This window comes from Prunus mume, linkage group LG5, assembly GCF_029339155.1.
Source record: "Prunus mume cultivar Tortuosa linkage group LG5, ASM2933915v1, whole genome shotgun sequence".
In the NCBI taxonomy this organism is placed as follows: Eukaryota; Viridiplantae; Streptophyta; class Magnoliopsida; order Rosales; family Rosaceae; genus Prunus; species Prunus mume.
The window spans coordinates 9,544,940-9,608,440 of record NC_142702.1 but is presented as its reverse complement, the minus strand read 5'-3'; the positions used below and the strand labels follow the sequence as shown (position 1 = coordinate 9,608,440).

Sequence of the window (63,501 nt, the reverse complement as noted above, 5' to 3'; positions counted from 1 at the left end):
TTAAATTAGGTGTGTCGTGTTTTAAAAACAACCATTGGAATCATCATTTTTTAGGTGTTTAAGTTATTCTTACACGGCGGGTTTGTAAAACCGTCGTCTTTTCAAACACAACGACGGTTTTTTGTTAAACCGTCGTTTTTTTCTGGTCGTCTTTTTCACTTTTTGTAGTAGTGTGTACACATATATGTTTTTCATCTGTAGATATTTTTCAAATGTTTTCCCCTTTCTTCTGTAGGGTACAGATTCAATTGAAGGCCTTGTCCTAGACATGCACACGCGCCCTAGAAACAGTCACATAAACTCAACGGAGATAGTCTTGGAAACCAATGCATTTGCAAGGATGCATGAACTAAAACTACTCCATCTTAGTCATGTACAACTCAAAGGATCTTATGCAGAATTTTGTACAGGATTAAGATGGTTGTCTTGGAATAAGTTTCCTTTGGATTCTATACCCACAGATTTTCCTTTGGGGAGCCTGATGGTTCTTGAAATGCAATATAGCGACTTGAGGCAAGTCTTCAAAGGAACAAAAGTATGTTACTCTTTGCTTTTCAATTGTCACTTTCATTTGGCTTTTAGTTTCGTAAATATATATATATATATATAGCAATTTTAACAACAAATAGGGAGAAAGACCAGAGGACAAAGAAGAAATGCAATGCAAGCAACTGATGCAGTTAAAATAATGCTTATATGAAATTGATCAAAATAGAGATAACTGAAAATAGCAATTTTATTTATATACTCACAAATTTTTTTCACAACAGCAACTAAGCAACTCTCGAACACAATCTCACAGTGTTTACAAAGATGATTCTTCTAAGAGTGTTTAGAGAGAATCTTTGAAAAACTGAAAGTGTAAATTGTATTCTGATTACAACTGAGGCCGAAGCCAACTTATATAGAGGGAAGCAACTATGGTTACCTAGAAAGTAACTAGGGTAACCGAAAGTAACTCGGATGGTGAAGGCAATAATGAGAGCATAGGGACAACCCGATTCAGCTTTCAATTTTGTCTTTAGACGACTTTTGCTTTTACTTCTTCTTTCGGCAACTTTTACTTGTGGTGAAATGTCGGGGCAACTTTTGCTTTTACTTGAGTGAACTGTCGGGAATCTGGACCGGGCGTCACGGTAAAGCAGGGCGGCTACTTTACAAGATGCTTCAATGAATTCCACCGAGGCAATTATGGTGTCGGCAACTAGCTTAGTCGGACCCTAAGTCATAGGCATCGTAGGGCTGCGACTATCTTCGTATAGATCTGCGTACCAAGATTTCTTCTTGGGCTTGGGCTTTTCTGGTTCGGGTTCTTGCATGGGCTGGCAACTAGACGATGAGGGAGAATCATTGTCCTCATCATCATCCATCTGAGAGGCTTGATGCAGCAAGCTGGAGGCCATTTCTCGATATCGGCCTTGGATTTTCCTTCGATTGAAAATGCGATAATGGCGATCCGATGGGAGAGACCGGATGGAGCAGGCGTGGAAGCTGGGTCAGCTGGAAGGTCATTATAGGCGTATCGCAATTCATCAACTTCAAATTTATCCCACCATTTGACGGAGAATTGGCGGGCAAGAACTCTGGTATTAATAGTAACCTGTAAGACCATTTGAGTATCCAGGAACCTTGTACCGAGCAAGAAACAGCATCTGCTTAGGAAAGAATAAATCAACTTTGGTGAACTTGGCTTTTGGTAAAATGGCGGATGGCGCGAGCGCAATTGGGAGGATTTCTTCAACTGGGCCGTGCTTTTCCCACCAATGGAGGAACCAGAAGGGAAAAGGACTTTTAAACTTATTGTCAAAATTAATGAACCAGGAATGACTAAAATCCTCGGACTGGTGGAGGAAGATAGTGTACCAGGCTTCAATATAATCAGAATAATTATATTGTAATTTTGACGACTGGAGGGTTTTCAACTGGTAAGGATGACTACTAAAAGATTCTTGGCTTATAATTCTGTGTATGTAAAGGGAATGATAAAGGATGATCTCAGGATGATCTCGATCCCTTATTGGCTTAATTTCAACTGATTGGGTCTCAAGCAATATATCTCTATAATACTTGAGAGACTTATATGGACTAGGAGGCATATAATGGAAACCAGGAGGGAAATAATGCCTGGCGATGGCAACTGGGTCAGAATGAATATCATAATTTGGCTCAATGACAAATAAATGGGAATTACTCTTAGGCAGATAGGGAGACGATTTTTTGAATGCAACTGAAGGACCTGCAAATGGGTCATAACTGGAGACTAGTGTGGACTTGTAACTAGGACCGACTTGGCCGATTGTTGAACCCAAGGCGGAGAACTTATTGGCAACTGAGATTGGCGAGGCAACTTGGATTGGGGTGCAACCAGGGAAAGGAACTATTTGCTGGGGAGACTCAGGCTTAGGTTGACTCATGGAGGCTGGGAGGATTCTGAGCGGAGGCAGTGAGATGACTTTTGTTGAGCAACTAATGGCTTTTTGGCTGACTCTTTCTGTTTATCTTTCTTGGGTGCCATTGTGCATCCTGCAAGAACTCTCTTGTAAGAAAATCAGGAATGGAGTTCTCACTTCCTCTCAAATATTCAATATCAAAATCAAATATGCTCAAAATACTTTGCCATCGTGCAAAAATCTGTTTAGATGCAATGTTCTGGACATCTTTTTCTAAAACATGTTTTGCAGACTTACAATCAACTCGGATTAAAAACTTTTGGTTTAGTAAATCATCTTGAAATTTACTAATGCATAATACAATAGCTAATATTTCTTTCTTAATAGTACTATAATTATATTGCGACTGAGTCCAAACACCAGAATGGAAACGAACAATCTGTTCTGGGGAATTTGGACAGGCTCTTTGCTTAAGAATGCCACCATAACCTATGTCAGAGGCATCTGTTTCAATTATTTTAAAGAAATCAACTGAGGGTATGCCAAGACAGGGAAGTGTCTTAACATGGGCTTTTATCTGTTTGACGATTTCTGTATGAGTGTTTGACCATGGAGGAGGATTACTCTGCAACCTATCAAACAGGGGCTTACATTGTTTTCTCAGATTTTGATAGAAGTCAGAAACATAATTAAGAGATCCTAAAAACCTCTGGAGTTGACTCTTATCAAGAATCTGGTCAGGGAACTTATCAGCAAATTGGATGACTCGATCAATTGGAGAGATTTGCGACTGACAAATATTAAAACCAAGGAATCGAATGTTGGTTTGAAACAACTTGATTTTCTTGGCAAAGACAACTAGACCATTCTTTTTGACAATTTGGAGGAGGTGTTTCCAATGCTGTTCTACAGACTCAGAGAAAATAAGAACATCATCGATATAGACAATAGAAAAATGACTATAAGGATTGAATATTTCATTCATGATGTTCTGGAATTCACTAGGAGCATTTTTTAAACCAAACGGCATAACATTCCATTCATAATGACCGAAAGGAGTGACAAATGCAGTCTTATACCTATCTGACTCATCTATTTGGATTTGCCAGAAACCACTTTTCATATCAAACTTAGAATAGACAACTGCTTTTTCTAATCGATTAATTAGATCTCGTTTATTAGGTATATGGTACCTAATCCATTCTAAGACCGAATTAAGGGGTTTATAGTTGATAACTAGTCTGGGGACTCCTCTTTCTAGTTCAGCATTTTTCTGGACATAAAAAGCAGGACACGACCAGGGAGACTTACTCTTACGGATTATTTTCTTTTGAAGCAACTCATGGATTTCTTTTTTACAAAATTCCATCAATTCTTGACTCATCTGGATTGGCCTAGCTTTAGTGGGAATATTTTTCTCACTAAAGGTTTTGATATAAGGAAGACTGACAACATGCTGTTTCCTATACCAGAAAGCGTTAGGCAAATCAGAACAAATTTCATTTTTTAACTTATCTTCAAATTGCTGAATTTGCAACTGTAAAGACTCATCTTTCAATTGTTGTTCAACTCTTTTAAACTTAATTTCTTCTTTTAGAAAATTTAACTGTTTGACCTTTTTAACAACCTGGACAGACTTAGAGACTGACTGTTTTTGCAGGGCTCTCAGGTTATGCAACTCAGGTTTAGACAGGAACTCAAATTTAACTTTTTCTCCTAAATAAGTAGATATGACTCCATCATAATCTACCTGGAGGGGATACAACAAAGAGATGTATATATATATATATATAACAATTAACTCCCCACAATTCTGTTCAATTTTTCCCCCCACAGCGTCTTTCATCATTGAAGATTCTTGATCTCAGCCATTCTCATTCTCTTACTGATACCACTGACTTCTCATTCTGCCCAAATCTAGAGAAACTTATTATTGCAGATTGTGTGAGCCTGATTTATGTCCATGGATCCATTGGAAACCTTGAGAGACTTGTTTACTTGAGTATGAAGGATTGCAAAAATCTTAAGATGCTTCCAGAGAGCATATGCATGCTAAAATTACTTGAAATGCTTATTATATCTGGTTGCACAAGTCTTAATGAATTCCCAATTGAGATGTTGAGGAAAATGGAATCTCTGAAAGTGCTTGTTACAGATGGAGTTCCAATAGGTGAACTAAGGCCAGGAAGAAGTTCATGTATCTTGAGTTCTTTACCATGCTCTTTAGTAGATTTAAGTCTTCGAGGGTACAATCTTTCTAATGATGCCTTTCCTAGGGAATTTAGTAATCTATCCTCATTGCGAAGACTAAATCTAGGGAACAATCCAATTTGTAGCCTACCAAATTGCATCAAAGATTTAACGAGGCTTGATGAACTCTCTTTTTGTGAATAAGAATCTCAAATCACTTCTTGGGTTACCAAAACTGTGCACGTTGAAGGTAGCAGGTTGCGAATCATTGGAAACAACAACATATCAATGTTCTCACTTCCGAAAAACACCTTTCCGTAGTGGGTGAAAATCGGAGCCTATTTGAGTGGGAGTATGATTACAAGCTAGTACCCATTGGAAGTGTTGATGCAGAAATGATCAACCTTTTGGGCTTGTCCAACTTGGAAACCATGGCACCATTCTGATGCACAGACAAACTTGGATCTCAAGAGCGGATGATTGGAATCCTGTTCAGGTGTCCGTCTCCCTCTCTCTCTCTTTCTCTCTCTCTCTCTCTCATGATCAAAGGAAAGAATTGACTTATAATATCGTCATTTGCATTTTATATGTATTATTGTCATTTACATTGCATATGTATATATTAGGGACTGTATGAAAGAGGTATATTCAGCACATTTTTTGTTGGGAATGAGGTTCCAGGCCAGTTCAGCCATAAAAGTACAAAGTCCCCGATCTCTTTTACCGTGCCATTACTTGATAATCACAGAATTCAAGGCTTGAAGGTCTTCGTTGTCTATACAAAATTGTATGCTAATGATTCTGCTGACCCTTTACCTGGGCCAATAATGACTAGAGTCAGAAATAAGAGCAAGGGTCTGAAGTGGATCTATTGCCCAATATTCTATGGTATTCCTGGTGAAGGAGAAGACATGATATGGTTAAGCCTCTGGAAGTTGGAGGAGCAGGTTCACTTAGAAGGTGGCGATGAAGTGGTTGTTTCCGTAATAATGCAACCTTGGCTTCAGGTCAAGGAGTTTGGCATCCAGCTTCAAGAGTCATAATATGATGACTGTTTCCACAGAATCTTCTTCTTATCCATGTGTCATAAGTGGAGATTTGGCTCAATATCAGCCAGGAGTATACTTGCTTTCCAGAAGACATATACCAATACGAGATCCGATTTGGTTTAATAAGATCCTTGGGGACTCTGATGATGAAGATACGACAGGAGTGTTGTTTATTAACTCATTTGATTTTACTCCAACTATTAAGTTTCATCTAATTTGTTGGGATTTTCTGTTATTTTGCATTTTCATTGTCAGACAAAGAAGAAGAGAAACATTATGATCAAACAATTGCAGCCACGACAGGCAGCAACAACACTGGCAGCCTCCGTGGCTGGAAGGTGATCATCACCGCTATTGTGAAATTATTACAAGCGCACAATCCGTACAAGTAATATAAAACTAAGTAGAGTGTCGTTCTCATGAAGACTGTAATTTCCTATTAACTACCAATTATGATTAATTCAGAAGTTTATTTGAACAGTTGATTAAGAAGATTGATTGATTTAAGAAAACTAAAACAATTATGAAAAATAACAATTTAATTAACGATAGAAAATTAAGATGATAGACACTAGAGCATCCGATTTCACCATAATCAATTTTACTTAATTAACAACCCATTCTCTCTCGATCAATGGATTTCAAAAGTATTCTCAATTAACAACCCATTCTCTCTCGATCAACGGATTTAGAAAACCAAGAACCCATTAAGTTCTAGGGAAAAAAATAAGTAAATAAAAATGAAGTAGAAGAGCCCAGATTCCAAATGAATGAAAACGTGAGTGAATTGGTCCTAGTTACTCTTCGGAATGGAGTGGAATAAGGGAACAGATTCTCGAGCGAGGAAAAGGATCAATGACTTCAAAAGAATTGAGCGAGGAGCCGTATGAGGTGAAAATCTCATGTATGGTTACGTAGAGTGGCGATAAGGGTGACTTATCATCAACTTTCCACTATCACCCCAAAAACCAAACTCGCCTTACGTAAAGTTGCGAGTGCGCTTAACCTCTGGATTTGAAATCACCGCTTATATACCTGGTATTGGCCATAATTTACAAGAACATTCTGTAGTCTTACTAAGAGGAGGAAGGGTTAAGGATTTACCAGTGTGAGATATCACATTGTTCGAGAACCCTAGATCTTTGTCGGAGTAAAGGATCGTCAACAAGGGCGTTCTAGTGCTGTAGATTCTTATCCAAGACTTGTATCATTTGATGATGCCATGTGAATCGCTAGAAACATGTAAAGTGTATGGCTAACCCAATAACGAAAGTTTCGTAAGGGAACCGGAGCAGGCTACCATGAGACAAAAGATCTTCTTTCTAAAGAGATTCTATTCGGAACTATTATATATGTCCAAGGTCCAATATTGAAATAATTTCAGAGGTTTTCCTTGACTTTGTCTGTGTCAACAAACAATTCGAAATGCCTCGACTTTTTTAGAATAGGTCCGAGTCAAATAGCAATGATTCGAAGCACTTCTTTTTACACTATTTCGGAAAAATTAAATATTAGCTAGATATTTAAATCATTAAGAATAGTAACAAATACTCAACATGGGATAATAATCATAAATTAATATAACTATAAAAATTAAGTATTCATGGTTAGCCTACATCATATCCCTAGCAAGGGAAATTAGTTCATGATAGAGGAAAATATAAACAAGAGAATTATTGTCATAAAACCAATTTGACCAATGGACTTGATCTTCAGAATTTCCACAGGAACACCTTCGAAAGCTCCTCGAATAATGCAATAGCAAATTCTTGGCTCTCTCTGATATTTCTCTGGTTATATGAAAGTTGGTGGAAAAATATGGTAGAGAAGATGATGGTGGAAAAAAGATTATTTGACAATTAGGTTAAAGCTTTGTATTTATAGGTCAAGGGACTCCTTAAAAAATAAGGAATATAATATTTATTTAGGAAGGAAAGGAAAAATAGGAATATTAGAAAAACCAAGACCTATTCTGAAATAACATGCGGCTTCAAGTCAGAGAGGGAATTGGCTTCGGCTTTTAAAGGAAAAATAGGAAAGTATGCTCAAGGGTCCAGCCGATACCCACTCTTTGCTCCAAAAGTAGCTGACGATGGTAGGCTGGTAGCTCAATCAAAAAAGGTAACCAACAATTGTTTCACAATTGCAAAGCCAATCAGCTTTTAATGATGACAATAGTGCAATTCTCATGCATATTGCTTTCTTTCCTTTCAGACCATCTCATTATTTTGACATCTAGCGTCTCAGCAATTGCTCAGATGATGCAACCCACCATTTCAGCAATTTACGTTGGGTTCTTCTTCATGAGAAAGGCAGTGATGTGATGGTAAGCTTCTCTAACTCAATCTTTCTGGCGCTAGTCACTGAGATCAGTTGTGGATATACATTGACACTTGCACAGATGCACTCCAGGTGTTTGATGAAATGACAGAGTGAGTTTTGAGATTTTGTTGAGATGATAATTCCACCCATTTCGATCCCTTAAGCTTCCAAAATTATAATTTTTGCTCCAAAGCCTTGCTAAGTATGATTTCCTACAAAATCTTCACGAAACACATTAAACTAACCAATTTCACATGAAAACAATGCAAATAAAGATAGGTTATATATGCACAACATGAATCTATCAACCGCCACTTGCTTCTTTCTCACGCTCTCTCTTGTCACCCGGTCTTCTCTCTCACACAAAAAGAAGCGACAGTCAACAGGCCGTGGATAAACTTTTTGTACCTGAACTGCATACAGTTGTTCTTGCATGTATCCAATGTTTTCCTTCCTAAGACCTATTTCGTTTTGTAGCATCAAATGCATCGATCTTCAAATATGTATCATGCAATGCAATGTTCTCTTTTGATTCTTTGAGCTGCTCATTGTACAAAATTAATTTATGACAGGTGATGAAAAGCGCCAAAATCTCAAGCTCATTAAAAATCTCAGTACCGCATGTTTAATTCTATATCAAGAACAGTCAATGCATATCAAGAACATTCTCTTGGTATGCAAATTTTTCAGAGAACAATAAATGGAACAACTATGCCAGAGCGTTCCATTTTGAAAGTTATAGCAACTTGAATAATAGAGTTGAGGATCGATTAAGTTCCTCAGAAATCTCCTGTACACTCCCATTCTTCTTGCACTAACAGACATGCTCAGCACACCCATGGATCTTCTACGATCACTCAAAACATAGCCCAATCTGATTTGGTTTCTATGCCTATCTTATGCTTTTGACCACTGTAACAAAACTATCAGCTACTGGGGCCATGAATTTAATATGGTCTTGGTTCCAAAAGCCCAAAAAAGAAGACCAAAGCCCCAAACAAGGGAACCCATAACGTAAAACTCAAGGAAAACAGAGTAACAAAGGAACACTGTTTCTGTGTGCTACATTAGCCTAATCGCTTTTCAAGTCAAGTAAATGGAGTTATGGGTAGGCTGTCTTTTTCATTCATTTAATTCTGCAATTCATCATAACATGCTTGGCTTTCAATTGAAGCTTTTAATTAATTTTCCACAGCTCATCACAGACACCAGCAAACGCTGGTTTGTTCTTGACCACTTCAAGTTGTCGATATCCATGGCTCTTGTGAAAGCAGCTGATCCACAGACCTCCTCTTCTAATGCTTCTCGATATTGTCATTATCACGTGTTCCTGAGTTTCAGAGGCCCAGACACTCGCAAGACGTTCACTGACCACCTCTACACGGCCCTTGTGAACGAAGGATTTCGCACTTTCCGAGACGACAATGAAGTCGAGAGAGGAGAAGGTATCAAGCCCGAACTGCAGAAAGCAATCAAACACTCACGAACTTCTGTCATTGTGTTCTCGAAAGACTACGCGTCGTCCCGATGGTGCCTTGACGAGTTGGTGATGATCCTTGAACGCAAGAGGAGGACCTCAGATGACCATGTCGTTTTGCCTGTCTTCTACGATGTGGATCCATCCCATGTGAGGAAGCAGACAGGAAGTCTTGCAAAGGCATTTGCTAGACACCAAAAAACTCAACAGCTGCAGAAGGTGAAGGCATGGAGGGAGGCACTTGCAGAGGTTGCAGATCTGGCAGGGATGGTCTTGCAAAATCAAGCTCATGGGTAATTTCATTCCTATTACCAACTGAATTAGTTTCTTTATTGGGTTGCAACTGAATTAGTATCTTGTTATTAATATCGATTATATATGAAATCATGGTATTTTATAACTTAAGTATATGAAATCATGCATGCATGTTTGAATTCTCTTTCATTTTGGTTGCAATTTTTTAGGTACGAGTCAAAGTTTATCAAGAAAATAGTTAAAGTGATTGGAGACAAACTAAGTCGCACACCATTGAGTGTTGCTCCCAACTTGGTTGGAATGCATTCCAAAGTCGAAAGAATTAATTTCTGGTTACAACGCAGGTCAACTGATGTTGGCATACTTGTAATCTATGGGATGAGTGGTATAGGGAAAACAACCATCGCAAAGACTGTTTACAATTCAAACTTTAGAATATTTGAAGGAAGCAGCTTCCTTGAAAATATCAAGGAAGTTTCACAGCAACCCAATGGCTTAGTTCAAATACAAACACAACTTCTTTCTGACATTTTGAATGGGAGAAAAATGAAAATAAGCAATGTTAGTGAGGGATTAATTAAGATTGAAGATGCAATGAGCTCTAAAAGGTTTCTTCTTGTTCTTGATGATGTGGATCATATGGACCAATTAGATGCAGTATTTCAAATGAAAGATCGATTTTATCCAGGAAGTAAAATCATCATAACAACTAGGTGTGCAAGATTGTTAAAGGCTCATCAAGTTACTGAGGTGTATGCAGTTGAAACTTTGACTCAAAAAGAGTCATTGGAGCTCTTCAGTTGGCACGCTTTTGGCCAAGACCATCCTGTTGAAGATTACGTAGAATATTCAAAGAAGCTAGTCGATCATTGCGAAGGACTTCCGTTAGCTCTCAAAGTTTTAGGTTCTTCTTTGTTGGGGGAAAGTATATGTCTATGGAAAAGTGCATTGGAGAAGTTAGAAGCTATTCCAAATGGTGAAATAATAAATAAACTAAGAGTAAGCTATGACTCTTTGCAAGATGACCATGACCGAAATTTATTCCTCCACATTGCTTGTTTCTTTATCGGAAAGGACAAAGACTACATTGTTAACATACTAGATGGATGTGATTTCTACACACTTGTTGGCATTCAAAATCTCATTGATAGATGTTTGGTGATTATTGATGGATGGGACAAGGTGCAGATGCACAACCTGATTCGTGGAATGGGAAGAGAAATTGTTCGCCTAGAATCCAAGGAGCCTTGGAAGCGTAGTAGAGTATGGCATCATAAAGACTCTTTCAAAATCTTGACGGAAAAGAATGTAAGAAATATGCGTTATTTTTACACATATTTATTTTTATTCTTCTAAGAACTGTCCAAATGTTTTTCCTTCTTCTTCTGTAGGGTACGGAAACAATTGAAGGTCTTGTCCTAGACATGCACATGTGTCCCCTAAACTCAAATGAGAAAGTCTTGAAAACCAATTCATTTTCAAGGATGCACGAATTAAAACTACTCCATCTCAGTCATGTAAAACTCGACGGATGTTACGCAGAATTTTGTACCGGATTAAGATGGTTGTGTTGGCTTGAATTTCCTTTGGATTCTATACCCACCGATTTTCCTGTGGGCAGTCTGATTGTTCTTGAAATGCAGTATAGCGGCTTGAAACAAATCTATAAAGGAACAAAAGTATGTTACTATATGCTTTTCAATTTCTTTTCATTTCATTAGGCTTGTATTTTGATATATATCTATAACAATTAATTCCCAACATTGATTTTTTCTTTCGCACATTTTTTCCCCTACAGTGTCTTCCGTCCTTGAAGATCCTTGATCTCAGCCATTCTCATTCCCTTACAGAAACCATTGACTTCTCATATTGCCCAAATCTAGAGACATTGGTCCTAGTAGACTGTACAAGCCTGATTTATGTCCATGGATCCATTGGAAACCTAGAGAGACTTATGTATTTGAATATGAAAGATTGCAAAAGCCTTAGGATGCTTCCCAAGAACATTTGTATGCTAAAATCACTTGAAACATTTATTATATCTGGTTGCTCAAATCTAAATGAGTTATCAATTGAGATGTTGAGGAACATGGACTCTTTAAAGGTGCTTAAGACAGATGGAATTCCGATAAGTGAATTATGGCTAAAAAGAAGTTCGAGTATCTTGGGTTCATTACCATGCTCTTTAGTAGAATTAAGTCTTTGGGGGTGCAATCTTTCGGATGATACATTTCCTATAGATTTTAGTAATTTGTCCTCATTGCAGAGACTAAATCTAGGGAATAATCCAATTGGTAGCCTACCAAATTGTATCAAAGGATTAACAAGGCTCCGTGCACTCCTTTTAAATGAGTGTACAAGTCTCAAATCGCTTCTCGGGTTACCAAAACTAAACTACTTGGATATCACAAATTGCATATCATTGGAGAAAATAACGTATCAATCCTCTTCATCCCGGGAATCGAGTGCCGGATTCGGTTGCAACTACAACCTAGTTGAGTGGGAGTACAAGTACAAGTTACAACCCATTGGAAGTGTAGATGCTGAAATGATCAACCTGTTGGGATTGTGCAACTTGTTGGAATCAATGGAACCCATTCGGATGGACTCACGATACAATAGTTCACTAAAGGATAATCCGATTCCCGTCCAGGTGCGTGTCTCTCTCTCTCTCTCTCTCGCTCTCTCATATGATCACAGGAAAGAATTGACTAATATTGCCAGTTCTATTGCATATATATAGGGACTGTACGAACATGGTATATTTAGCACATTTTTTGGTGGGAATGAGGTTCCAGGCCAATTCAGCCATAAAAGCAGAGAGTCCTCAATATCTTTTACTGTGCCATTACTTGATAATCACAGAACTCGAGGCTTGATTGTCATTTTTGTCTATGTTAATGCTGGCTAATAATAATGTCATTTTCATTGCATCCATATATAGGGACTGTATCAACATGGTATATTCAGCACATTTTTTGGTGGGAATGAGGTTCCAGGCCAATTCAGCCATAAAAGCAGAGGGTCCTCAATATCTTTTACCGTGCCATTACTTGATAATCACAGAACTCGAGGCTTGATTGTCTTTGTTGTCTATGTGAATGCTGGTTATGGTTCTCCTATTATCCACCACAATTATTCGTCACAAATAATAGTCAAAAATAAGAGCAACGGTCTGAGGGGGGCGTATTGCCCATCAGACTATGGTATTCCAGGTGCAGGAGAAGACATGATATGGTTGAGCCACTGGAATTTGGATGATCAGTTACAAGGGGGCGATGAAGTGGTTGTTTCTGTAATTATGTTATCTGGGCTTCTAGTAAAGGAGTTGGGCATCCAACTTGTGCAGGTGCAACAAGAAGAGAATTATAATATGAGGAGTATTTCCACAGATTCTTCTTATGATGATCAGATATGGTATAATAAGCGCCTTGGGGACTCTGATGAAGAAGATAAGAGAGGTGTGATGTTTTATTGACGCATTTCATAATTTTACTCCAACTATTTCCAAATATAAAACAAAATAATAAATGAATCTATATTTCGTTAGTCTATTCACAGGTCAGTCCCTATTCCTCTCTAATTTGTTGGGATTTTCACTTGTCTAGTTTATATGTTTTCCAGAGGAGGTTTTCTCTCGTTTTGTATGTTTACCAGACGAAGAAGAAGAGCAACAGGATGATATCACAGTTGCAACCACTACAGGCAGCAATAACTCCGGCGGCCTCCGTGGCTGGAAGGTGCTCGCAGTTTGTTTCTGTTGTCCTGTTGGTATGAAAATGTAGCTTGTTTCTATTGACCCCATTTGTTCGGGGGGAGTTATTTTTAAGGAGATTCACTATTATACCAAATATAGGGACCCAAATTATAAAAATACTATATATAAAATGGACTTTAGAAACACACCCAAAACTCATTTACAATATAACAAAGAGACTTTTAACTTCTTATAAATTACAAAACTGCCATCAATTTCTTAAAACAAGCTCAACCCTAAAATCTCATAAAAATACCCAAAACATTCAATAGTGCATCAAAGTAATTTAATAATCAATATTAAATTCAATAAGGCCAGCTGTCATTTTTTGGGTTTTTTTTGGGTTTGTTTATAGAAATTCAATGGTGTAGAATTTATTTATAATATTAGTGCTAAGAATGGGTATATCACTAAATATCTCTTATTTTTATTTACCCCATTTGTTTAGTTTTAACATATCTTTGGGCTGGAAAACTGAAATGGCCCAACCCAGATTGTGAGATTAGCATCTGCATCTGCTCTGTTGATATATTTTGTGAAAATGAAGGAGATATAATATGTAAAGAGATATATTTTGTCTCTGTTTTGCCCCTTCTCGTTTGGGTTGTTCAATAACGTCAGATTTCGACCCAAAAAAAAAAATATATATCATCTAGTAAGAAATTAAAGAATGCATACAACTTTATGACGTCATTTTTAATTTCAAAATTATTCCAATTGGAATTTGTCGGTTTCTGATCGTATTTGTGTTTACCCCAGTTAAAAATTGTGCTCGTGCCGACCCAACACCCACACCGCATCTCTCTGTCATTACCATCTATTAACTACAGCTGAATTTTGGTTTGAATAGTAAGATCTAGAAGACGAATTTGTAATGATGCATTATATGATAATCTAACTTTGATCATTAGAATTTAAAGAACCCCCGAATTTTTTTTCACGTGCTAAGTATTATCCTTCTAGAAAAAAGACATCTTGATTTCACATGCTTTGACTAAAAATAATTACCTTTTTCTTTTTTCTATATATTTAAGGAGCATTTTTGTTCAACACTTTAATCCAATGTGTATCCTCACAACCATGATATTATTAAACTTACACATCATACCTTATATCAAGCCACCTAACTAACACACTACATAATACGTATTATCTGTATTATTAGACTTACATATCATACCTTACATTGAGCCACCTACACACCACAAAGTCTTCATTTTCTCCCAAAGTCCAAAAGCTTGCCCCTAATAGCAACTCCATCTATTTGCCCTTTGTCATGGCAAGGGGGGAGATAAGGCAGCCACTATTCACGTGAATAGTGGTTGCCATTGCAAAAAGTCATTTATGTTTCCACCCGTTGCCATGACAAAGGTCAATTACTATTCATTTTTTTCACAAATTTTTTTACCTCAATAATTAATTTGGATAATGTTTTCGGATAAGATTTTCGGGTTCCTACGTGTCAAGACTATTCATAATCGGATAAATTTTTTGAATAATATTTTTGGATTCAAATTTCGGATGAATTTCAAAATTCAAAATTCAAATAAATTTCAAAATTTCGGATAAATTTCAAAATTCAAAATTCATATAAATTTCAAATTTATAGGATTGATAGGTATTTATAGAAAAAAAAAATTAATGAATTAATATAGAATAATTTACAAGCTATGATGATAATTAATGTAATTTTCATTAAATACTGTCAGGGGAAAAGGGAACTGAATTGAAGTACCTGCACCTATTGCGCAACACTTGTTCTTCCAATTCAATAAGATTGCCATCAATAGGCCTTTGTTATGTGTGATAAGCCTGGATAATTCAATATGAAAATGATTTGTAGCAAGAATTGGAAGAAACGAAGCCAGGAAGTGATATAATTGTTATAATCATATGGAAGGTATAAAATCATTATTAGGATAATTCTCATGAATTTTGGTAACGTGGATAAAGTTTTCACCTATTGCACCTCACTTGTTCTTCTGATTCGAGTAAAAGCCTTCTGAAAATACACAATTTATACCAATTAAAATGATGATAGATGTCGTGAGTAAAGCAACATACGAAGTACAAAGCTCTGAAAAACATTATTAATTAAGAAGAAAGCTCTAAAAACTATTTTAATGACTAATCTGATGATCAGAGAGTAGCGTAATTAATTGGAGAAGAAGAGTAGACTCACTTCTTGCTTTAATTTGAAAGTGGAAGCCATTAGGAGGAAAAACATGAACATCTAACTGTGCTAGTTTGGTGAGGATTTGAGTCAGTCGAATCATGACTTGAAGATTCCGATTCTTCAAACTGGTCAACTCCGTCAACTATGGTAGTTAATTCGGGAGAAAGAAAAGTGAGGGAAGGGAAATGAACAAACAATGAATGATTTGATTTGAGAATAGTAATTACCTATAATATCTGGGATGTGCCAAATCTTGTGCCATTCTGGGCCGCTCTCCTTGGCGCATCTTTCCGCTAGACGAGGACATCCATCAATGTCTAGTTCTCTTAATTTGGTGAGGCGTTCCATAACTTCAACGGTAGGCAGATACATCAGATTCTTACACTTCTTAGTACGGAGGGTGATAAGAGATGTAAGGTTACCCAACCACTCTGGAAAAGCCTCTATGCTGTCGAAAGACCTTACAGACAAATGTTGTAGACAAGTAGTCAAGTGTTGAATCTGTTGTGGCAGAGATTTGAGCTTAGGCCACCCTGAGATCTTTAACCATCGGATTTGTGATGGAAGCTCAAAATCAGGGAAAGAATCGAGCTCCTCGCAAAACATACCGATTTTCATCCTTTCCAAACTCAGAGAGCGTAGCCCGGTTGGCAAATATTTTAGTTTCCGACAATCAAATATTTCTAAATTGGAAAGAGACTGCAACCTGGACACATCGACATCTGCCAGAGAGATCAAATTGTGGCATTTACTGATTGTCAATTTTTTAAGAGATGTGCAGGATTGAATCCCCCTTGGTAGACTTGTGAGTCCATCACAACCACGAATAGACAACTCTTGGAGGGATGTGAGGTGGTCTAAACTGGGAATAGCTTCTAGATTAGTGCAATCCTCTATGTACAGCTCCTCAAGACAGACGAGGGTTTGTAGCCCATCCACCGGTAAATGCCTCAAATTTTGACAATTTATGATACGTACCCAATGTAGAGAGGTACAAGACTGTAGCCCACTGATCAGTATACTTTTCAACCCATTGCATTCATAACTTGTCAAATCATCTAAAGAAAACTCCTCATCAACCATCTGTAGATTCGCTGACCCACCACAATTTTCAATATGCAATCCCCGAAGGGAGATGAGACTGTGAATTGAAATGCATGTTAGCTTAGGGCAATCAGCTATTTCCAATATGTCAAGAAGACAGAGTGTGTGTAGCCCATCAGGTAAATGGCTAAGCTTTTCACAATCGCCAATAAGCAGTGACCGAAGATTCTGGTTCTTTTCCAGCATCCCTACTGGCAGACAACTAAGCTCTTTGGCTTTACCAATTTTAAGGTGAGTGAGAGTGGTCAGTTGACTGCATATATTTTCTATTGGCATCACGTGGTCACTATTATGTATGAACAACTTCTGGAGAGATGGAAAACGATTTGGAGCATTTCTCAAATCCCTGCATTTCCAAAGAGTCAACTCCTCAAGGCAGGGAAACACAACTGCTTTCTCATCTGTTGGTGTAATCACATCGACTTCCTTCCATTCAATTAGAGCTGGGCAATCATAAAAACTTAACGTTTTCAATGATGGAAACAAAGCCGCCCTCATCTCAATCCTTTTCGTACTCATACCCGCTGCACCACAGTAAACATGGTTATAACCATAAAACTCAACTCCCACACATTTAAGCTTGTCCATACCTCGGAATTCAACATGCCTAAGATGTGGTAAATGGCCGAGTGATGGGACTTCTTCACATTCCTTGCAGTTGGATAACCGGATCTCTTTCAAATCTAGTAGCAACAAACCACTCATCATCCATGATTCTAATTTAACACCCATGAAGTTTTCAATCTTTAAGATTTCTAACTTAGGGTTTGGTTGTAGGCCTTCTAGTACATAACTCTCCGTGTTGTTTTTGGGGCTGTAAGACCCCCACTCTAATGTCAAAATTCGTATATTTGCTTTCCCTCCTAAATTTGATTCCTCTGCTTCATCTTTGTCCCTCACTTGTTCCAAAGATCTGATAGTTAGTTCACCTTTTAATTGGTTTAAGCCACCCAACTCGCCAATTTCATGATTCCTTTCCCTATCCAAAGTAAAGTAACGTAATGTTTGCAGATGAGTCAATCGTCTCATCCCAAATGGAACTTCTTTATCCTCGTCGAAATAAACGTGCCTCAAGTTGATCAAATTTTCCATTTCCTTTGGAAACCTTCCAAGATTCCATGTATCCAACATTCTTAACGTCTGCAGATTATAAAGCTTGGCAATAGATTTTGGAAGTTCTTTGATTCTTGTTCCAGAAACATCCAAATACCTCAGGTGTTTCAACCTGCCAATTGAGCTTGGCAACTCCACAATTTTAGCCTCGTATAAATTCAACACACGTAAAGCACTAAAACTTGACAAGCTATTGCTAAGGCCTTCACCATTTGAAAATAGGGACCGCAATTTCCCAACATTGCTCTTTGAAAATCCTTGTGGTATGATAGGAGTCTGTGCCATATGTTGAATGTCAGGTTTGTCTTCTCTATCATATTTTGACACTAGTTCTGCAAGATCATGCACAAGATCATGCATCTTGCATGTTATAACAACTCCATATTCATCCTTTATAACATCTTGAAAAAAGGAGTTTTGCAATAGAATATTAAAATATGCATTCCCTATATCTTCCATCTCTAGATTTGGATTACTTGAAGAGTGCAGCAATCCTTCGGCCACCCACAGTTGGACCAAGTTCTCCCTTTCAATTTCAAAATCTTTCATAAATATTGAGCAATATGCAAAACAATGTTTTAAAGATGCTGATTTAAAATTATCAAAACTCAACTTCAAAATTGACATGATTCTATCCTCGCCTTCGGGTAATTCCCATATTTTACTTTTTTGAATTGACAACCATTCATTAATAGTTCTAGAACGCAACATGCTTCCCAAAACCTGTTGGTACATGAGTTAGTTAGGATGTATATGTAAAATTGCTAATGATCAAAATAAATAATTAGGTATAGCCAAATTTGCATGGTGGAAGAGGTTATTTCCTTTTTAATTGTAATTTTCTTCTCCATTAGCGGATTCATCACCATCTCCCATGGGCATAGCCAAATTTAAGATGAACCATGTAATCTCATCTTTAGGATATGTATGCTTGGGCTTTTAAGGGTTTCTTGTGATAGCTTTCGCTAACAAATGGTATCAAAACTTTGGTTTGAGGAGTAAGCAAAATATATGTATAGCCTTAAAAAATGAAGGGTGAACTAGTCATTGAAGATTATGGTTGATAAATTTTGGATGTATTTTGCAATGTTGAGCGTTGTAAAGATTGGCAGTCTTGCTTCCCATTGGCATGGTGAGGGTACGAACTGGACCATGTGCGAGGGACAAAGTTTGTTTCTTATAGGGGTGAGATTGGTGTTGCAACAACCGTTGCAGACATAGATTCGTAAGTGATAAACAAATTAATTAGTGTTGGGTGGCGATATGGAGCTAGAGCTACCACAAGTATTGACGCACTATCCACGAGGAATTTGAGAGGTGAATTTGTTGTCTTGAGGAGGATGCATTTTCTAACTCATATATTGTTAGTGAGGGAATTTTGTCTGAGGTGATGCTGCTCATGAAAATTTGTGAAATTGAAGATGGGTGCAGTCAATTAGGTTTCGTAATTTTAATATAGGGACTTGGGTTACACTTGTATGGCTGCATAGTGGATGAGTGAGGAGAAGAGTTATTGTTGAAAGGCAGTTTGGTGAGGACTTGGCTAACTCTTTTATGAGATATGAGATGTGATTTTGGCGAGTTTTGAGACACAACAAAGTTTTCTTTGAGGACTTGGCTAAACTTAATTCTATAGCTGATGTGTCTTGTTTGAAACTATTATATTATTATAATAGTTCAAATGAAGTGAAATGCATGCGAGAGATATGAGAGAAAATGTAATAATTAGTAACTTGTTAGTTGGAGCTTAATTAATAACGTACAAACTAAATGGATCGGATGACTTGTATGCAAATTTTGATGAGTAAAAAGTAGTTCAATTATAATAGGATTTTAAAATAACATTTACATACCTTTGCCACTAATGGTACACCACCGCACCTTTTTGCAATTTGCCTTCCAATTGTCTCCAGATGTGCAGTTATAGGAGCATTACCATAATTAGGAAATGCCCTATCCTTCAATATGGACCAACATTCATCTTCTTGTAGAGTATCCAAATTACACCTGAGATTAGGAATTGTTTCCGTAATTGATGCAACGTTGGCACTATGGGTGGTGACAATCGCAGTGCTTCCGTGAGAACCAAGTTTTGACAAACAACTCATCAAATTACTCCATTTTGAATGATCTTCATTCCAAACATCATCAAGTACAAGAATATATCTCTTCCCTACCAACTCTTCTTTGAGGTTTTTAAGCAACGCCTCTCGACTTTCTATCCTGGCCTTTGTGGGGTTAAGTATTTCTAAGATCCTTCTTAAAATTGAATTGACATCAAAATCGTTAGATACACAGACCCATATTTTTTTGTCAAATGATTTATCTATTTCTGGTTCGTTGTATACAGGTTTGGCCAAAGTTGTCTTTCCAAGGCCTGCCATTCCCACAATGGGCATAACGGAAAGATTTTCATGATTGCTGGTGTTGATCAAAGTCTTAACTATATCTGACAACAGCTCCTCCCTTCCGAAAATCTTTTCACCCTCATCAAAACTCGAGACGGTTTCTCTGTTCCCCATAATTTGGGTGGTTGCCTCTTTTTGTTTTGCAACCAGTCCAATCAAAGATGGCTCACTCCTGAGATCAACCAAAAGTTGGTTGATGTTCTTAATTTTTCGCCCAATTTTAAGGCGAAAAGCAATGGGATTGGAGATTGAAAAGAAGTTGAGTACCTTTTCCTTCATGTGGTTTTGCAGCTCCAGTTTACTACGAAGAGCTTCATATTGGAATTCATCCAACACATCATCAGCATCTTGTGCTATGTCTTTAAGTTTCTTCACCCAAGCTTTGACGCTGTGGCCCCGATCTGTTGGTTGCTCCGCAGCATCACGTAAGATGTTTTGCATGAGGGATAATGAATCCCCCAGCTTGGCCAGTTCTCCTTTGAATCCCCAAGCATCACTGAGTTGCTCAGTGGCGAGTGCAACGACCTTGGTCAGTACTCCCTGGGCAGCAAAAGTAAGCACAAACTCAGCTGCCATAAGTTCACCCTTTAGTATGTACGCTCAAGACAAGTAAAGAGCAGAATGCTTATTTTAACTAAGGAAAAATTGAACAAGGTTTAAAACTCATAAAGTTTGTTGTCTCTGTTATGAACGAATTTATAGATGCAGGAGGAAATTGGTTTTCCCTAAAGAACACTCTACTTAAAGAATATTTTACTTATTTAGAAGGTTAAGAATTTCAGCTTTAACAAGACAGAGATCAGCATCAAGCTATGAAGAAAAGGATAGCCTCAATCCCATAGATGCTTCGACTTTTACATGAGAAAATCATATTCCTCAATCAAATGAATAGGAGAATACATAGGGAGGAGCTTTGGCCTTTTCTTTTTCAAAACTAGGATTGGAAGATTTTGGAAAATTAGAATACTGAGGAATTGTAACGAAAAAGCAAAGCAAGGCTTATTGAGAGTCTTAGGGGGTGTATTCAATTTACATTTTAAAAGATTTTAAAGAAGTTTAAAAGTTTAAGTGTGTTCAATCATGATTTTATAGAAGTCTATACAATTCTCGGTATATTCAATTTAGACTTTTTAAACTCTATTCAAATTTGGATGTATTCAATCACGACTTTAAAAGAATTAAAGTTTGGGTGTATTAAAAAACTCATTGATTTTAAAGGAAATACAAAAAGTGGTGGATTTCGTTTTATTATAGAATAATTTTAGGCATTGACAAATTTTTGCTTTCCCTTAGAGACTTTGATAGATAAATTATTTTTATTCTAAAGATATAATTTCACCACTTCTACTACCACCATTTTATCATGGCTATCACCACCGCCATCACCACCAACACAATCATCGTCGTCGCCATCACCACCACCCTCCATCGCCGCCATCCCCCAGCACCACCACCGCCCCGACTACTAGCCCCACCATCATCCCCACCATCACCATCTCCACCACAACTACCACCACCACTACCACCCCCACCATCACCCCACCGTTGTCACCACCACCGCCACCACCACTACCACTCCCACCTCCACCACTACTACCTCCCCCACCATCATACACAAACCGCCATCACGACCGCTATTGACATCACCACAACCACCATCACCCCTAAACCCTTTGTTTTTTGACTGCTATAAACTCCATTAAAATCAATAATAAAACTCTAACAAACTCAGTTAAAATCTATACACGCATTCAGTCAAAATCTATGTGGAGTTTGTAGAATTCAATCAAACTCAATTAAATTCAATTAAACTCCATCAACTTTATAACTCTTTTAAAATCATTTAAAATCTAAATTGAATACACACGCTTAAGTTTCAGAAATCAACAGCCACAATTCTGCTCCCCAAGCAACGCACATCACCATAGTTATGTTTTCCACACAACCCTTTAAGGTCATGTTTATAACTTGGGTTACAATTAGACCAAAGTAAGGAAATCCGACGACTCGGTTCGCAACCCCATGCAACTTTCTCCTGAACTCTCTCTATACATGTATGTTCTCTTCCATTGTTCCTCAATAGCAACTCCCAAATTTCTTTCTACTGAGATGAGGGACCTATTTTGTTCACTCTTGTGTTTTTTTTTATTATATCCAAACAGTCAATTGATTAATAACACAAAGTGCAAACCGATGGGGAACAAAGATCAACGAACATGAATAACTCTTCTCTAACAAAGTACCTCTGCTATTACAAGAAAGGTTTTCAAATCAAACTTCAATGCAACCAAATGGAGACTAACAGCACCATATACGTGACGAGCTATTTGATAGTTTTGGACCTGGATGGAAATCGATGTGAGTAATTTTTGGGAGCTCTTCAATGGGGCATTGTAAATCACCTCTGTGATTCTGAAAACTCACCAATGCAAATACACATTTGATGTGTCAACACGAAGCAGAGCAAGAAATTTGCCACATTTAACTCTCTAGTCCTAGACAACAAACCAAACACAGGAAAAGTAATAATAGGAAGAGAACGATGAACTGAAGCATAAACAGAGAAAGCACCATATTCAATGTGGGTGACCCAAAATTGGGCTACATCCACGGGCGATGACAATAGTAATTCGCTAAATCAGAAGTGCACCAGAACATGACAGAAAAGAACAAGTAGGTTCTCGCAACCAAACTAAATTAATCTCTCTTCGTTCATCCCATTTCTCCCTAGAGAACACCAAATACATCTGAAACTCACTTGATCTCTCTAAATTGTGGCCAGGGATTGCAGTCTCTAAAAGGATTTAAAACTCTCTTTTTATAAGAGACAGAACGCAGGGCTTGACTAGGGAAAGTGTTCTCCATCAGAATGCTCGTCTTAATTAAGTTGCACCTCTGGAAGTTGATGGTAATCATTTTTTCCTAATTAAACTGCTCCACAACAACTTGAACCTATGATACAAAACTCATAAGAATATAACTCGATTTTTTGATGAGTGTCAAGAAAACAAACTGAAGGGACAGTAGCTTACCATTTCGTCCAAACACGAAGTTCTAGATCACAGGCACATCGCATGCATGAGTTTCTTCTTCAATCTCGACTCTGCACGGTCAATATAACACCAAGACAAACTTAGCAAGAAATGTTCAAAATTACCTTCAGCTTTTAAAATGTAGGTAAAAATCTTACAGCTGGAGATTCATTTACCTGATTCTTGAAATAGCATAGGTAAATGACATGCTATCAAATAAGACCTTTGTTCTGTGTATATGCAACCATGCAAGAGTCCATGACCTTAATTGCAGAAACAAGAAAAACGAAAATAGATCAACAACTTCCTGAAATAGTGATTTGCTTAAACTACATGTATCAACAACTCATATGCCATATATATAGCTGAAACCCTGCATTGTGAAACAGAGGATTACGAATGTTGCAGTGACACCATGGACTCATAAGAACAACAGCAACAAAAAACAAAGCCATTTTGTGAAATTAAGGACTAAATTTCACAATTTCACACATCAATTAAATATCAAGAAGGGACAGCTAGCTAACTTTGGGTATTTTTTTCTTCTCCAAAATTCATGTTGTAGTGTTTCTTTATAATACTAATGCTAGAACTGGGGATATATATATATATATATATATATAAATTTCTATTGATTGATTATTTAAAATGGGCACACACAGACCGTAACTTGTTTGATAAAACTGAAACGAAAATGACAAGAATCAAATGGCTAAACAACTTCTAATTTAGTTGGCTTTTATATGAATAATGATTGAAAAATAACTTAAAAGAAGAAAATGTGTCTATCGTTGATTTTACTGGATCATTCATGGAATTAGACCACATACATATCATGTCATACAATTCTAAGGAAAAGGAGTCGATTTATACTCTCTTTGCTTGGAAAGGAAGACACAATATAGTATCAAAGGGAAAAAAGAGCTTGCAGAAAGTCAAAAGTGAGCTGAATTGTCTAATCCAAAATCATGATTAATGTGAGAATTGTGTATGTTTAGACTGCCACAAAACCCAAACTAATAATGTAAAATTAAGGACTCAAAAGCTCTGTTTGAGGATACGAAAAGTTGGCACGAAATCATGCAAGAGCTGAATTATCGTTCCATGTTATGTGTGGGAACCAATTAAATTAAAACCCTAGGTCAAATAATTCCTTCCATTTGGGGATTATTTGACCTAATTGGGAATTACTCAACCTAATTGGGAGTTACTCAATTTAATTGGGAGTTACCCAATTAAATTGAGAATTACCTAATTAAGTTGGGAATTGATTTGATTCCTACCCCAATTCCCAATTAAATGAGGAGTTACCTAATTAAATTGGGATTTGATCTGATACCTACCACGATTAGGGACTTGATTTACCCAAATAAATCAAATCCCTAATTAATCAAATCAATTCCAAATAGGGGAGGAATAATTCCCTTCCATCTATGGAATTATTCCTCTGAAACCCTAATCTCCGAGACCATTATAAATACTTGGCTACGCACAAAGGTGAAGGTACGTCTAAATTCCTACTGAAACTCTGCAGAAATTATTTCTCACAAACCCTAGCCACCACTTTCTTTCTCTCTCTGACACAAGGCTCCGGCCACCCGGTTTTCCTTGAAATACCCTACCTAACTTAGGCATCGGAGGGCCTTTGGCCAACACCCCCCGGGTGTGGTCCTTTACCCCGATCTGTTTTGCAGGGAGAAAGAGAAGTGGAGAAGACGAAGGAATCTTAGACGAATATCCTCGTGAGGAATTTTGTACAAACAAATTGGTGCTTTCATTGAGAGGACGAGATATATTCAAAGCGTGCTCAAAATCCATCTTTCACACATTTTTTCAAACAACCATGGTTGATACAAGACGTACGAAGAGTAACGCCACCACGACGGGCCCATCTCATGGTTTCGTGGTGGAAACCTCCATGCAACAGCACGGAATCATGCCTGCCAACGCCCTGCAGCCGTCTTCTAGTGCTTTGCGGCCGCCTTCAATTGCTGGAATTGTAGAACAGCCGCCACATGACCCGACCTCCACAGCCTTGCGATCGCCGCCGACACGGAGTCGCTCGCTGCCGTCTGCCGTCGAGCACGGAACAGCCACACCACTTAACTCTCGGACTTGCCGCATGCCCCATGGCTACTCGACATCGTCCCGTCTTGGAGCAGATCCATTCTCTCCCTCTTCTGCGATCACACTTGACATATGCACCTGTGTACGCGTCTAATGGAGCCCTAGCCCACATGCCGTTGGGCCCGATGCACACCACTCTACTTCACCCGAGCAGTCAGGTGGACCTTAACTCGCGGGTTGATCAACTCACACGAAGGTCGATGATCAAAACAACCTGATTGGCCAGCTACTCAGGCAGATCAACTTGAATCAAGGGCCCAACCTTGGACCCCATAACGAGGAGAGGAGAGCACACGAGCATGTTGGCGAGCAGTTCGAGAGGTCCTGCTAGTCGACAAGGGCAAACCGGCAGGGAAGAGAGCGAGATCGTGCAGACGAGACGCAGCAGTGCGAAGTCGTACTCTGAGCCGTTCGAGGCTAGGACCCAGGACCAATGTGCTCGAGAGGCTAGGCCCACAATCCAATGTTCGTGCTCGCTTAGGTCCACAAGGAGCTCGAGTTCATGAGCGGTCGCGGCGACAAGCTGTGGAGGGATCCTCCCAAACTCAACCTTCTCTCCTGCCCCATCGGCAGGGCAACCAAGGGGATCGACCCTTGGGAGCCGGAGAAGAAGTTAGCCAATCACGTTCGAGGCACCGAAGACGTCGACCTGAACGACCTTCCTTGCAAGCAGAGGATGACGATCAACGCTCACCAGCCCGCTCGAGGTCCGACATGCGGCGACAAGTTGTGGAGGGGTCCTCCCAAACTCAACCTTCTCTCCGCCCCACCGGCAGGGCAACCAAGGGATCGACCCTTGGGAGTTGGAGAAGAGGTTAGCGACCACGCTCGAGGCACCAAGACGTCGACCTGAACGACCTTCCTTGCGAGCAGAGGGTGACGATCGACGCCCACCAGCCCGCTCGAGGACCAACACGCGGCGACAAGCTGCAGAGGAATCCTCACAAACTCAATCTCCTAATCTGCCTCACGGGCAGAGCACCCAAGGGGATTGACCCTTGGGAATCAAGGAAGAAGTTAGCCATCGCGCTCGAGGCACCGAAGACGTCGGCCCGAGACTCCAACCCTGCGAGCAGAGGATGTCACAAAGCTAGTAAATGACCAACTCCGAGGTCTCCGACTCAAAGGAAGCGCGAAGGAGGCCCTATGCAAGGAAATTGATCGAGTTGACTGCTCGCCCTTTACCGACGAGGTGGAACGAGCTCCGCCGCCGAAGCGGTTTACAACGCCATCCATCACTCCATTCAAGGGGGACTCTGACCCTGAGAGCCATTTGAGGCACTTCAAGAGCGCCATGATCCTGTACAAGGCAGACGACGCCCGATGTGCAAAGTGTTCGCGATGACTCTGCGAGGAGCAGCTCAGATTGGTTCCACACTCTACCGTCAGCGTCAATAGGCAACTTCAAGGAGTTCGCCATCATTTTCACAAAGGAGTACACCTCCTACAAGACGGTCGAAAGCATGCGGACCACTGCTCAACTGCGCAAGAAGCTGACGAGTCTCTACGAGACTACCGAGACGGTTTAAGGCCGAGAAGGCCAACATCATAGGATGCAACGACCAAGTTGCATCCTCAGCTTTCAAGAAGGGCTTGCCAACCGAGCACGAGCTATACCGGGAGCTGGCCATAACTCCAAGTCAAACCTTGGCAGAAGTGTTCGCGACGGCAGAGCGCTACGCACTTTGGGACGATGATCGTATCGCCGCAAAGAAAGCTAGCAAGCAAGTTGACCACCCGACGAAGCAGGCAAGCCAAAAGAGCAACAAGTTCGAGCAAAAAGCCCGAGATAAGCGCAGATCGCGGCCCCAAGAGGAAAGCTCAGAAACAGGGACCTTCACCGAATTCGCTATCCCAATCAACCAGATCCTAGCTCAAGTGAAGGACAAGCGTTGGGTGAGGAGACCACCACCCATGAAAGGAGACCTCTCTAAAAGAGACACCAGCAAATACTGCGCATTCCACGGGGAGCACGGTCATTACACCAACAACTGCAACGCTTGGAAAAGGCACCTTGAGGAGCTGGTCAGAGAGGGCCATTGCACAGAGTTCGTTGCAAAGAAGGCTATCCAGCAGATCGAGGATCGTGATGTAGCTGCCAAGGAACCTCCCCAAAAGGTCATTCGAATCAACACCATTCTAGCCGACTCCCAAGAGTCCGGGCTGACCACCAAGGAGCGCAAGAGAAAGATCGCGCAGGCAACTTATGTCTCCCAAGTCACAACGGGAGTACCAGCTGTTGGGGATACACCTATCATCGGCTTCCAGAAGAAGGACTTGATCGGGCTTGACCTGCCACATAATGACGCCCTAGTCATCTGCATCCAAATTGAACAAGCTGTGATCGAGCGAGTTCATGTAGATGAGGGCAGCGCAGCCAACATCCTGCAACTATCTGTTATCCAACAGATGGGGTTCGAGCCCAAGATTAGCAAACTTGCCAGATCGCTCACCGGCTTCAATGGGGCCACATCAATCACTATTGGAACGATCGACTTGGATGTCCACTCACCCCCAGTGGTCTGCTCACAGACCTTCATGGTCATCGACGAGGTTTCCCCCTACAACGGAATCTTGGGCCGACCGTGGATTAGCAAGATTGAGGCCGCCACATCCGCTCTACATCGAAGATTCGCTATCCCATCCTCGGGCGGATCGGGCGATCAACAGCGACCAAGCCATGGTAGGAGATGCACCGCCCAAGGGCTCAAGAAGAGCAAGCACCGCAGCTCACACCAAGAATGCAAGCCGCCAACGAGGCAGAAGCGCTCTTAGCGATAAGCAAACCCGAAAGGGAAGGAAGTTTCTTGCCTCACAATAGCGATTAAGGAACCAGGATCGAGACGAGGAATCTGCCCGGAAGGCTCCTTGAAGAAGGTTGGAAGCCCGAGGAAGACGTTGAGTTAGTACCCCGATCTTGACCAGCCGGACAAAGAGGCGCAGATCGGCTCGTGCGTAATCCGAACAAGAAGGATCGAGACGAGGAATCCGCCGTAAGGCTCCCTTGAAGAAGGTTGGAAGCCCGAGGAAGACGCGTTGAGTTAGTACCCCGATCCTCACCGGACATAAGAAAGCGCGGATCGGCTCGCGCTAAGCCTGCACGCAGAAGATGGAGTGACCATCTTCCTCCGAACAACAAAGACATGTTCGCGTGGTCACCATCGACATGCCTGGCATTGACCCAAATATCATCTGCCATCGGCTCCATGTCAACCCCGCTAGCAAGCCCGTAGTGCGAAGAGACGCAACTTTACTCCCGAGCGGGTCGCGATCATTGAAGCCGAGATCGACAAGCTCCTAGCTGCCGAATTCATTGAAGAGGTCTCCTACTCGGAATGGCTGGCCAACGTTGTTCTGGTGGCGAAACAAGAAAAGGGAAAATGGAGAATATGCGTTGATTACACCGACCTAAACAAAGCATGCCCTAAAGACAACTTCCCATTGCCGAGAATCGACCAGCTCGTGGATTCAACTTCCGGCAACCAACCTGCCAGCTTCATGGATGCTTACTCCGGCTATAATCAAATTATGATGTATGATGATGACAAGGCGAAGACCTCTTTCATCATCGAAAGAGGGACCTACTGCTACAAGGTCATGCCTTTTGGGCTGACCTTGTAGCGATCGTAACGCCAAGCAACCTACCAAAGGCTCGTGAATAAAATTTTCAAGGAGCAGATCGCGAACCATGGAGGTATACGTGGGACGATATGCTCGTTAAAGCCCTGCCGGGCAGACCACCTCAAAAACCTCACCGAGGCGCTCACCGCTCCGCCAATATCGCATGAAGTGAATCCAAGTAAATGCACGTTCGGTGTATCGTCGGCCGGTTCTGGGGTACTTAGTGACGCAACGAGGTATCGAGGCACACCCGCGTCAAATCAAAGCCATTCTCGAGATGAAGTCGCCTTCCACAGTGAAGGAAATACAAAGCCTGACGGGCAGAGCAGCGGCTCTTAACAGATTCCTCTCAAAGTCTACCGACAAGTGCAGACCATTCTTCAAAGCTTTGAAGAAAGGACAAAAAGACAAATGGGACGAAGAGTGCGAAGTAGCTTTCCAGAATCTAAAGACTTACCTTACTTCACCTCCCTGCTCTCAAAGCCGTTCCTCGTGAAGACTTGTTCGTGTACCTGGCAAGTGTCCAACTCGGCCGTCAGCTCAGCTCTCATTCGAGAAGAACTTGGGGCCCAACATCCGATATTCTACACGTCAAAAGCTCTCCTCGATGCAGAGACTCGTTACCCGAAATTGGAGAAGCTCATTTTGGCCCTTGTGGTTTCTGCGAGAAAGCTGCGACCTTATTACCAAGCTCATCGAGTCATCGTCATGACCGACTTTCCTTTGAGATCAATCCTCCACAGCCCTGATGCTTCTCAGCGACTCATGAAGTGGGCTATAGAGCTAAGCCAATACGACCTCCTCTACCGCCAAGATCGCGATAAAAGCTCAAGCCTTAGCAGACTTTGTTGCAATTCACACCATCACCAAGAAGAGAAGTCGGTCAAGAAAAAGAAGGAAAGTTCGAGAGCATAAGACCTCATCAACTCGACCAACCCGAGACATGTGGCGATTGCGCGAGACGGAGCGTCGAACCGAAAGGAGCCGGAGCAGCGGCGTCGTCATCATCACCCCAGATGGAACCCTGTTAGAGCAAGCTATCACGCTTGGCTTCCGACTTCAAACAACGAGGCAGAGTACGAGACATTGCTCGCTGGCTTGCGCTTGGCAAAGGAGCTATCAATCAAAAAGCTGGCCATCTACTTAGATTCCCAGCTGATCACAAGTCAAGCCTCAGGAGAATACATGGCGAAGCACCCAAGGATGATCTTGTACCTTGACAAAGTTCAAGAGTTGTTGAAGGCATTTCCCACCTTCACCATCCAGCAAGTTCCCAGAGCAGAGAACGCGCACGCAGATGCACTAGCAAGCTTAGGATCGGCGCTGGATAACCAGATTCAGACGTTCCATCCCGGTCGAGCACCTTGACCAGCCTAGCATAGAGGAGGCAGAGCAGCCGGACTGATGCGGATCGATGAGGATCCGAGCTGGCAAGACCCAATTATTGACTACCTAGTGAATGAAAACCTGCCCAAGGACAAGTCCGAGGCCAGAAAAATCAAGCAGAAGGCTGCAAGATACTACATGAAAGGCGACATGCTTATCCGCAGATCATACTACGGGCCTCATCTCACTTGCATCAAGTACCCACAAACGCTCGAGGTTCTCTGCAAGATACACGACGGCGAATGTGGAAATCACGCTGGGGGCAGATCGCTTGCTCGAAGGCTCTCAGCATAGGCTATTTCTGGCCTACCATGCGCCAAGACTCCACGGAGTATGCTCGAAGATGTGATCGATGCCAACGCTACAAGCCGGTCCCTGGCCTGCCCGCGAGGAATACCATCCGCAGAACAGTCCATGGCCATTCATGCGAGTGGGCCATTGACTTGGTGGGACCTATGCCGACGGCACCTGCCAACAAAGAGATGATGATCGTTGCCACTGATTACTTCACCAAATGGATCGAGGCCGAGGCTTTATCTTCTACCAAGGAGGCCGATGTTGAACGGTTCATCTGGAGGAACATTATTTGCAGATTCGGTTGCCCGCAATCGATAGTCACCGACAATGGTACATTCGTAGGCAGGCAGTCACCGCATTCTTTGCAGTATGGCATCAAACAACACCTGTCAACACCCCGATACCCGCAAGGCAATGGCCAAGCAGAGGCATCCAACAAGATAGTGCTAGACTGCCTAAAGAAAAGACTGGAAGGCGCAGAAGGAAAATGGGTCGACGAGCTGCCAGAGTCCTATGGGCTTATCGCACGACCAAAAGGAGATCGACCGGAGAGACACCATTTTCCCTGGCCTATGGGATGAAGCAATCATTCCCACACATCACAGTCCCTTCCATGAGCATTGAGGTGGGCAGTCTTGACCAAAGCGCAAGCGGATGAAAGTCAACCTTGATACCTTTCGAAGAAGAACGAAAAAGGCCATTGTTCGAGTTGCGCCTACCAGCAGCAGTTGACGTCCTACTACAACAAGAAGGCCAAGATCGACAGTTTCAGCCACTGAAACCTTGTGCTTAGAAAAACTTTCATCACAGCACCAAGGCAAGGGTCAAAGAAGATGAAGCCAAAGGAAGGCCCCTACGTGATCAGCCGATCTGGGGGCAGAGGAAGTTACACCCTTGATACTTTAGAAGGAAGAGAAATTCCGAGACAATGGAATGCCCACCACCTTCGAAGATACTATCCATGAAACTCTTCGCTGACCAGCTTGGCTGCTAGCAGGCGACGAGCCTCCTATACTTCCATTTAAGACGAACTACTTTTGATGTTACCTTTGTTGTCAATTTCCTTTATTCAATAAAGCGATGTCTTCACACCAACATCAATACAAGAGCAAGCTTTTCAATGAAGTACTTTTTTGACCATTATGTCTTACGAACATACACATGGCGGCAGCACGCCTAATCTCCATTGCATGTGCTTCACGAAGCACAAACTCAATGGAGTCTTTTCGAGCGTTATGTCCTCGACATACGCTCGCAGTGACAAGCCTCATCTCCATTGCATAAGTGCTTCACGAAGCACAAACTCAATGGAGTCTTTTCGAGCGTTATGTCACGACATACGCTCACAGCGACAAGCCTCATCTCCATTGCATAAGCGCTTCACGAAGCACAAACTCAATGGAGTCTTTTCGAGCATTTTGTCCCGACATACGCCGCAGCGATAAGCCTAGTCTCCATTGCAGCGGTGCTTCACGAAGCACAAACTCAATGGAGTCTTTTCGAGCGTTATGTCCCGACATACGCCGCAGCGACAAGCCTCATCTCCATTGCATAAGCGCTTCACGAAGCACAAACTCAATGGAGTCTTTTTCGAGCGCTATGTCACGACATACGCCGCAGCGACAAGCCTCATCACCATTGCATAAGTCGCTTCACGGCACAAACTCAATGGAGTCTTTTTCGGCATTTTGTCCCGACATACGCCGCAGCGACAAGCCTAATCTCCATTGCATGTGCCGCTTCACGAAGCACAAACTCAATGGAGTCTTTTCGAGCATTTTGTCCCGACATACGCTCGCAGCGACAAGCCTAATCTCCATTGCAGGCTGCTTCACGAAGCACAAACTCAATGGAGTCTTTTTCGAGCATTGTGTCCTCGACATACGCTCGCAGCAACGAACCTCATCTCCATTGTAGACGGTGCTTCACAAAGCACAAACTCAATGGAGTCTTTTCGAGCATTTTGTCCCGACATACGCCGCAGCGACAAGCCTAATCTCCATTGCAGACAGCCGCTTCACGAAGCACAAACTCAATGGAGTCTTTTTCGAGCATTGTGTCACGACATACGCCGTAGGCGACAAGCCTCATCTCCATTGCAAGCTTCGCAAGCACAAACTCAATGGAATCTTTTTATTTCGAGCATTGTGTCCCTGACATACGCTCGTAGGTGACAAGCCTTACCTCCATTGTGGGCAACCTACTTCACGAGTGCAAACTCAATGGGATCTCTTTCAAGTGCTATGTCTCCGGACGTACACTTACAAGATATAGTGAGAATTGAAGTTTGAAAGATAACTGAAAATTTCATAGCAAAGCGGCCAACCAGCCAAATTCAACAAACAATAGGGCGGTCAACCAAAGACCACTTATTGAAAGAAAATTACAAAGTTCAAAAATAGCAAAAATGAACTACATCTACTAGGGGACTTCAGCAGGTGACTCTTAGCCGATCACATCCTCAATACTGGCAACGGCCTCACTGCTTAACCATCACCACCTACTCAACCGCCTTGGCCGCTTGTTCCTTACCCTCCTCGGTGACCCGCCTTGGGGCTTGTCTTCCTCCGTTGCGGCTTCATCTGCTACCGCTCTTCAACCTGCCTCTACATCCACAACATTGATCGCATCGTGAGCAGGGGTAGATCAAGACCGATCGCTCATCATCGTCATCTTCGAGAGGACAACAAGGAGAAGCGCCGTTCGGCGATCCGGTATCGGCTTATGTACGCATTAGCGGCAATCTCATGTTTGGACACCTCCGTGGCTTCCACATGGTTGTCAAACTTGACCAGCAGCCTATCACGATCTTGGGCCAGAGCAGCATGCTTGCGTTCGAGGCTAAAATAGGCTTCCTTGCGTTCGAGCAGGGTAGCCATAAGAGACTTGACTTCGTCATCTTTTTGGCCAACAGAACTCTTAAGTGCGGACATACTCTCCTTCATCTCGGAAATCCTCGCGTCATGGCGAATCCGCTCGCTCGAGAGCTTGTCAAAGTCAAGCATTCTTCTTCACCAGCTCGTCAAGCAGGCGGAAGAGGGGCAACATCATGCGAAGTTCTGCATAGCCCCAACAGCAAAAACCATCCCTTTTTGAAGATGATACAGGGCAGCTTCTTCTTGTTTATCCAAGGGAAGGCTCGAGAAGGCACAAAGATCAGCAGCTCGATACACATGGTCAGCTAGCTTAGCACAAGCAGATGGACTTGATAGAAAGCCCGTTTTCAGCAGATCGAACACGGCTCACCCCAACAGAGTTATCGCCAATCCCCAAACCAGATTCGCGCGACTGGAGGACTCTTTGCTCGAGCAGACGACTCTTTAGCTTTCTTGCCTGCAGCTTGCAACATCGAGTCAGCTCCGCGCTTGATTGTTCGTGGTCCCTGCAGACGAGTCATGGTGGCTGGGCGAGGTACGATCCTCTCGGTTTGGTCCCTGCATCGGGCGCAGACACCGAACCTTGCTTCTCAACGGCCTCCTTACAAGGCAGATCACAAGTTTTGGGCAATACGGTTGGCGACTTGAACAACATATCCCGAACTTCCGCATGCCGTTGGCCTTCTTGCTGTTCGCGCTAACGAGGCGTTTGATCCCGGCAGACGAGGCCTCCTGTGAGGAAGACTTGTTTGTGGCAAGAGAAGATCTCGCTGCCCCCCTGCAGAGACGTATCCATTGATCGAGAAATCGCAGCTCCGTCACGGGCGGGTCCATCGACGCCTTTCTATCCTCGGGGACTCGGCCGATGACTCATCTGCTCGCCAACCGCAAGTCACTTAGCTTCAGCGGTAACTTCCATCTTTCAATATCTTCAGGGGGCAAAGCACCGACTTTCTTCCGATGTTCGCTCAACGCCATTCACGAAACTTGGCGGTGGATGCTCAAAGCCCTGCCGAACCTTCATCATGTCCAGGTCAGGGACGAGCTTCTTTCGATGGCGTCATCGCAGCGAGAAGACAAAAGTTGGTCGACACACGACATGAAAAATCCCTCAACAAACAGAGCGGACCAAAGGGATGCAACTTACCGTCACGAGGTGAGAGGAACGAGCGGACCGTCGCCAACCTCTCCTTCCCATCGCCATCGACCTCCGGCACATCCTTGCTCCACACATGATCGCCTTGACTTAAACTATCAAACAACTTGGGTTTGCGCGCACGGTTGGGCATACTTCTCGAAGCGTCTCACCTCAAGAAATAGAAGAATTCCTGCATCAAATCTAGCTTGAAGAAGTGACTCAAATTTTCAAAGCGATGACCGCTCGATAAACGCGTTTGGAGTACACTGGCTCGGGCACACTCCATGGCGCAAAGCACATCCCTGAAAAATTTCGACATCGGAAACGTGAAGCCTAGCGAGAAATAGAAGGGGCGGAACGTGATGATCCTGGCACTGGATTGTTCGAATCCACCCGTAGTACGCGTCGGATGAGGGTTCGCTAACTTGACATGTACGTCCTTGGGAATGGCGAAATTGAAAAGGGCACGCCATGTTTTGAATCGGGCCTCGGTGGTGACACGGTGCAGATTGGCCACAAACTTCTTTGGGAACTTGAGAGCCACCCCATAGGTACAAGGGTACTTGCGAGCTTGGTGATCGGCTCCTTCTTTCGAAGACATGGTCATTGAGTAGCTGCAAAGAATAACAAAGGAAATTGCAGGTTAAAATTCCTAGCTCGTGAACAAAAAAAAAAATTTTAAAAGGAAAACAAAGAAAGAAAAAAAAAAAAGATGAATCGCCTAACTCGCGTCTCGGCCCCGTGAGTCTCCAGCCCACTCGAGTGCCCAGCGAGGCCAGGTGATGCGCCGACCGCATCCCAAATTGGAGCACGTGGCCAGCTTGCCTAGCGCAAGCCCATATCGCGCAATGGCCCAATTCTCCTTGCTCCAGCCTCTTGGTCCGGCGCCTCCATCCCCCTGCTTCGGGCCCAACACGTGTAAGGCCTGATCCGCCAGCCTTCCAGACCTCCCATCATACCCCAGTCCAATCACAAGGCACGGACCACCTCCTTGCAGCCAAAAGTCAGAACAAAAGGAAAAATATATATGTTACCCAAGACAAATTACCTTGGGTGTGTGACGAGGACAAAGCCAGCTGAAGCAATTTTCTAAAGTTTTCTCTCTTACTGACGAAATTGGAGGATCAGACATTGTGACGTGAAAATAGTTTGAGGGAGCCCTATGTTTATAAGGATCAAAATTCCTTGACCTACAAGGAATTTCAAACACTTTCCAGTCAGGTGTTCAGAAATTAGCAAGTAAAAAGCCTCCTCCACGCAGAGCCCAAATTAAAGAAGGAAGTCCACATTACTGAAAGCCCAATGACAATTCACATCTCCTACATGCCACCACGCGCCATGCAAGTGGGGGGCATTTGTGGGAACCAATTAAATCAAAACCCTAGGTCAAATAATTCCTTCCATTTGGGGATTATTTGACCTAATTGGGAATTACTCAACCTAATTGGGAGTTACTCAATTTAATTGGGAGTTACCCAATTAAATTGAGAATTACCTAATTAAGTTGGGAATTGATTTGATTCCTACCCCAATTCCCAATTAAATGAGGAGTTACCTAATTAAATTGGGATTTGATCTGATACCTACCACGATTAGGGATTTGATTTACCCAAATAAATCAAATCCCTAATTAATCAAATCAATTCCAAATAGGGGAGGAATAATTCCCTTCCATCTATGGAATTATTCCTCTGAAACCCTAATCTCCGAGACCATTATAAATACTTGGCTACGCACAAAGGTGAAGGTACGTCTAAATTCCTACTGAAACTCTGCAGAAATTATTTCTCACAAACCCTAGCCACCACTTTCTTTCTCTCTCTGACACAAGGCTCCGGCCACCACACACGGCTCCGGCCACCCGGTTTTCCTTGAAATACCCTACCTAACTTAGGCATCGGAGGGCCTTTGGCCAACACCCCCCGGGTGTGGTCCTTTTACCCCGATCTGTTTTGCAGGGAGAAAGAGAAGTGGGAGAAGACGAAGGAATCTTAGACGAATATCCTCGTGAGGAATTTTGTACAAACATTATGTATGTAGTAATTTGTCTTCCGAACTAGTTAGCACACATAATTTTCCTCTAAAGTCGAAATTGTTACTCCAAAAACATTGTGATTGCAAAATATTGAGTTTAAAGCAATTAATTTTGTTCTTCCATGAGGCCTAGGAAGTCTTTGATATTGCAAACCAAAGTAACTGCTGAGTTGAGAAAGATGTTAACAGCCGATACTTAATTAATTAAATGAAAATGTGACAGGAGAGAAGAGACAAATCATGAACAAAATGATAAGAATTGAAGCTAAACATGTGAATATACATACAAGTCAAACCTACGCGAATTTACATATAAGCTAAACATAAGTGATCTCATATGCAGTGGAAAGGGAATGTAAGTACCTGAAGGGCATACAACCATATCAAAATTATCACACATCACTTGTTCTTCTAACATAGTAAGAGCCTCTTGAGAGTTTATGACAAGACCCTACCCAAATTCTACTTTGGAATCTGCGCCGAACCCTGTGTGTGTCCGACACCGCAGGTGCCGACACACTTGACCAAATTGCCCTTCGGACTAAAATTCAAAGTTTCTTTAGGGTTTGACTTCTGCGGAAAATTCGGCAGAGTCTCCCCTATAAATTGCTCATTTCCCAAACTTTATCACCTGTACTACAAGCAATTTAAATATCCACAACCGTTTAGCATGCACAAAAATAGAATTCATGCAACCAAACATGAGAGCTCCCTATACCACTAGGTTGCCGCAATTGTTTATGAAACAAGAACAAGAGAACTGAGCATAAGTCTGATTTCTTAGGGTAGTCACTCATAAAGACCTTGATGTCCACGTCCCAATTGCCCCCATTAAGACTGATTCCTTCTAGCTTCTAGGCGAGAAGGTTGGCTGGCCTCAGGCCTCTTTATACAAAATAAATCGTTCTGCCATCTAAAACTAATCTCAACTTTTAGAACAACATGAATATGTTATCAAATTTCAAAATAACTTAACTCAACAACTTTTCAATCACTTTATCTTGCGGCTGCACCTAGTAACTCTAGGTTGCCTGCGTCCCCTTACTAAGGGATCAAGCCATACATAGTTCTTCCTCTTTGTTTTGTTGGCAAGTTACATATTCAACTTTTATGTTTATCTCTTGTTTTGCAAAATCAAATGTGAAAAGAAATTGAAAATGAAAAGAAAATAATGAGAGGAGAATAACTTTTTAATTGGAAAAGAAACACAAGGAGAAAAAGAACGGGTATCAAAAATCAAATAACGACATGGTAAAATAAAACTTCACTTAAGAAACTAATCGTGAATTATACAAAATCCTTAAAACTTAGAAAACTCTTAATCCTTGTCTCTTAAGTAGGAAAACATATATTAAAACCTTCGCCCACAAATACAAAGATAAAATCCTCAATTTTAGTTTAAAACATCTCAAAACTTAAATACTCTCCACCTAGGATTACCCCCATTCATGATCCGTCAATTCCAATGATATTCCGTCAATTCCAATAATATTCCGTCAATTCCAATCATATTCCATCAATTCCAATGTCACATAAGCAACACATCCTTGTAGGCCTCAGAAATACAAAGTCAACTCGAGCAGCATTCCTAGCAAGACTTAGGGGACAACTAGTGAACTTGAGCTGCACATCCTCGCAAAACTCAGGGGACATGTAGTTAGTCCGAGAACGCATATCCTCACACCACACAGTTCAGGCGTCCCTAAAAGTCGTGGGGCATTGTCATAAATGACAAAACTGTTTTGAAGGCAATTGAGGGTACTCCAAAATTTATCATAAATCCACATTTCAAATCTTTTTTCTCAACTTTCAGAAAATCAGTTCTCAACTACCTTTGAATTTACACCACATACTGTTGAGAACTAGTGTCCATAATTCACCATTCTCAAACCACTAAGTATATATATTAAATGTATACATGTAGTTAGATATGTACTTAGTTATTTAACTAATTTATTATTCACATCAAAATCCGATTAACAAGCCATTCCTAACTCTTCAAAACCAAACACAATATAATATCCTTAGAAAGCAAAAGCGATTACATAATATTTCATAACATTTGAATAATCCAATATCACCCAGACATATACTATAATAATTCTCATAATAATAATAAATAAATAAATAAATAACAAGATAAACTTAGAATATCATAATAACACCCAAGAATCATAAAACACTAACATAAACCCCAAACCAAACATAATCAAAATAGTTCACAAACAGTCAAGCCTCGTTCACACAGTCGTTCTAGCACTTCTCAAAGGGTGAAACTACCTCGGATGACTCACGGTCAACCGATGGTTAAACTTTCTAAATTGGGTCAGCCAAGGCCACGAGGCCCACTGTAACAACCCAATCCTAAATCAATTTTTAAGTATTAATTTATTATGATAAAAGACCATTATGCCCCTAAAATATTTTATTAGGTTAAAAGTTGACTTTTTGACCGGGAAGGAAGTTGGGAATTTCAATAGTACCATTGCGTAGAGCACGTTGAGATGAGTCCGTAGACACGTTTTGGGCTCAAATCAGAGTTTTATTAAGGAAGATACGATCAAAATACGTAAAGGGGTAAATCGTAATTTTGCAAAAGTCAGATTTTTATCTCTCTCTCTCTCTCTCTCTCTCTCTCTCTCTCTCTCTCTACGCGAACGAGCCCCTCCCTTGATTTTTTCTTCCTTCAACTGTGGCTTCCTCAAGCCACCATCATCGCCACGCGCTGCCACCGGCCATGGGTCCGGGCTCAAACAAACCGCCACCACCCCATCTTTCCATCTTGGCTTTCCTCCGCTACCACCTGCCAGCCCGGTCGTCGAAATGTTCAAAAATCCGCCCGAAATCTCTTGGTTGTTCTCAAGCTCGTTCTTTCTCCTTTGGCCACCGCTTCTGACGAATGAGGTATGCTTTCTCACCTATTTTCCATGCTCTACCTGATGGTTGGGTAGGAACTGATCAATTTCTAACTTAAGTAACTCAATTTTTAACCCTAAGTTTGGCCTCTTTTTGGGTTGAAATTCAGGCCACTTGTTGTCCGAATTGTATGTTGCCATAGTTGAATAAATTGCTCCACTTGTCGAGTAGTATCTACAGCCGGGAGGGTGGCAAGATTTTGAAGTTTTCTGGCGAAGAGTATCGCTTTGGACACCCATGCACTGCCGGTGCATGTGGCAACGCGTGGGTACTGTAGCAGAGGGGGATTGTGTCCCAGTGTGATCCCCTAGTTGTCATGAGCACGTAGGTGTGCTCGGATTTCAATTTGGATATTGTTTGAGTCTTGAATGGATCTAGCCTATTGTGCAATTTTCGGGTTTGATATGTTTAGACTGTTAGATCAAACCCAAATTCCTGTATGTTATACCTTGCATTTTCAAGATTGTATAGAATTCGACGGATCGTGAATCGGAGTCCTAGATACCCCGAAATTGCGAATCCTTAGACAAAATAAATTGTTGTTGTCTGATCATGCGATCGTGATCAATCCGACCGTTCGATTTGGACCAAACTTGCAGGGCTGGTTCAGAAGAGTGCGTAGAACCTATAGGGACTTAATTGTGATCGGAGGTCATGGGCCCCGCAGGCCCCTTTGACCAAGTTTAGCCGGTTTGACCCCTCGGTTGTTGTGAGTCTTCCGAGGGAGTTATATCTTTTGAGAAGTGTTTAAATGACCTTGTAAACGAGTCCTGACCGAGAATGAGTTATCTGGGTCATGTTATGGATTGAGTATAGATAGTTGTTTGTGCCTAATAAATCACGATCATAAATTGACCGAAGGGACCTCCTCTCGGCCCTAGCACCTACTCATAAACTGAAACGGTCAGATTTCGTTAGGCATTTTATCCTCCCGAAAACAAAAGAAAAAGCTGCGAGGCGTAATCCTCTCGGCTACTCGCGATCGCATAGATTATAGGCCAAAGCCGAGGACCGTAAAAGACATGGCCGAAGATATCTGCGGTCAAATCGCCACGTGGCCTCAGGGTCCCACGCCCCATTTAATGAAGTAATGCCTCGACTATCTCAGCAAGTCCACTAGTCGCAAGAAGCATTTAATACACGAGGAGAGGGGAAGTGATCGAAGTTAGGATTTGGTAATGGAAAACAGAGTGGTTAGGCACAAACGTTCTCACAAGTATGCTTACAACTTGAGGTCAGATCACCAACCACCAGACCAGGGCATTAAATGCATTCCCACGGCCAATGGGGCAAAACCCACGATCAGGGCGGTGGTCGAGATTTACCCGGATCCATGGGGGTCACACCACCATGCTTCACAATCCCAAATGCCGATTTGACTACCCACTTGCCCCGATCAGGCTCCACCACGCAAATCTTTTCAGCCTCGATTGTCCCTCTAGGACTCCCCCTATAAATACTAAGCTCAAGACTACATTCAAGGGGTTCAAACACTAAACCAAAAGCCTCCCACGGAGCAAATTATATTTTCCTGTAATGCACTTTTAATACCTTTATTTGCTTTCCTAGGAGTATGGTAGATTGTAAGGAAAATCCATTCATCAATATATCATACGACCCTTGATTTTCAAGGCGCCGGAGCACCACCTCTTGTCATCTCATTCACCCCATATATCATACGACCGTCGCTCTCGAGCAACGTCTTTGGAGCACCGCCTAAAATCCGCCACCAACACCACCATTAAACGACCTTGTAGCTCAGGCCGTGAACACGATGAGATCAGTTCCTCTCGCCACAATCGTTTGATCAGAGTCGAACTCGAAAGCAGGTGCATTATTTAAACCATCTTCTACCCAAACCTCATCACCATCTCGACGCGCACAACCACACCGCATCCAAAAGATAGACGTCATGTGTTAACTCACATCCCCTCGGCCGGAGCACCAGGCCGTGAGATTTGCGTAGCCAACACTTTTGGTACGCCCGGTGGGATACTTGTCAAAAACTCATGGTGGAAACTAAGGCACATGCAAAGCTCAAAAACAAAACAGCCGAAATGACTTCCGAGGCTCCTGAGTCCACCTCACCAATCACTATTGCCGAGACCGAACACGCGGTCGACCGGGCCATGTTCCAATAACGACGGATCATGCAAATGAGTCCATGGGAGAGCAAGCGGAGTGGAGGATCGATGGCTAAGCGTGCCTACAGATAGAGACATCCTTTACGGCGGAATGGATGATTCTCCTTAGAGCTACGAACGGTCTTTCAGAGAGGATGCCGAACGTGCGTCGTCGCGACGCTCCCAACGCCGGATGAGAAGCCAAGAGCACGAAGGTTTGAGCCCTATGGCGTAAAGCAGAGCTCGCGCCTGCGCCGCACCCAAGCTTCGAGCTACGGCCAGATTCTCAATCGCCGACAAATAGCCGGGGTAATCCCACCAACATGGGTGAATCCCGATCGATCGCCCACCGAAATAGCATACAGCCCACTCCATGCTTTGGTCAGATCATCGGGCAAAGCAGCCCCACGCATTCCGCACCCAAAGAACTTGGCCTGGCCACACCTTGGCCGTCTGCCTATCCTGGCCCAAGCAACGCGCTAACGCCGCCACACGAGTGAATGCGGTCGAGCAATCAAACCATTTCACCATTACAGAGTCGTTATTTCGCCTAAGCTCCCACCTTGGTGCAGTTCGGCCATTCCAACAACGCATACATACGCACCGGTCAAACCTACGCGCAGTATTTAGTGCCGCCCGGCTCGATCGACGGCCGAACCCCTGCTCAAATGGCCCGGCAGATAAGGCTGCAAAGCGAGGGCAACAAGTTCCTTGACGGTTGCTGCCCAACAAGAAGCGCCCCTCGGGGACTCGTTTGAAGACGCCCGGTGAATGATCGAGGACGGCTCGCCTGTAGATGCCCTAAGGCGCCAAAGTATACCAAATCGCACCCACAGAAATTGACCCCTCTTCCGGAACTATTTGTTGCCATAATTCATTCTATTCTCCGGGATGGGTAGACCTCCTCTATTGAACACATACGCGACTTCACGGCCCAGCACCTCCTCTATTGTACCCACCTAGAGGCTCCGTTTATTCGTTCACTCTGACCGGCGCGGCGTTCTCATGGTTCATAAACCTTCCACCGAATTCGGAAAGGATATTCCACGAACATTTCTATCGGACCAACCGCAGAAATAACGGTAACCGAGCTGGCAAGGATGAATAAGACATCGATGAATCACCTTGCGACTACCTACGGCTGGAAAACGCAGAACTGGTGCCGCACAAACCTACCGGGAGAGGAAGTTTGTCAAGATGGCGAAGAAGGATTAGGAATTCGAATACCGGAAGAAATTCTAGGGAATTGAATTCGGGACATGCACGATTTGATCAACAAGATGGACCGATATGCATCCTTGTTGAAAGAAGAGGTGCAGAAGAGGACGACTTCAAAAGGGACTTATTATCGGAATCTCGTCGGCTATGCCACAGACGCCCCATAGAGTGAGAGGACGAAGTTGAGATGAGCTCACCGAGGTATAGACAATAAGCGCCACGAAGAGGGTCGGCTATCTTTGACCTCATTGGCGAGAAAAGGTCAAATTGTCCTTTGGCCATAAAATTTCAAGCCCGAAGAGCTCAAAGGAAAGATGTTTTGCAAATACCGCAGTTCTTGGTCTCATAACACCAACAACTGCGTTGTTCTCTCGAGACATCATCCAGAAGTTGATAGACGGAAAAGAAGCTGCAATTCCTGTAAAAGGCGGCCATGCAGTGTCGACTCCAACCCATTCCCTACTCCCGCTATCAACATGGTCAACGCCACCTGGGCGAATATAGGGAAGTAGTCGCCGCCGCAAAGGGAAAGGAGCCGTTGGCTCAAATAGAACTGTACTGCGGCGGTGCAAATACGAGATCAATTAGCCTCAACCACGAGAGAACAAAGGAAGGCGGGCCATCTCGACCGCCATGAACAAATTCGGAGGCTAGTACGATCGTCGGCCAGCAAGCGTGGCGCTTAATCGATTAGGGCACAAAGCCCCGACTCGGTGGCCCACAAAGACGGCCGCTCCTAGGTCGGTGAAGACTTTCAAACCATCGGTCGATCTTGGATGACCGCTGGTATCATGCACGACTCGAGGCAAGACTAAGCCGACAAAACCCAAATGACCGAGAAGGATGCGAGACAAGTTCAAGAAGCCAAGATACGCACGGCCCGGTCGAGGGATTAAAACTCCAAAAAGATGGCGACCACAGACGGGTCACCATCCATACCAATCGTTCCCCCCATAGCGAAGGTTGCCAGCATCAAGCCTTTGATGGTTATTCCCACGGAGTGGCATTTCATTCGGTCGAGCCAAAGGTCGCGACCTGGAGAAAACAGATGAGGGTATCATCGACGTCTACCACGGAAGGACCCTTCTTTTTCGGCCAACGGTTTGTCTTTTCTCATGGAATTCCAAAGGACCACTCAGCCACCGACCTATACGACATGACCCCCAAGAACCAGTGAAATCATGGAGTTGGCTCTCAAAACGCTAAGCGAGGGCTCCTGATTACCGATGGATCCGACCTCGCCATTAAGGTCGATACCAAGCAAACCGAGAGGCCAGGCAAGAGGGATGCCAGTTCTACCCTTTTAGGGAAGGTGGAGGACAAGGCCCCTTTAGCAGGAGCGACTTAGAATACCTCCGCCAATATTTTACTGTGACTCCGCCGACACTATCTTGGTCTGATGACCGAGGAAAGGGCCCGTAAGCCGTCTAGAAGACTACTTAACGGCCGGGATGCGTTAGCTAAGGCTAGACAAGCCCTCGAGGAGGAGGTCGAGACCTCTGACCTAAGATCAAAGCGTCCACGGACGATACCCCAGGGACTGCGAGGCCTATGGTCGAGGGCCCCGGTGACCCTTTCTTTGGACACGAGGCGAAGACGACTCCACATTGGGAATCTCGACGAGGATTACGAGGAGGTCCTCGGATGGTTGAGGAAAACCCTCGCTGGCGGCCGTGAGGTCAAAGAAGAGGTGGTGGGGGAAACTAGCAGGAGCCAAAAGAGGTCGGCATGAACATGGTCTTGGTGCTACCATCCGAAGCTTTGACTCAGGGGCGTACTAACGGCTCGATAATGACGTGGCGAGGAGCAGCTTGATCAAAGGCCAAAACAAAGGAAAAGTTGTTGGCCGTAGCTTTTAACGAGGTAATACCCAGAGACAAGCCAAACAAATACCGACACCTCAAGCCATTGTACATCTCGGCTCATGTAGAGGGTGTGCCCGTGTCCAAGGTCTTTTTTGACTGTGGGGCAACGGTCAACATCCTTCCTTATTCCCTGATGAAGAAGCTGGATAAGTCAAAAGAGGACCTCATCCCCAGCTATGTGGTCATGAGCAGCTTTGTCAGCGATAAATCTAAGACCACTCGGTATTGCTGCGAAATCACTGTATCACCGGCCACGCATAAGAGTCGCGCCTTCTACGAATCGAATCCAAAGTGGACTACAATATATTGCTCGGTCGTGGATCGGATCCATCATCCGATGCATACCGCCCTCCTCTTCCAATCTGTTCTTTGGGACTTGAGGGTATCCATACACCCGGCCGATGAAAACTCCTTCAAACCAATGTTGTGCAAACACGGATTTATGACGACAATGTTGATGGGTTGTCCTCACCGCCATGATGGAAGCGATCGAACCAACCAGACAACGGCCCGAAAGTGCTGGAGTTAGGCGCCAAGAATGTTCAACAAGATTCGCGCGGGCATTGATCGACCTCACTAGCCTTTAGATGATGCATAAAACCACTAAAGAAGAGGAGCGCGGCCGTGACCGACTTTGGAAAGATCGCTTGAACATTGGGCTAAGGAATCCTTACACCAAACTAGCCGATTAACCTAATCGAATTCTCTACGAATCGGATAAGGCGACACTTTACCCTTTGACGATTTGAAGCGGCGCACCACGAGATGGAAGATGATCTACCGAGGTCCAGACCCGTTATTAGAAATAAATGTAAGGACCGAGCCCAACCACGGCCTCTTTTTGGAAGCCGCCTTTTGAACCCGAATTAGCGCAATGAGATTATCGGCCTTCTCCATGAATATAAGAATTGTTTTGCTTGGGATTATCGTGAGATGCCTGGATTGCCAAGAAGTTTGATCGAGCACGAACTAAAGATTAGGGAGGGGTTTAGGCCTTTCCAACAGTCGCCGAGGCGATTCTCAACCGACGATCGCTTAAGGTCAAAAGGAAATTGAACGGCTCCTTAAAGCCAACTTCATCAAGACCGCCAAGACGCTGAATGGTTGGCTAACATCGTACCTGCTTTGAAAAAGACTGGGCTTTGAGGGTGTGCATCGACTACAGTAAATCTAAACCTCGCGACTTCCTCGTGGACGGAGCGTGAAGCACGAGCTCGCCTTTCATGGACACCACGCTGGTTACAACCAAATCTTCATAGCCGAGGAAGATGTCCACGAGACGGCGTTCAAATGTCCAGGCGCAATCGGGACTTATGAATAGGTGGTCATGCCATTCGGCCTGAAGAACGCCGGCGCGATGTACCAATGAGCTATGAACCTTATTTTCCACGACCTAATTGGCTGAACTGTTGAGGTCTACATCGACAATGTTGTTGTAAAATCCCCATCCAAAGCCAACCACGGAGCATCTCCGACAAAGCTTTCAATCGAATGCGACACACGACCGAAGATGAACCCTAAGAAATGCTTTGCTGCATCACCGAACTTTCGGTTTCTGGTCTACCAACGAGGATCGAGGTAGATAAAAATAAAGCCACGGCCATTATGGCGGCGCTCACTGAGAGGACCAAGAAGGAACTCCAGTCCTTCATCGGTAAGGTCAACTTTTTAAGACAGTTCATATCCAATTTGGCAGGGAAAATCCGACCGTTGACTCCTCTACTCAAACTGAAAGACACAGAACGGTTCGTGTGGGGGGCAGAACATCAAGCGGCCCTCGATGACATCAAAAATTATTTATCTCAACCACCGGTCCTTATGCCGCCGAAAAGAGGGAAACCCTTGAGGCTTTACATTTCGGCTTTAGAAGGCTCTATCTCTGCTCAGAACAACGAGTCCGAATAAGAGCAAGCAAGGCACTATCCGAGCCGCACCCTTAATATGGTAGCCGAGCTAAACTATTCACCGATCGAGAAATTATGCTTGGCACTTTATTTTGTGGCTACCAATTTGCGCCATTATATGCTTCCTTCAGTCGTTCAAATCATCTCCAACACCGACCTCATCAAAACATGCTCACTCACCGATCATACGCGTCAATCCGAAGTGGACGATGGCATTGTCCGATTCACCTTCCAATATGTGGCTCGGTGGTCCAAAGGTCGCATTGGCCGATTTCTGGCCTACTACCCGACTAAGGCGTGAAGAAGAGTTGAGGTCGAGATCGGCATGGCCTGCATGGAGAAGAATCCATCGACTATGTACTTCGATGGCTCCAGCATCGAGATCGATCGGGACCGGGTCGTGGATCGAGTCCCCAAGGACAAAGGTGGCAATTTATGCTCCAACTTGATTTCAAATGCACCAATAATCGTGCCGAATATGAAGCGCCATTATTGGTCTTGAAATTTAAAAGGAATGAAGGCGACCCGTGTCCTAGTCTCACGGTGATTCTCAACTCGTAATTAACCAACCGATCGGGAATACCGCACGAGCGAGAATTTAACCATGAGTTATGTGACGGCCCTCAATATGGCCGACGAGTTTTCTAAGATCTCCTTCGCTCATGTGCCACTTGAAAACCATGAGGCCAACGTAGATGGCCTGTGGAAGGCCAGTGTGAGATTCCGGACAATGCTGACACGACCGCGTGATAAGAATCAAGTGGCGCGACCGCCCGCTGGCCGAGCGAGGAAGACGACGCAAGTATCATCGACCAAATTACCGACGAGGTCGAAACGGCCGGCCGATCGGTGCTACCCCATAGTAAAATATCGCACGATCCTCCGCAACCATGAGAGGACTACTCGCTCGGGCCTTGTTATTTGATTTATCGTAACGAGTCGATCGAAAAGGATCGCACGACTTATTGCTATGCCCAGCGCTAAAGATATTAAGGTTATCATGACCGAATACCACAAAGGAATTTGCGGTGCTCACCACCGCATCAAGATGAGATGGTTGGTTTGGAGGCACGGCTATTATTGGCTGACCATTTTAAAGAACTGCATAGAGTATGCGAAGGGTGTATCAAGTGTCAAACCCACCCTATACAAAGGGTGCCAATGAAGTTCCACCCTAAGTTACTAAACCGTACTGCTCGAGGATGGGCCGTGGATATCATCGCAAAATCTATCTAGCCGCATCCAACCAAAGATGCCCGGGTTTTGGTGGCAACCGCTATTTCACTAAATGGGTCAAGGCAGAGTCCTTTCGCACAGGTGGTCGATTCTTCAAAATCACATCGCCCACAGATTCGGATACCGAAACCATCACGACCGATAACGCCCATTTCGCGATAAGTCGAGACTCAAGAATATGCCAAAAGGATAGGGATCAAATTGGTCCACTCGACACCCTACTACCCACAGTCTAACGGACAGGCCAAGTCTCAAAATGATCGGCTACTAGCACATCCCCTTATGCCTTAACCTACGGTTATGTTGCATACGTTCCGATGGAGTTAAAGGTTCGGTCTCTCTGTGTGAGCGAACGAGGAAGAGAAGGACTATGCGCAGGCCATGGCTCAGGAATTAGAAGACTCGGAGCAATCCAGCACTCGATGCTTATAACCTAATGCAGCACAAAAGCAGATCGCGGCAAGTAGGGCCTACAACAGAAGGTGAAGCAAAAGACTTTCGCTAAAGGCGACTTAGTATGGCGTGTCGCTTCTCGTCGGGACTAAGGACCCTCGGTCTCGGTAAATTCTCACCCAATTGGGAAGGGCCGTTTATTATCGAACGAATTCTTGGGCGAGGTGCATTTCAGTTGAGAGATAGGGATGGAGAATGGCACAACTTTCCAATAAACGGCCAGTATTTGAAGAGATACACCCCGTCATTATGGGAGACGTCCCAGAATGGGTTATGAATTGACAAAGATGAAAGAAAAAAACATACATTCGGTCAAGAAAAAGGGAGTCATACTTCATTTAGATTAAAAGAAAGGGGTCACGGTTACAAAAAGAACGGCAGGTCATAGCCAAATGAAACATATAAACATACATGTCCGAAAAATACAAGTACATTCTAAATCTATGAATGGCCGCTTCTTGATCCCCTCGCTAGAACAAGCAGACGATTCTTCCTAGGCGGTTTCTCCACCGCCTACATCTTCACCGATCACGCCATGGGCAAGGTCATCACTCGAAAAGGGTGCAATGTGGTTGAAGCAAGGGTCACACTTTGATATGGGTACGCAGTTGAAGCCGAGGCCATCACTTTGACGTGGAGGAAACCAGGTTGAAATCAAGGCCGCACTCACAACATGGCCGAGGCCGTCCTCACATCCACCATGGCTGTGGCCATCATTCGGGCACAAATGTGGCTGGTAAAGCTGTGGCCGCCATTAAAGCCCGGCCAGTGCAACCGAGCCGCTAAACCAAAGGAACGGGGCCTAGTTGGAATCATCATACCAGTGCCCTCCCATCTTCATCAATTGCATTACAGCTGGTTTCTCCATGGCCTCATAAGGAGGAAGTTCATCCTCCCCAGACTGGGAGGGAATCTCCCACATCATGGCCTTGGCCCACGCGACTTTTCAAGACGAAGGATAATTGGTGGATAGCAGGAGAAGAAAACCATCCGATCAAAGCCATCGCGCGAGGATCACCGATATGGCTCAACCCCGCTTTGGAGAAGCTACAGGGGGCACTGATGCAAAGTTAGAATGGAGGGAACCGCGACTCTGTAAGAAGGCGAAGAGTTCAACAAGATAGAGTGTTGAAATGTGAAGTTCGAAAAGGTTGAAGAATCGAGAGAAGAGTTTGGCAAAGTTTGGGCGTTTGAGGATTCTGAAAGCGTAAAGAAAAATGAAGAAGGCAAGGCCTTTTATATTGGCGCTATAATTTGAAATGAAAGGGCATGGCTCTCTCGAGAGACGTAAAAGGCGTGGCATTTCGAGAGACGAATAGCCGATAAGATGTTACATGCGCAATGACTTGTCAAAGCCCGTGCAGGCCATCGTTTACATTTAAATGAGACGAAACAACGGCTCGCGCAAGTCCGGGCAATGATGGCCTGTGAGACGTGCTTGCACAATAAATGCGAGGCATTTAAGGCGCCTAGGCCAATCACTTCGTGAGGAATGCAAGGGTCCATCCTTGAATCCATTCGGCCTATGCCCAGGCCACGACCAAGAATCCAGGGAAGTGGGGCAATGTTTGTGTTTCACAAATCACGGTCATAATCGACCAAGGGACCTCTTCTCACCTAGCACTTACTCATGAACTGCGCCGCGCTTCGCTAGGCATTTCGCCTCCTCGAAAAAAAAAAAAGCCGCAAGGCGTAATCCTCCGCCTCGCGATCGCTGTATTATAGGCCAAAGGTGAGGGCCGAAAAGACATGGCCAAGATATGCGGTCAAATCGCCACGTGGCCTCGGGTCCCACGCCCCATTTAATGAAGTAATGCCTCGACTATCTTAGCAAGCCCACTAGTTGCAAGAAGCATTTAATGCACGAGGGAGAGGAAGGATCTGAAGTCAGGATTTGGTAATGGAAAAAGAGTGGTTATGCACAAACGTTCTCACAAGTATGCTCACAACTTGAGGTCGATCACCAACTACTGCACATTAAATGCATTCCACACCAAAGGCGAGAACCCACGATCAGGGCGGTGGCCGAGATTTACCCGGATCCATAGGGTCACATCACCATACTTCACGATCCCAAATGCCGATTTGACTACCCACTTACCCGATCAGGCTCCACCAAGCACATTTTTTCAGCCTCGATTGTCCCTCCAGACTTCTATACATACTAAGCTCAAGACTACATTCAAGGGGTTCAAACACCAAACCAAAAGCCTCCCACGGAGCAAATTATATTTTCCTATAATGCACTTTCAATACCTGTATTTGCTTTCCTAAGAGTAGTAGTAGATTGTAAGGAAAATTCATTCATCAATATATCATACGACTCTTGATTTTAAAGGCGCCGAGCACCACCTCTGTTGTCATCTTATTCACCCCATATATCATACAACCGTCGCTCTCTGAGCAACGCGCCGGAGCATCGCCTAAAACCCGCCACCAACACCACCATTAAACGGCCTTGTAGCTCAGGCCATGAACTGACGGCCGAGATCGGTTCCTCTCTCGCCACAATCGTTTGATCAGTAGTCAAACTCGAAATAGGCGCATCATTTAAACCATCTTCTACCCAAACCTCATCACCATCTCGATGCATGGTAAACCGTGTTGGCACACTCGCAAGAAAGACGTCACTTGTTAACGCACATCCCCTCGGCCCGAGCACCAGGCCGTGAGATTTGCAGAGCCAACAATAGTTACTTATAGATTGCTAATATGCCCAGAGCGCCCTTGGTTTTTTTCAGATTGTGGCATATATATTTTTTAGTAAAGTTGAGAATCAATTTATCAGAAAGTTGATATAAAGGTCGGGAAATGGATTGTGCAATAAAAGGAAAGTATTGATATAAGTTTGGGATATGGTTTTTCTAACCCACCAAAAGAGTACCCCTTAGTTGCTTTGAAACTGTGTCAGTTATAAATAATGCCCCACGTGTTTCAAGGACACCTGAACCTTGTGCTACGAGGAATGCGGCTCAAGCTCACCAATGGTCCCCTGAGACCTGCGAGGATTGCAGCTTAGATAGACTTAGTATCTCTGAGGCCTGCGAGGATTGCGGCTCGAGTAGACTTGGTGTCTCTGAGGTCTGCAAGGATGGAATTGACGGATCAAGAATGGGGGTACGCCTAGGTGGAGAGAATTTCAATTTTGAGATGTTCTTAAACTAAAATAGAGAGAGCTCATTGTATGACATATTTATATTCAATATATAACTTATACGAGTATTGGGAAGTTACAAGTATTGCTTTAGAGTTGTGAATATGACTGAGTATTACACACACATGAGAATTCACCCACGACCTCCCATTTCTGATTCGAGAGTTCCTACGGGTTCAACAAGGTTTATATATACCTGTCCTGCAAATCCGGTTCGAATCGAACGATCGGATTGCTCACAATCGGACGGTTATCATTTATCTAAACTTTTAATTATTGAATCGGAGTATACGAGACTCCGATTCTCGATCCGTGAATTCCTATACGATCCTCAAAGTGCCTAAATCAACATATTTGAAAAAAGAGGCCGATCCAACGGTCCAAACATATCGAACCCGAATAACGCCTGATATGCGATATCCGATCTACAATCACACAGTAACCAAATTGAAATCCGAGCATACCGTCGTGCTCGGGACGACATGAGGATCATTTTAGGACCAAGAGGGACACTTAAATAGAGCCCACGAGTTGCCACACTCGCAGTAGTGCGTGAGTGTCTAAAGCGATTCCGGCGATCGGAAAATCTCCAAAACTGCCAGTCAAGACCTATACTTACATGATTAGGACAATGAACGGAGCAACTTTCATTCTTGGACCAATCCCAAAAAGTGGCCGAACATGGCCGGAATCGTGAGCCAAAACCACCAAAACCTTAAGCGATAAAATCCATTTCAGAATGCAGAAATTAATCCTAAAAAAATCCAACCAACAGCTAGAACACATTGAGAGGATGAAAGAGCATATCTAGATCGAAGAATTTGGTAGCTGGAATCGCCCGAACATGCGATGGAGATTTTGGGTAAAATCGCCAATTTCTTGCTTTTCCGTGATCCGCATAACGATTGGCAGCCGAGGTGTGGGTTGGTAGAGGACGACGGTCGGTTCTTTTGGTACCCATGTCGTCACTTAGGGTGGCTGAGGAGGAGATGGCAGCCCAAAACTGTCTGCACTAACAAGAATAGAGGGTAGGGCTGCTGCCAAGGAGAGGGAGGAGGAGAGAGAAAGAAGAAAAAGAAATATTTTAAAACAGCCCAAGCATTATAGCGGTACTGTAGCAGTACTATTTGCTACAATCACAAATTTAAAAATTCTCATTACGTCCTTTTCGTTTCTAGACCTTTCCTCCTTCGTTACAACTCGAAATTATGTGTGCCGCATATCTATGAACTCATTTCCACAAGCCCGACGCAATGGTGTAACCCAATTCCCCAAATTCGTTTCCAAACAAAAGGTCAACTTTTAAACCCATTAAAATATTCCCTAGGTAAAATTGTATTTTACTTGAATACTTGAATAATTAAATATTAATTTATGATCGGGTTATTACAGTCTACACTTTATGCAGTAATAATAAATCGCATCAAGGAAACTTGTTAAATATGATCGAATAGAAACGTACGTAAGAAGAGAAATAAAAAGAGAAATTTGTAAAGCTTACGTTGCACTTCAATGTGAAACCTAAAGCAACTCTTTGGGCATGTACTTCCCCTTCCCCCAAGCTTACTAATCCATCAGTAAACTGATTCAAAAACATGCTTGGTTAGTACAGTAGAGAAGAAAAATAAAAGTGAGAGAAATGTGTAAAAATATTTAAGAAGAAATTACGCGTTGTCTTTGGAACATGAGAAATCTTAGGCCACTCTAGGCCAACCTTTTTTGCACATCTTTCCTATAAATGGGTACATCCATCAACCACTAGCTCTTGTAATTGTCGAGGCGTTGCATAGCTTTGACCAGATGTATATACATCAGATTTGCACAACCTTATTTTTTGAACTCTTGGTAGAGCCTCAAAATCAAGGAAACAATCAAGCTCCTCTGAGAACTCACCAATTGTTAGATATTCCAAACGGGTCAGAAACTGCAGGCCAGTCAGCAAACATTGTAACTTCCCACAATCAAATGTTGATAAACGAGTTACGGATTGTAGCCTAGATACATCCTCTGCAATAGATACCAAGTTGGGGCATGAGTCGATTGACCAATTGGTAAGAGATGTGCAGGAGGCTAGCCCACTTGGTATACTTGTCAACCCTCCGCAGCAACAACTATGCAACTCACGAAGGGATGTCAGGTTGTTCAAACTGGGAATAGCTTCTAGATTAGGGCAATAACATATTCTCAGCTCCTCAAGAGAGACGAGGGTTTGCAGCCCATCAATCGGTAAATGCATCAAGTCTGGACAAGTATTAGCACACAGTGAACGAAGAGAAGTACAAGATTTTAGCCCACTAAATATACTTGTGAACCCTTTGCAATTTCGAATGTTCAAATCATAGAGGGATGTGCAACCAAGTAAAGACAACTCCTCTAGAGAACTATTGATGGATTCCAGTTTGTAATCATAAATAAACAATTTGCGGAGGGCTGAAGGGTGGTAAGACATTCAAGACCACCTGCTAAGCTTGTTAATGCACCACAAAATTCAACTTCCAACATAAGGAGGGATGGTGGGAGGACTTGTGGAATTGGAATTGATGTGAGATTGGGGCAACAACTTATACTCAACATCCTGAAGAGAGGTGCAATATTTTAACCCACTTGGTAAGCTTGATAGTTTCTTACAATCCTTAATGTTGAGTTACAGGAGACATGGTACGCCTTCTGTAATTGGAATGAGTTCTAGATTAGGGAAACTTGATATAAACAACTCATCAAGAAGAGGAAGTTTGTGTAGCAATCCATCAAGTAAGTGCGTCAGGTTTTCAAAATGGCCGATAATCAGTGACCAAAGATTCTGGTTCTTTTCCACCATCCCTACTGGCAGAGAAGTAAGCTCCTTAATCCCTTGCATATAGAGGGAAGTGAGAGTGGTTAGTTGCCTGCATATGTTTTCTATTGGCATGACATTGTCAAGAACATGTATGTTCAACTTCCGGAGAGATGGAAAATGACTAGGAGCATTTTTCAATTGCATTAAAGAACTGAGACTCAACTCCTCAAGGCAAGGAAACACTGCTACTGTTGACATCGCAGTTGCTTCCTTCCATTCAATTAAAACATGGCAAGAAACAAATCCTAAGGTTTTCAATGTTGGGAACAAAGCTGCCTTGGTTTGGTTATAACCATAAAACTCATCTACTAGACATTTAAGCTTATCCATAAAGTAAAAGTCAACATGTCTAAAATTTGGTAAATGGCAAAGTGTTGGGACTACTTCACAGCCATAGAAGTAATTGATGATTAACTTCCACTACTACAAAAAAGGATAAAGATGACGGGAATTCATCGTCGTGTATTCAGTTTTCAAACCATCGTGGAATCGACCGACATCTATTTGGGTGTCAAACCACGGCGCTAAATCACCGTCGTTGTTAAAACAAACAACGTCATTAACAAATAATAACCGACGTCTTTGTAATGGAAAAAGAGATAAAAAAAATAGTCGAGGATGAGAATACACGACCGTTGTTAAAGAGGAAACATATGACATATATTAACAGAACATGGCCGCAAGATATACACACAACGACGAGAACTAAAACCCAGCGCCGTTAAATATACCTTTCACGACAAATAAAAATATGACGTCTTTAAATACATAATCGACGACGTTATTGACTCCTATTACATCATATCTTTTCAACAACCATCGTGAAATGAATTTTCCACTTCGATTTTTCTATTAATGATGACGTAGAAATAGATGTTTGGGTCATTACTTACGACGCATATATTTAAACTGACGACGTTGTCCTAATAAACAACGTCGGTTACAAATAATTGAGAGCCGTATTACAGAATTTATACGTCATCTCTTAAAATATAATCGTCGTCTAATGGATTTGACACGACAAGGTTTCTTAGTTCACCGCCGTGTAAACTAGTTTTAAGACACGATCTTAAAATAAACGACGTGGAAAATATGTTGGGGTCATTACTCACGACATATTAATTTATAAAGACGAAGTTGTCGTCAATATACAACGTCGTTATCATTCAAAAGACAGCCGTGTTTCATAATATATACGTCATCATTAAAAAAATTACCGACGTCTAATTCCTATTAGATGGCGTTGTTAATCCGATATTAGCCGTGTAAAGAAATTTTAACGACATTATCATAAGAAAAGAGACATGGATACATGCATATAACGTTGTTTTTGTAAAGGAACGATGTCCAAATATATCTTAACGTCGACAATAATACCGTCGTGAATTCATCATTTTCCACTTCGTTTATGAAATAACATGCGACGTGGTAAAGTTAAGACGACGTCGTTTTTTATAATGTTCAGGTAAGATATCTCGTCTTTTAGACGTCGGTATTATAGGATTGGAGTCGTGTTATTTGGAATTACATGGTGGCTCTTTATGCTTCTCTGACATGATATCTTTAATAACTGTTTCACAATACCATCGTGGTTCTTCTTTGTTACGTTGCTTTAAGACCTCGGTATATATATTGTGCTCGTTGAATGCTCCAAAACATCGTTTTTTATTAGAACAGACGTTTGTTTTTCACATTTTTATCAAGACCGTCGTGTTTGTAATCTTGAACCAGTATTTTTTGTACTGATTGTTTTGTGGCCAAAACCTGTATAATGAAAGTGAAGAAATCACATTACAATATATTACAAACTTAATGTCATACACTGCCAATTACATAAGCATCATTCAATCCATATATCTTCACACCCATTTCGAATATTTTGACTCCCAAACTCACCCACTAGTTCATCAAATGTGTCAACATTTGACATCCCCCTAGTAAATGGCTCACACTCAATTCTCACATCACCTAAGACATCATCATCACCAATAACATCATTATATTCTCTATTAGGCATTGATAACACTACCGACGAACCACGATGCATCGGGTCATCAATAAAAATACTTGTTTGACTTGAGAAGCTAAAACAAATTGGTCATTCCTATGTCTAATTTTACTCAAATCTACAAGGGTAAATCCAAGTTCATCGACTACAAGACCAGAAGTACTATCTATCCAATCACACCTAAAGACTGGGATTGTAAACTTTTGGTAGTCAAGGTCCCAAATTTCTTGAATGACACCATAAAAACCCATATTTGAGATAATTGAGTTTTTATCCTTGGCACTAGCAACTTGCATGGTATGTGTAAGTAAATAAACTCCACTATTTTGAGTTGTCCGCACATCATCTTGTGCCTTGATGTTAAATTTAATACCTTTAATAAGATAGCTCCTATATGATGGCACTGCCATGTTTGGACCAGCTACTAGCCACCTTAAATTTTCTAATACGCCATGATTGTCTTCCTCATTAAGTTCACTTTGAGCCTGCAAATTAATCATATATTAATTCAATCTAACATAGAAAGAAGAAAATTAAAAGTCCAATATGTTATTCAATAACATATACCATGAAGCGTAGCCATTGAATGAAAGTGCTATTGTGCTTATCCTGCAGCCACTTTGTTCTCTTTCTAGATTTTGGATAAGCGGTCTTGATGTGGATCATATGTTGCCTACATGACACGAAAAATTCAAGCATTACAGTCCCAAACATATAAGATAAACATAAGAAATAATTTAAAATGGAAACTTAAAGAATAAAACTCATACATACTGGATATAAGGTAGGACTTCCTCCGTATTCTCCAAGAAATATAGATGTGCTTGGTTCAACAGGTCCCGATCAACTACGCTCACTGTGCAACCTGATAATGGCTTTGAAACTCCCATATTTTGGCTTGAAGGCACTCCAACTGCGCTAACATCAGATAAATGCTTGGTACAAAACTCTACAGCTTCTTCAACTATATACCGCTTAGCAATGCAACCTTCGGGACGAGTACGATTCTGAACATACCCCTTTAGCACTTTCATATATCTTTCAAACGGATACATCCATCTAAAATATACTGGCCCACATAGATGAACTTCTCTGACAAGATGTACTACTAGATGAACCATGATATCAAAGAATGAAGGGGGAAAGTACTTCTCAAGCAAACACAAAGTAATTACTACATCTTCTTCTGACTTATCTAACTTGGAAACATCAACAGTCTTTGCACATATAGCATTGAAGAAGAAGCACAAATGAGTTATTGCATACCTTGTAGGCTTCTTCAAAACAGAACAAATTGCCACAGGGAACAATTGTTGCATTAAGGTATGACAATCATGTGATTAAGTCCATAGATTTTTTATATTTGAAGAATAACTTTCAGGGACTTTCATACCATAGAAAGAATTGCAAACCTCTCTCTTCTTTGCTCTTGACAAATTCCAAGGCCCAAGAGGCAAACGAGTACGTCTTTCTCCATACTCGGGTTGCAAATCAGTTTTGACCCCCATGTTCAATAAATCTAATCGAGCAAAGAATCGATTTTTATTTTTTCCAGGGATCTCCAAAGAATGTACCAATGATACTATCGCAAACATTCTTCTCAATGTGCATAACATCTAGGACATGCCTCACAGGAAGGTATTTCCAATACTGAGATCAAAGAATATTGATTTCTTCTTCCAACAAACTCTGTCACCATCTTCAACCATATGCAGCACTTCTTCTCCGGTTAATGGCTTGGGAGGCGTGCCATATTCAGGTTTCCCATTAAAAGCTGCACGTTGCCTCCTATATGGATGATTGATTGGTAGCCATTTTCTATGCCCAATGTAACAAATTTTGTGGCTATTTTTCAACCTGTGACTAGGTGTATCATCGCCGCATATTAGACAAGCTTTATATCCTTTAACAACACAACCAGATAAGTTTCCATAGGCGGGGAAATCATTAATTGTCCACATTAATGCAGCTGTGCATCATACACTCCTCTAATCCCATCCTACAAAGATTTTAAATCATCAATCAAAGGCTCCAAGTAGACGTCTATATCATTTCCGGGTTGTTTAGGACCGGAAATCAATAAGGTCAACATCATGAACTTTCGTTTCGTGCACAGCCATGGAGGGAGATTATATATAACTAAGATAATCTGGCCAGAACTATATCTGCTACTTAGAGAACTGTGGGATTGAATCCATCAGATGAAAGAGCCAATCTCAAGTTTCTCGGCTCATTACCAAACTCGGGCCATTTATCATCCAGAAGTTTCCAAGATGGGGAATCCGCCGGATGAGACATCTGACCATCAATTGATTTTCTAGCGGCATGCCAAGTCAAACTCTTAGCTATCTCATGTGATCGAAACATCCTTTTAAACCTTGGATTGGAGGAAAATACCACACCACCTTTGCTAGCACACCCTCTTTCAAGATTGAATCTTTGCCTTCCTTCCACCTTGAGATACCACAAATAGGACAATTAGTTGAATCTTCATACTCCTTCCTATACAAGATGCAATCATTGGGGCATGCGTGCATTTTCTCATAACTCAGCCCCAATGCACACAAAGTCTTTTTTGCCTCATACATAGAGGCCAGTATTGTATTTCCTTCTGGAAGCAAATCGCCTTGAAGTATCAATAATTCTGTAAAACAGACATCACTCATTCCATGTTTTGCCTTCAAATTATACAACTTCACTAATGCTGATAACTTCGTGTACTTTCTACAACCAGAGTACAATGGTTGATCTCCATCCCCAATCACATTGGCAAACTCATAAGGATCGGATCCAAAATCACCAAAATCATTATCATCCATCTCTATTTCTTCAGACACAAAACTGTACCTACTATGGTTTTCATCTTCTTCAACATTTCTACTAGCATTAATAGTTGCTTCCCAAGGTTCTCCGTGAAATGTCCAATTCTTATAGCTTTGGTCAACTCCATTAAAGTATAAGTGATCCCTTATAATTCCAACCCCAAACAATTTCAAATTAACACATTTAACACATAGACAACGGATATATGTTGTAGTTAGAAGATTTTCTACAGAAAATTTCAAAAATGCTTCCACCCCTAACTCATATGCCTTCGATCTTCTATCCGAATGCATCCATGACTTATCCATCTCCGACACTATACCCTATTATCTATAATAAAGTGAAAAGACAAGCAATGACCATCACTATAGCATATTATATAAAGTTTTAACAGCAAATAATAAACTACAAAGACGACGGTTTTTAAACAAAACAGACGTATTTGACATATATAGACGACGGTTTATCAACAAACGTCGTCTAATTATAACCATGACGGTAGATAAAGAATACCGTCGTGTATAAGTAATACAGACTACGGTTTATTAAAAAACCGTCGTCGTATGCCTAAAAAGGCGTCGATATCCCAGTTTATTTTCAAGAACCCAAAACCCTATTAAGAACACAACATATACATTAATTTTTATATTGGGTATTAAGCATGAAACCAAGCATGAAACAACATATACTAAGCATGAAAACAATAAATCCATTCCTGATTCAACATAACAGAGAGTGATTAAAAGATCCGACAAAATTAAATCCATTCCCTATTCAACATAACAGAGAGTGATCATGAAAACATTAAACAGAAAATCCATGAACCCATACCTCCAACAACATTACTAAAAGATCGCACAACATATATCTAAAACCCTTTAACAAAACAACCTAATATCATTCAATGAATTTACAAGGGGAAAATAAGGGTTTGTACTTACAGGTTGGCAGAGCTCACAGATTATGGCCTAGTTGGATTCGACGGAGCTTGGAGAGTCCAACTTTGAATTAGAGAGTACGGGAGAGAGCGAAATGTTATGTTGCCCGAAATTTGAAAATTTTAAGGTTCAGGGTTACAAGTATAAGACTTAGAGCGAAATCTGAAAATTTTAGGTCGCGCGAATTTTTTTTGGAAAGCGTGATCTTTAAAACATCGACGAAAAAAACAATTGAAGTCGTCAAAACTAAGAGAAACCATGGCGAAAGTTTTACTAAAACCGACGTAAATTTATTATTCCACGACTCAAATACTAAAGTCAACTACGTTTATTTCAAAGAAACCACGTCGTCTGTTGAACCAATAGCGTCGTTTGAATAACCTTTTACGTTTTTTTTTTAAATCGATGACGTTGTTATTCATGTACAATGTCATTTTAAAGGAGCATAAACACCGTCGTCAAAAAAGTAAACATCGACTGAAAACATAAATACTGTCGTTAAAAAATAATACCCTAAACCCTAAACCTTAAACCCTAAATTACATATTTTTAAAATATAATTTTATAAAAGGGTTTATGGTTTTACAGCCTAATATATAACAAACATAAACCGTAAACCCCAAAAATTATCCTTTAATCCTAAACCCTAATAAATAACAACCCTAAACCCTAAACTCTAAACCCTAAACCATCAAACTACAAGTGATGTTATGACTCATCAAAAGAATTTATTTTTGGGTGGTCATTTTAAATTTGTATTACTCAAACTGAATTTTTTTAAGGTTTAGAGGGAAGAAAATATATCAATGACTTCATAGGAGTTGACGTTTTATTTTTTGGATTTATTTTATATTTATTTTGAATATTTTGAATTAAAAATAATAAAATATTCTTATATCAACTACAAACCACGTCGGGGGTAATAAATTAAAGACGTTGTAAATCACAATAAACGACTCACTTGTAAAAAGGACGTCGTTTAAAAGAGAAACCATGGCGGATGTTTCACCATCTGACGTAAACTTAATATTCCACGACTCAATCACCGTCGTTAAAAAGTAATACCCTAAACCCTAAATTATATATTTTTAAAATATAATTTTATAAAAGGGTTTATGGTTTTACAGCCTAATATATAACAAACATAAACCGTAAACCCCCAAAATTATCCTTTAATCCTAAACCCTAATAAATAACAACCCTAAACCCTAATCCCTAAACCATCAAACTACAAGTGATGTTATGACTCATCAAAACAATTTATTTTTGGGTGGTCATTTTAAATTTGTATTACTCAAACTGAATTTTTTTAAGGTTTAGGGGGAAGAAAATATATCAATGACTTCATAGGAGTTGACGTTTCATCTTTTGGATTTATTTTATATTTATTTTGAATATTTTGAATTAATTAGTCTTATATCAACTACAAACCACGTCGGGGTTGTTGTCTACGCAAATCTCACGGCCTGGTGCTCTGGGCCGAGGGGATGTAGCGCTAACACGTGACGCCCTTCTTTTGATGTCAGGTGGTTGTGCGCGCGGCAAAGACGATCTACCGTGGGTCGAGATGATGCGAGGTTTGGGTCAAGATGGTTTAAATGATGCGCCTGTTTCGATTTCGACTCCGATCAAACGACATGGCCGATAGAGGAACCTGATCTCGTTGTCAGTTTACGGCCCGAGCTACAAGGCGTTTAATGGTGGTGTTGGTGGCGGGTTTTAGGCGGTGCTCCAGCTCGTTGCTCAAAGGGCGACGGTCGTATGATATATGGGGTGAATGAGATGACAACAGAGATGGTGCTCCGGCGCCTTGAAAATCAAGGGTCGTATGATATATTGATGAATGGATTTTCCTTACAATCTACCACTACTCATAGGAAAACAAATAAAGGTATTGAAAGTGCATTACAGGAAAATATAATTTGCTCCGTGGGAGGCTTTTGGTTTGGTGTTTGAACCCTTTGAATGTAGCTTGAGCTTAGTATTTATAGGGGAGTCCTGGAGGGACAATTGAGGCTAAAAAGATCTGCGTGGTGGAGCCTAATAGGGGTAAGTGGGTAGTCAAATCGGCATTTGGGATCGTGAAGCATGGTGGTGTGACCCCCATGGATCCAGGTAAATCTCGGCCACCGCCCTAATCGTGGGTTCTGCCCCCTTGGCCGTGGGAATGCATTTAATGCCCTGGTCTGGGGGTTGGTGATCTGACCTCAAGTTGTAAGCATACTTGTGAGAATGTTTGTGCCTAACCACTCTGATCTCTATTACCAAATCCTGACTTCACTACTCTCTCTCCCCTCGTATTAAATGCTTCTTACGACTAGTGGGCTTGTTGCGATAGTCAGAGGCATTACTTCATTAAATGGGGCGTGGGACCCTGAGGCCACGTGGCGATTTGACCGCAGTATCTTCGGCCATGTGTTTTACGGCCCTCGATTTTGGCCCATAATATGTCGCGAGGTCGAGAGGATTCTCGCCGCAGCTTTTCTCTTATTTTTAGGAGGGTGAATGCCTAACTAAACGCGGGCGTTTGGTTCATGAATAGGTGTAAACATTGCCCCCACATCCTGGATTCTTCGGTGGCGGCCGGGCAGAGGCCGAATGAATTCTAAGGGATGGACCTTTGCATTCCTCCCGGCGATTGATATGGTGCCTTAAATGCCTACGATTTATTGCGCAAGCACGCCTCGTAGGCCATCATTGCCTGCACTTGCACGAGCTGTCGTTATGTCTCACAAATGAAGCGACGGCCTCGGGCTTCGACACGCCATCGTGCCGCTTGAGCACATCGCCAGACCGTTACGCCTCTCGAGAGGATCGTGCCCTTTTGTTTCAAACTCTAGCGCCAATATAAAAGCCTATCCTTCTTCATTCCTTCCTTACGCCTTCAGAATTTTCAGACGCACAAACTCTGCCAAACCCTTCTCTCAATTCCTCAACCCTTTCGAACTTCACATTTCAAAGACTCCACCTCTCGCCTGGGCTATCCCTTTGTTAGTAACCATCGACTTCAGTTGTTTCCTTTGTATTTCTCAGAAAACTTACGAACTTTTCGCGCTTTTTCTTTTAACACCCCTACTTCAATCTGCTTAATGGCCTCCAAGACTTTACATCTGCTGAAGCTCGTCCCAAGTGTTCTAGACTGAGTTTGAAGACATCGCCAAGAAATCTAGGGCTCGGTCCTTCCCAACATCGCACGCCGATCAATGATGACAACACTCGCCATCGATTCCTCGCATTCTCGCCCTCCGTAGATGGCGGATGCCGAGAGGCTAGTG

At 42.3% G+C, this 63,501-nt stretch overlaps 2 protein-coding genes, 2 long non-coding RNA genes and 1 pseudogene across 7 annotated transcripts; 2 read left to right on the top strand and 3 right to left on the bottom strand.

The window, feature by feature from the left end:
* Nucleotides 1-2,999: 2,999 nt before the first annotated feature.
* On the top strand, nucleotides 3,000-5,971 carry LOC103331032 (disease resistance protein RPS4B-like; annotated as a pseudogene).
* Nucleotides 5,972-7,535: 1,564 nt separating this feature from the next.
* On the top strand, nucleotides 7,536-13,595 carry LOC103331013 (disease resistance protein RUN1-like). Of its 4 annotated transcripts, XM_089053110.1 has the most exons (9): nucleotides 7,536-7,750; nucleotides 7,844-7,955; nucleotides 8,524-9,059; nucleotides 9,147-9,721; nucleotides 9,893-10,991; nucleotides 11,075-11,362; nucleotides 11,482-12,336; nucleotides 12,628-13,144; nucleotides 13,308-13,595. In XM_089053110.1, the coding sequence occupies exons 3-9, from the start codon at nucleotides 9,048-9,050 to the stop codon at nucleotides 13,466-13,468; spliced, it is 3,507 nt and encodes a 1,168-aa protein (XP_088909236.1). In that variant the 5' UTR covers nucleotides 7,536-7,750; nucleotides 7,844-7,955; nucleotides 8,524-9,047; the 3' UTR covers nucleotides 13,469-13,595. The 4 variants fall into 4 exon arrangements, with proteins under 4 accessions (XP_088909236.1, XP_088909238.1, XP_088909237.1 ...); XM_089053112.1 differs by lacking the exon at nucleotides 8,524-9,059 and having other exon boundaries at nucleotides 9,157-9,721; XM_089053111.1 differs by lacking the exon at nucleotides 8,524-9,059.
* A 1,468-nt stretch (nucleotides 13,596-15,063) lies between these two features.
* On the bottom strand, nucleotides 15,064-15,750 carry LOC148916855 (uncharacterized). Its single transcript, XR_016126627.1, has 2 exons — nucleotides 15,623-15,750; nucleotides 15,064-15,442 (listed from the first exon to the last, which is right to left on the bottom strand). It is a non-coding gene; the product is annotated as an uncharacterized LOC148916855 (long non-coding RNA).
* Nucleotides 15,751-15,754: 4 nt separating this feature from the next.
* On the bottom strand, nucleotides 15,755-20,875 carry LOC103331034 (putative disease resistance protein RGA3). Its single transcript, XM_089052304.1, has 2 exons — nucleotides 19,687-20,875; nucleotides 15,755-18,556 (listed from the first exon to the last, which is right to left on the bottom strand). Exons 1-2 carry the CDS (start codon nucleotides 20,815-20,817, stop codon nucleotides 15,755-15,757), a joined length of 3,933 nt encoding a protein of 1,310 aa, XP_088908430.1. The 5' UTR covers nucleotides 20,818-20,875.
* Nucleotides 20,876-23,272: 2,397 nt separating this feature from the next.
* On the bottom strand, nucleotides 23,273-37,190 carry LOC103322688 (uncharacterized). Its single transcript, XR_016126696.1, has 3 exons — nucleotides 37,116-37,190; nucleotides 23,450-23,536; nucleotides 23,273-23,344 (listed from the first exon to the last, which is right to left on the bottom strand). It is a non-coding gene; the product is annotated as an uncharacterized LOC103322688 (long non-coding RNA).
* Nucleotides 37,191-63,501: the final 26,311 nt, after the last annotated feature.

Bases quoted from the DNA above. Each gene is read 5' to 3' on its own strand.
- LOC103331013 (XM_089053110.1), top strand. The intron at 12,337-12,627 runs GTGCGTGTCTCT...ATCCATATATAG, and splicing joins ATAATCCGATTCCCGTCCAG to GGACTGTATCAACATGGTAT. The intron at 13,145-13,307 runs GTGTGATGTTTT...TATGTTTTCCAG, and splicing joins TGATGAAGAAGATAAGAGAG to AGGAGGTTTTCTCTCGTTTT.
- LOC103331034 (XM_089052304.1), bottom strand. From the start codon at position 20,817: ATGGCAGCTGAGTTTGTGCTTACTTTTGCTGCCCAGGGAGTACTGACC. The intron at 18,557-19,686 runs GTATGTAAATGT...ATGTACCAACAG, and splicing joins GTGTACCATTAGTGGCAAAG to GTTTTGGGAAGCATGTTGCG.